Source organism: Triticum aestivum, chromosome 7D (assembly GCF_018294505.1).
Source record: "Triticum aestivum cultivar Chinese Spring chromosome 7D, IWGSC CS RefSeq v2.1, whole genome shotgun sequence".
Classification (NCBI taxonomy): Eukaryota; Viridiplantae; Streptophyta; class Magnoliopsida; order Poales; family Poaceae; genus Triticum; species Triticum aestivum.
The window spans coordinates 502,076,876-502,148,964 of NC_057814.1; the positions used below are offsets into that span (position 1 = coordinate 502,076,876).

Here is a 72,089-nt window from a genome sequence, read left to right on the forward strand (position 1 = left end):
ACATCCAATGTCCATAGTCAGGAAACCATGACTATCTGTTGATCAACGAGCTAGTCAACTAGAGGCTTACTAGGGACACGTTGTGGTCTATGTATTCACACATGTATTACGATTTCCGGATAACACAATTATAGTATGAACAATAGAAAATTATCATGAACAAAGAAATATAATAATAACCATTTATTATTGCCTCTAGGGCATATTTCCAACACTGCCCCCTCCTCAAAGCTCCCCAATGCGGCGCGGCCAAAGAAGGGCAAGACATCGGCGAAAAAAAACAAGGCGGCGGACGACTCCGGCATCTCGAAGGCGAGGAGTAAGAAGCTTGCAGGGCGTGCGACGGGCGCGGTGGCTACCGAAGCGCCGGCGAGCTCACTCGTTGAGCCGGCGGCCGGTGGCATGGGTGGCTTCGGAGGTACCGTGGGCGGTGCAATGGGAGGCATTGCTGGCTTTGGAGCACCCCCCGACGCTATGGCCATCATGGGAGGCATGAGTTTTGCTTCTCTCATGGGAGGCATTGGTGCACCTCCGGCCGCCATGGGCGGAATGTCTTTCGATGTGCCTCCTCGCACACATTCCCATGAAGATGTCGTTGAAGATCTTGCCACCGTCGGAGCTTCACGTGATGCGGTGCGCGATGAGGAGAGGGAGGAAGATTCATCTTCGGAGGCGGAAGAATCGTCTTCCGAAGATGAGGACGAGGACGAAGACGAGGACGAGGAATGATGTGTCTTTCATTTGTGTATTGAACTTCATTTACATTTTGAACTTGGTTGGATGAACTTGTGGGCATGATTTTGAACTTGTGGGCATGAACTTTTCTTCATCAACTTGTTTGTGTGAAATTTTATATGTCATGTTCATTGCATTTTGAATGTTTCAACTTCATTTTGTGTTCAAAATGCCATATATGCAATGCCCCGGTGAGTCACACGCGCTGCATTTTTTGCGCGCTGCTAGAGCGGCGCGCGTGCTGCATTTTAGCGCGGCTGCTGGAGCCAGCACTGCGCGTCGCGCCAAACCAGACGATGGACGCGCGGCAAAGCAGTTTTTTGCGCGCGGCGCATTCGGCGCTTGTTGAAGATGCTCTTAACAGGTTTTTCTCGTCCGCACGTCAGCTGCAACGGGACGGACCGGAGTGGTGAGCCATGCCGCCACGCAGCAAGGCGGCAGCTACTGAGGTTGTGCGCGCCGCGACAGGCCAGGTGGGCCCTGCCGCCATGGCCCGAGGCGGCATCTGTTGCGTGGCAGCGGCGCCCTGTGCGTGGTGGCCATGCCGCTTTGCTTAATCGGCACCGCTAGCGCAGGGCAGAGATACAGTCGGGGCTGGGCTATTGTTTAGTGTAGCCTCAGTACGTACGGCGGACTGACTCGAGTCGTACGAACAGCCGGCCAGAAGAAAACGGCTCTATCCATTAACCCAAGTATTGTACTAGTTTCTCTAAGTTGATATGCATTTGAATGGGTCCGAGCTGCGGCTACCGCAGGGACAAGCTACAGTACGCACCGGGTGCCGCCTCTGGCAGTGGCGGCATGGCTCACCTGGCCTGTCGCGGCGCGCGCACAGCAGCAGTTGCTGTAGCCTCGCTGCGTGGCAGTCCGTTCCGTTGCAGCTGACGCGAGAAAACCTGTTAAGCCCGGGCTGCCGCCTACGCCCGTGGCGGCAGGGGCTGCCGCCGGCATATGTGGCGGCAGGTGCCACGTGTCGGCTGCCGCACCTGCCGCCACGCTGTAGCTGGTCTTTTTTGTCAATCTGTTTTAGAGATGGTCTTTTTTGGCAATTCAACTTGGCAGCCGGTCTTTTAGACAAAAAATCCACCCTTTACTTGAGTTTGTGTGCCAATCTCTGACCCTTCAGGAATTAAAAAAAGAATCCTGCCAAACATCAGCATATATAAAAGTCAAAAACACATAGGGCGTGGCAATATGTCAGTTGGCTGAAAATAATAATTGGATATGTTGATTTATTGAGCTGTCCGATGCGAAATCAACGGCTGGAAACCCCTCTTCAACCTCTCGCCTACCTCATCTTCTTCCTGCGATCCGCCGCGCCGCCGCCGGCCTAACCGCCTGGCCTTGCCCTCCCCTGAACCGCCTCCTGTCCAATTTTTTCTTCGGCGAAGCCCCACCACAGGAATGATGATTACGGTTAATTTGCACTACAGGAATCCCAAGAATATAATTTTATGAGAATGATCACGAGCAGAAAAAAAGTGAGTGTGATCACAAACAAAATTTTGATTTTGTGAACGTCTGCATCTATGCTGTGCTTATAAAATAACCTTTCAAAATAATTTTGTAATTGAGATAAATTGTGATGTGATATACTACACTACGAAAATTTGACCAAAACCGAGGAGAAAAAATGAAGAGAAATTCTTGTTTTATCTATACTGCATTTCTTATTTCTTTTACTTCTTACCAGCACATGTCCTATTTCTTGTTCTCATCTGCTTCCGAATTTGTACTGAATTTTTTTCATAGAATTACAATCATGAAAATGGAACGACATACACATTAATGCACTCCCAAATTTAAATCCTCTAGAAATCCTCTAAAATTCATTCCAACTAAAAGAAGCATCGAGGACACGAGTTGCGTTACTAAACAAAAGATGCAACCGTTACATGAGATTGTTGGGATTCAAAATGTAGGATTGCATTATCTCGTAGGATCTGTTCCTCTCTTTTTTCACTAATTGGAAAAATATTCCCACCATCCCAAACTAGGCCTAAGAGAAACTTTAGAAGATTCGTCGTATGGCCTTGGTCGGCATAATAACCGTCATTATGATTATTTTGAATGAAAAAGCCACCCCAGCAAGCAGGCATCTGGCCCTCAACCTGCATAAATTATGAAGCATGCTCCATATACGCCCCGCGATACTCCATATTTAGAGGTAGCTGGGACGTGTCATTCGTCAATTGCTCGTGCGCGAGGGAAGATTCAACATGGCCTCTTCCTCCCGCACAAACCTATCAATGAAGCTGCCATTCGTATGGGCACCGCTTCCAACCCTGTCGATGCTCCACTCGCTTATTAATCGGGAATAGCATCAATTAATGGTTACCACCGCCGCATTTCGCATCTGTTTCCCGCCAGAGCACGCTCATTCGACGATATATAAGCCTCATCACCCATTTGCTGGCGTCACCACACTCACCCTGTCATCCTCCGCCCTCTATCCCTCCATCCCCGTCGCTAGTGGCGGAGCTTGAGCCGAAATTATGGGAGGGCCGTGGGCTGGAGGGGGGCAAACATAACTATTTTAGCTGATTTTTAGTGAAAAACGGGCCTAATACAAAGAAATATATAGATGTTTTCTTGTGAGCTGGGGGGGGGGGGGGGGGGCATGGCCCAGGTTGGCCCTCAAGAAGCTCCGCCACTGCCCGCCGGCACAATCACCACCATCGACCATGTCGGTGCAGCCACACCCTCTCCATGGACTTTCGGTTGTTCAACTCCTAGCTGTTTCATCGAATCCATTTTGTAGATCCAAGTAAAAATCCTAGTGTAAACGGATGTTGAAATCTGGTAGTGCTAAAAAACTTCCATGTTTATTGTTTTTTTTTTTTTTGAGCTGGTGCTTGAATGACAAGTGGAGTGCACATGTAACAAAACATATGGATGTCACGTTATGGCGAATCTGTATTTGCGCACAGTCTTCACGGCCTCCATATATCCATATCCCGTACGACGTTCGTCGATACGACGAATCGGCTAGAGCTGCCCTTAGATGCAGGCCATGGCACGCATTCAACATTATCGTTTCACCGGTCGACAATCATGTCGACACACAATCGTAGTACCAAACCTCAAACCAATCGATCCATCCGCTCAACAGATTACATTATGAACTTAAACCTCGTGAAAACGAAAGGACCCCAATAATCCGTCCCAGTTATCATTTATCAACCGGACTCCTGATCACTTATCGCCACGTCCCTCGCCACATTGCCCAGAGACGCGCGCCTTTCAAGCCCACCCAAGAACCGATGAACGACGAGTTCAAGAATCCGACGCGCCGCGCATCGCCCATAACATGCAGAAGAACGGAAGATCTTCGCTCCCGTGCCCCTGCACGTTTCTGAGACGGAGGCTCCTCCTGTGCACGTTGGAGACGGCCAAAGGGCAAGAGGAGACGTCGAGAAGAGGCAGGCCGGCGGCGTCCCGTTCCGCGCGCGGTAGGACCGATGAACAGGAAGGCCGGCCATGTCGCCATTGCCACGACGTACGTACGACGCGTCGGCTCCCGAGAGCGACGTGGGAGAGAGAAGCTAGCGCTGCCGTGCGTGTGCGACGTACGCAGGCTCGCCGGGATTCCGCCCTGCCTGCCCGGGATGCTGATGCCGTCGATCCAAGCGAGTTGAGCGAGATCCGAGATGGGTACGAGGCTAGGACTGGTCCATGGATTGGTGTCTGCCGCAATAATTCCCGGAGAAAGCGAATGTTTGTTGCGTGCTAGGCTGCTGGCGAGATGAGATGCCCGGCGACGCAGGACGGATTCCGAAAGCGGCACCGGGGAATCTCATCCTGTGGGGGATGCACGTCACGATTAAGTGTCGTTTGCGAGCAGTGACAAGTTAATGAAAAGATTGTCGAGAAAAATGAAAGAGAAGCACTAGCTGACCAGGTAATAAAAACAAGTGTTGCATCCATATGCTCTCCGTCTGATAACACGACGACATTTAGCCTTGCCAGCTCCCACCCTTTACTTTTTGACTTTGTGTGCCAATCTCCAACCCTTCAGGAATCAAAGAAGCGTCCTGTCAAATATCAGCACATAAGTGAAGGAAACATAGACCAATTATCGCGGTAAGCGACAACACGTCACTACTCATGCCGAATACAAAACCATCAACCTGCAGATCCAGACAACAACAAAGTATCCTGCCCTGGTCGCTTTCTGATTCTTCATGAAGGCGACGAAAACTGAAAGTTGCACATTTCCATCCTAGTACTGACTTAACCAATGATTTTGCGCCACCGCGAATCATATCACAAATAAAAGAAATCAACAAGAGAATAAAAGAAATGACAAAGGAAATTATCATGATGAAATCAAAGGTTCACAAGTGAATGGCTAAAAAATGTTATTATTGTTTTGGCAGGGGCCGCGCGAACGCTTACCCCCTCTACCACAAATTATGACGTTCATTCTCCCACTAGGTAAGATGGTAGACCAACGCACTCACCAAGTGCAATGTGAGTCATTGACCTAGGCCACGAGTCTTCTTGATCGCTCGTCGACCCCGTCCAGGTAAGTACCTTGCAACGAGGCATCTAGCCATCATAATATAGCCTGCTCTCCTAGTATAATCTTATTGTGTTGTCGATGTGGTACTAAACTAAACAAGAGCGCTGTGTTTTTTTTAAGGCAAACAAGAGCGCTCTGTAGTTGTTGGCTGCTCAGATGTGGGCCTATTTCGCGTGGACTTGCGTTACTGAATGGGCCCTGGATCGCTAGGACCAGTACCCAGAATAGAAAGAGGTATCCCTAAAAAAAGAATAGAAAGAGCTCGCTTACTTTTTCAAACGAAAAACAGAAAAGCCCGTAAAGATTGCTCACTGTTTGCTCTTGCCAAGAAACTGTATAAAAGAGAAAAGGATGTGACATGGATCGATTTTTTGCCGCTCTGCCTCCAAGAGCTGTACTATGCATGACATGGTACAGGGTTGACCAGTGTTTGTAGTTGACCGTAGTTCTCTGTCTCCCAATAATGCTCTTCCTTATATTGGCGAAAGTTTCAGTCCTCAGCGATCCCTCCACCCCTTCAAAGAACATAGCCATTCCTTCACGGTTGACACCCACACCCCCAGTCCTCGCTGGGAAAAGGAAAGAAAAAAACAATTGACATCAAGTTGTTTAATTTATCTGACTGATAATCTTATGATAAGCCATGTCGACCCAGACTTCCTAGTCAAGCGTGATAGGTGAGCTGGGGCTGGGCTCTCATCAACCGAAAGATCAGAGAGGAAATGACAAGAGCTAGCTTGCTTGCCGATTCTTTCTTTACGTGTGGGCAACATGTGACTCATCGCCGTCGTCACGGTTCATGGATTCCCGGCCCTTCCGGGATCAAAGAAGCGTCTACCCTTCCCATTAGCAGCCAAAGACTTGTAGAAGAAGAAGAAGACAAAAGGTGCGTACGTGCGCTGTTATGTCTACCTGGGATCAACCGACGGCAAGTACGTCGCGCGCGTTGGATCTATCTGCAACATGGCATCAGATCGAAACGGGGGCAACCTTTTTCTGACTGACTCCTGAACTGGTCGCTTTCTACTCTTCTCCGCTCAGCCCCGGCCACCGAAGCGCGGACTAGATACTACTAGATCCCCGGGTGGATTAAAAGAATGGGGCTGGTTGCAGGGAGGAGCTGGAGGATCACATGAATGATTGGCGGTGGTGATCTGATCGGTGATCACGGGGCGGTGCCGCGCGCGTTCTTCGCCGGACCGTCAGCCACCGCGTTTCGATCGATCGCTTCCTGGCCGGCCCGCCAATCGTTTGTTGATAGTACCGTTTGTGATCGGTCGGATCGCGTGTTGCGCCTTGCGCGCGCACCAGCACCATGATTGGGGCACCAGAAAAAAAAGAGTTGATCCCAGGAATAGACAGTAACACCACCAACAAAATAGTGTAAAATCGAAAGAAAGAAAGAAAGAAAAATAGTGTCAATGATCATGAACAAAAAATGAATGAATTTTGTAAACGGGATAAATTACCAAACGATAAACCACCGCGCGAAATTCAACCAAAACCAAGGAGGAAAAATGAAGACAGATTCTTCGATTATGAACAAAAAGGATCTAACCGATTATGGTCCATTTACTTTGTTGGTTCCAAAAATACATCGCCTCTTTGATTTACAGGTTACTAAAACACCAGGAAAGAAAGACACTCTCTTGAATCTTACGATGTTAAATAAACTAAAAAATATAGCATCAACAAGATCTTTTCTTTTTTTTGCAGAATGAATCAGATCTATTATAAAAATTCATCGGAAGTATAAAGCGTTTCAAAAATAATAATAAATATTTCGAGATTCTAAGACCATCGAACAACCACTACCGTCGCCGCTCCTCTATCGGAGCCGCCTTGACCTTGTCGATTACATCCAAAAAGTCTTCGTGCACGTGCCCCTAAAGACCAACGCCTAAAGTCGTAGTCATCGCCATGGAGCCCTTGCATAGATCTCAAGCACCTGACACCAAATCTCGTAACCTGGCAAGAAACCCTAACCTCACCGCCCCAAGAAGATGTCAGGAATCTACGTCGAAGCTCCGTCGACTATGTCCGAACGGACGAACTCGAGGAGGGTTGAAGCCCGAAAGACATACTCGAAAAAGAAGGGCCACCATCCGTCTGAGCGCCGCACCTGCAAGGACTAAAATACCCTAACATAAACTACTATCCGGAGTGGAGGCATCAGGATTCTCCTTCCCGCCACCGGCTCTGGGGACGGCGGGCAGAAAGGAGGCGAATCCACGGGCTCGTCGGTGAAGCCTCGAGAGAAAAGTTTGCCCTAGCCGCCTGGGGTTGGGGAGGGAGTGAGAGGTGTGTAACGAGTGTTTTTCTTTTGGATGGAGCCATCGAGTGTTTGACCCGCCACAGAAAACAATGAATTGTAGCAGGATGATCGAGTGGTGTAACTTTTCACTAAAACAAAAGTGCCAAAAAATCATGAAAAGAATTGTAGCAGGATGATTGAGTGGTGTTACTTTTCACTAAAACAAAGTGCCAAAAAATCATGAAAATGGAGCGACATTTAAACGCTCTATTGTTTTTTTCTAAAATTCGTACAAATCAAAGAAACCTTGAAGAACCTGAGTTACATCAAAAGATACCCTCATCTAGAAATTAACTCATCTAGAAAAACTTAAAAATAATATCTCCATTACATGTATTGTTGGAATTCAAATGTAGGATTGCATTATCTCGTATGTCCATTCCTCTCTTTTTTCTACTATAATAACAGGAAAAGTAATTGTGTCGTTCCAAAACCAGGCCTTAGATAGTCGTTTGAGCTCCTGTATCCAGCGCCGGCGAGGCCGGTGGTTCCTCTTCCCATCCGTCCGCCGCCGGCGGTGTGAGGGCGCGGGAACCTTAGTTCTTCGCTTCCAGCTTGTGGATAGGGCTAGGGATAGGTTTCTAGGCACTGTTCGGGTGGCGGCGACGGCATTGCGTCGTTATAAGTTACAACGGATCCACCTCCACCACGGCGTCTCTTGGGGCGGCATGAAGGATCTTGCAGCTGTGTCTTTCTTGTTGCTCGTGCACGACGAAGAGATTCGTCTCTCCTGGCCTCGGCGCTTGGAGGGTGGCGGCGACGCGACATCCTTTGATGCGGGCTTTTTTTTACTGCTGGTATTGCTAATACAGTAGATCTGAGGGCTTCTTTTTTGCAACAAAAAGAACAGGCTTCAGTCGATCGACGCGTGGAATAGATTATCAACTGATAAAACCTCCATTCCAAAAAAGAAACTGATGAAACCTCCTGAAAACGAAAGAATCCCCAATAATCCGTCCCAGTTATCATCCTCATCCGGGGACCCTGATCACCTATCGCCGCGCCTCATGCGCGCCCTTCAACACGCCCAAGAACCAAACGAGGGACGAGTTCAAGAGATCCCGACGCGCCGCGCATCATTCAGAGCAGAGCAACGAAAGATCTGCCCTGCCTCCGGTCCCGCTCCGCCTTTTGGAGACAGAGGCTCCTCCCTCCTGTACGTACGTTGGGCACGGCCAAAGGGCAGAAGGAGACGCCGAGAAGAGACAGGCCGGCGGCGTCCCGTTCCGCGCGCGCGGTAGGACCGATGAACAGGAAGGCCGGTCATGCAGCGCCATGTCGCCATTGCCACGACAGGTCGACTCCCGAGAGCGACGTGGGAGGGAGAGAGCAGCTGCCGCTGCCGCTGCCGTGCGTGTGCGACGCACGCAGGGCAAGGCGCTCGCCGGGCTCCCGATCTGCCTGCCAGGGACGCCGATGCCGTACACCCAAGGAGCGAGTTGAGCGAGGCAGTGGCTACGAGGCTACGGCGGGCGTCGTCGTCGATGGGTCATTGCCCCGTGCAACTTGGCCGCAATAATTCCCGGAGAAAGCGATTTCTTGTTGCGTGCCGGGTTCCGGTGTTAATGCTGGCGTGGCGGGGAGATGAGATGCCCGGAGATGCAGGAGGGATTCCGAAAGCGGCACCAGGGAAAGGAATCCAGTGGGCGCGGCCAGAGTCACAGCGTGACGTGACAATCGGTCGAGAGGGAGTCAATGGACTAACAGTATTTTTACTACTATAATATTTTTTTATAGGAATTTTTACTACTAATCTGTAACCAAATACTCCTGTACGTGGGTAGGCTCAGGCAGTACACTGCAAGACAGCAGCAATAACTCGGCCGGTTGCGGTGGAACAAGGTTAACGTCGCGATTTGAGTGACGGTTACGAGCGGTGATAAGTCTATGGAAAGATCGTCCGATATTACCTGACCCCCTCGACGAAATGAAGACAAGCAGTAATATCTGATCTGACTAGGTAATGGTACTAGGTACCGTGAGTTTAAAGGCACCACTATCTGACAGAGCCTCGTGTGGCTCCAGTTTAACAGCCTGTAACTTTTCTGACTTGGGTGAGGCAAGGAACTAGAAAAGTTGAGAAGCTATTATTGAGAACCAGGCTGTGCTTAATGAACTTGTGCTGTACTGAGCTTCTTTCTAAATTTATTGTTGAAAAAAATATACGGAAGTAAGAAGAACTGGTTAGCCTAAAAATCGGCAAAAACTGGCAGAGCAATAAGAGTCTACTGTAGATACTAATGAATTTTCTTAAAATGCAAAAAAATCCTTATTATTTAAACAAACATTTTCTAAAAAGGGGATCTTTCCTTGCCAAGCTATCTCTGTCATGAAATTGTACACGCATGCCGAAATACCTTTCAGTGTTAAATTTGTAAAGAAAATTGTTCAAAAAGAAAAATACCTCTCACGTTTGTAAAAAAATAACAGAGCTATGAAAATTGACCTTTTCTATGAAACTATACAAGCATACAAATACATGGATATTTTTCTTGGAGAAAAGCATTAGAAAAAGTTTACCAGAAATACAAAACATCTCAAATATAATAAAAATTTCATCAAAATATCGAGACCACTATTGTCACGGACGCCTCGTTTGTCACCGCTCCTCTATTGGATCCGACTTGACATTGTCAATGGCTGCCGGGATGTCTTCGTGCACGTGCCCTAAGGACCAGCGCCCTGGAGCTGCGATCGTCGTTATTGAACTCTTACATTGATTTGAAATACCTCACAGTAAATCTCGCTGCATGACGAGAAACCCTAACATCACTACCCCAAGGAGACAACGGGAATCTACAACGGAGCTCCGTCGAGGATTGTAGTCCGAAAGACAAACTCGAAGAAGAAGCGTCGCACCTGTGAGGACTAAAAACCCTAACCTAAACTACTAACCGGAGCGGTGGCACCGAGATTTCCCTTCCCGTCACCGGCCGCCAGAGCGGCAAGTAGAGTGAAGGCGATTCCATGAGCTCGCTTGTAATGTCTAGAGGGAAGAGTTCGCCCTAGCCGTTTAGGGTTAGGGAAGGAAAACAAGAAGGGCATCTGTAAAAAATTTCTATATACTCCTTGAAATCTCTAAAGAGAAAAAAAGTTTGTATTTAGAAACGGAGTGAGTACTTGACTTTCTTTCTGTTCGGCTCTGTGGTGGTGACAGGTCACACCCATGGAATGGAATGGAAGCGTCCAACTCGTCCACCACTTCCGTCGCCGACCTGCCCCACCCCGCCCGCCCACACACCTGCGAGACGAGAGATGCCGAGATCCCAAGCACAAGCAATCCCAATTCCCGTCGCCTTTATATAAACAAGATCCCCTCCGTCTCTCTCTCCTCCACTTGTACTCCACCGCCACCACCCAGGGAACGCCACGCGCAGAGCTCCTCTGAAGCAAACAACAGACACAAGCGGGGACGAATCCGCGCCGCGGTTTCGTCGATCGATCCGATGGGCCGGCGGTCCAGCGCGCCGCCGGTGGGGACGGGGGAGCCGCTGCTGCCGGAGGTGCGGAAGTGCGTCAGCGGCGGCGCGAGGATGCAGCGGTCGCTCTCGCGGGCGGACGACGAGCTGCAGTGGTTCCGGTCGTGCCTGCGGTGGGTGTGCATGGACCACTCCGCCCCGGGCCGCGCCGCGCTGTCCTGGCTGCTCTTCCTGCTCCTCGCCGTGGCCGTCCCGGCCGTCGCGCACTTCGTCATCGCCTTCCGCCCCTCGCGCCGCCCCTTCGACGCCGTCGTGCAGGTCTCGCTCTCCGCCGCCTCCGGCGCCAGCTTCCTCTGCCTCTCCTCCTCCTTCCGCCGCATCGGCCTCCGCCGCCTGCTCTACCTCGACAAGCTGCGCACCAACAGCGACCGCGTCCGGCTCAACTACACCGCCCGCCTCGCCTTCTCATTCCGCCTCCTCGCCTCCCTCGTCGCGCCCTGCTTCGCCGCCGAGGCCGCCTACAAGGCCTGGTGGTACGCCACCTCCGCCGACCGCCTCCCCTTCTTCGCCAACGACGTCCTCAGCGACGTCCTCGCCTGCTCCCTCGAGATGGCCTCCTGGATGTACCGCAGCGCCATCTACCTCCTCACCTGCGTCCTCTTCCGCCTCATCTGCCACCTCCAGGGCCTCCGCCTCGAGGACTTCGCCGGCTCCCTGCTCGTCGAGGTGGAGGAAGGCAGGATGGGGGTGGAGCGCGTCCTCAGGGAGCACCTCGACATCCGCAAGCAGCTCAAGGTCATCAGCCACCGCTTCCGCAGGTTCATCGTCGCCGCGCTGCTCATCGGCACCGCCAGCCAGTTCGCCTCCGTGCTCCTCACCACCCGCCACGACTCCATCGACGACCTCCTCCACACCGGCGAGCTCGCGGTAAGCCTCGATTGCCTGATTTATCCACTCTCTTAGGCTCGATTCTGAATGAGATGTGTGTGTTCAGTTGGGCAAAATTGGGGATCGCAATCTACTTGAGATTATCTTATCGCAGTCTAATTCAGACCGGACCAATAACTCTTTATGTTTAAAAATTATGAGCAAGTTGGAACTGCCTAGAATCGATCAACTGATTGGTACCTTGCCTATACGAGGGGATTAAAAATTGGGTCAAATCGTTTAAGTGCTGAATTCTACTGGATTCAGTTGCCTTCATAGTTACACTTTCAGGACTTTCTCTGAAAATAAAAACACTTGGTCGGTGGTTTCTGGACAGGCTCCATTGTCCTCTAAGTAGATGAGACTTGAGAGATTATATAGAACTCCAATAGTCTGGTTGACGTCTATAATTAAGTGGTAGTAGTATCATGTGAGGAACAGCAAAGCTAGTAAGGTGTGACGTGAGTCACTCTGCTGGCGATCGATCTGTCTCTGGGCCTGAAAATGAGACTTCATTCATTTCTGAATGCTAATTGGGGCGCCATCTTTGTAAAGGTACGAGTAGGGCCATGAATCAGTGATAGTGCCTTATTGAAATCACAAACTGAAGGGAGTTGGGACAGTGTATATAAGGTGTAGAGCTCCTGTAGTTTCCAGATCTTGTCATAATCGCAAACAGCGACCTCTATACTGTATTAACAAATATAATATGGTTACAATTCAAAAGAAAAAAAAATCTAATATGGTTAGAAGTTCCAGTTTCAGCGGCACTTCAGCTATTTTGGAAGCACCACTGTATTTAGGCCAACATAAGCTGATATTCAGAAGAATCACACTTCGTCTGAGATTATCTAGAAATCCAATAATTGGGCTGGCTGACGTCTATAATTAAGTGATCTGGAATAGTATCATGTGAGAAACAGCAAAGCTAGCAAGGTGTGATGTGATTCACTCTGCTGGCCACCGATCTGTCGATGGGCCTGAAAATGGCACTTCATTCATTTCTGAATGCTAATTTGTGCGGCATCTTTCAAAGGTGTGAGTAGGGCCATGAATTAGTGATCTTATTGGAATCTCAAACCGAAGGGGGGTTGGAACAGTGTATAGAAGGTGCAGAGCTCCTTTAGTTTCAGATCTTTTCATAGTCGCAAACAGCGACCTATGCGGCATTAACAAATCTAACAGATCATTATAAGCTCTAGTTTCAGTGTTACTTCGGCTATTTGGAAGCACTCTGCTACTTAGGAGCAGCTAAACTCAAAACAGATTTATGTGGTAAACTTACGGCATTTTGAACTGAAAAACGGTGAAAGAATTAAGAATTTTCGGACACATCTTACTTACATTGTCTCAGCTCTGCATACTTGGCACCATTTCCAGGCAACGGTACTAATGTTTCTTCATGTTGAATTCTGCAGCTATGTTCAGTTGTGCTCATGTCCGGGCTCATCATAATCCTGAGCAGCGCCGCCAAGATCACTCACCAGGCGCAGGCCCTCACGGGCCAGACCACCAAGTGGCACGCCTGCTGCACCATCGAGCCGGTCCCGGACGACGAGATAGATCCGGGATCCAACCAGAACTCCATGCTGGAAGAGTACCCCGAGGACGAGAGCGACTGCGAGTCCAGCGAGGAGACCGGGGACGAGGACATGCTTGAGAACACCAAGTTCCTCCAGCCTCACACGCACGTGATCTCCTTCCAGAAGAGGCAGGCACTAGGTACGTATGATCATCGACAGTCATCGTAAATTTCGTTGAATTTCCATGAGAAGGTAATGGGGCTGATGAAAAACGCTGTTGGATGCAGTGACGTACCTGGAGAACAACAAGGCCGGCATCACCGTGTTCGGGTTCACGCTGGACCGGTCATACCTCCACACGATATTCATGCTCGAGTGGACGCTCTTCTTGTGGCTGCTGGGGAAAACAGTCGGTTTCTCGTGAACACAAGGAACGTACGCACCAAGGTTCTATTCTGTTCCATGTTTTTTTGCTGTTGTGCCCCGTTTGATCCTTGTGAAAAGAGAAGGAATAGGGTTTTTTGTGTGTGCGCGCGGGTGGCACGTGAGTGGTGTGCACTTGTATGCTAGCAGCGATTTTGTGTGATGGTGGTGTAAATTATTATGGGTTGATTGCTCGTGGATGTAAGGTGTATGTACAGGTTTAGATGAGTGCTTTAGAGCCTCGTGCGTGCGTGACGCTTGGCATTGCAGGTTTATAATCTCGGGTTGTAACTTGTAAGCCAGCATCAGTTGTAGAGTTGGTGTGTCAAAAAAAGAAAACTCTTTCCTTTATTTTGGTTCTAGCAGTCTTCTGTTCTCCTGAAGAAAATGTTTTGTGCTCCGTATTTCAGTATGAATTCTATGGGATATGAGATGGCATTTCATATTCAGTACATGTATAATAGTCCAAGCATTTCAATGCAGGTGAGGGTGGTACATCTAATAGTAGTTTTGAGTGCGCGTTGGTGTTTTCTATGTGCATCCTAACTATGTAGAGGTCAGATCTGTGCTCGTGCTCATTGTGTTTGTATCCACTTAATGCTTCATTTTTACATTTAAAAAAATCATTTTTTGTTAAAAAAAAAGAATCAAAACTCACTCGAAGTGATGCTCTGGGTTCGCTGACTTTCCAGTATCTGCGGTTCTTTCTGTATTGATGGGCTCCTATCCGGCGCTTTAGGTGCCGAAAAGGATAGCTGACGCTCGTTATAGCTTTGCTCGCAGGCCGGGGCCGAATAAGGCCACCTCCCTGTTGCGCTTGGTCGCTTTATCAAGTTCGCTGGTTTTTCTTTCGTTATTACCTACAGTATGACCTTCCCCTAAAAGAAACTTACAATATGATCTAGTGTACTACTTCCTCTGTTCCGATTGCGACAAGTAAGTCGGGATGGAGGCAGTACTTGCCTCAAAAAGAAAAGACAAAACTACAGTCCTACATGGCCAGCGGTTTTTATCTACTGTACCACATGGCCAGCAGTTTCCAAAATCTATGATTCTTTTAAATTTTATGAATAAAATTCCACGAATTTGAGAAAAAGTTTATGGTTTTAAAAAAACATTCTTAAAAATGTTTATGAATTTAAATAATGATGAAATTTGAAATATATAATCATGAATTTCAAAAAAGTTCATGACATTTAGAATAGTTCGTAAATACTGGAAAAATTCATAGATTTTGAAGCAACATAAGCAGATTCGAAAAAGTTCACTAATTTAATAAAGTGCTAGATTTGAAAATAGTTCATGAATTTCGGAAAAGAAGTTCATGAATTTGAAAAAAATGTGAATTCAAAAAAATATATGAATCTGAAAAAAGTTCACCAAATTTTTAAAAGTGTGTGGATTTTAAAGGTTGATATTTTAAAAAAAGTTCACGAATTTTCCAAAAGTTCAAATTTTTTGGAAAGTTCATAAAAATGGAAAAGGTTCTTATTTTTTAGATAAAATCACAAATTTGAAAAAACTTCATGGGTTTTGAAAAACTTCGTTAAAAATGAAATGAATTTGTGAATTTGAAGAACATTCATGCATTTGAAAAAAGTTTAGGAAGTTGAAAAAAGTTCATGAATTGAAGAAATAGTTTACAATTTTAAAAAAGAGTTCACAAATTTTGAAAAAGGAAAAGAAAGAGAAAGAGAAAAAGGAAAAAATAACAAAAACTGGCCGAAACAAAACCGAAAAAACATGTGTCTTCTAGGCGCACAACATGAAACAAAAGAAGTATTAGTATGCACAATAGGTGAGCTGTTCGTGTTGGTTTCTGTGTTTGGAAGGAAACATTGAGGTTCCTACTTTGAATCTCACTACCTACAACATTTTTTAAGGTTCAATAAAATGGGCCAAGGCTAGGACGCAAGGGGGTCTACGCTGGTTTGTTGAGTTGCCTTTAGGCGTCGGGGTCTCGTTTACCCGAGAAAGAAACAAAGAAAAAAGACGAAGAAAAAAACAATGAAAAAAAGGAAGCCCGTGAAAACCGAGAAAAGAAAGAGAGAAAACCGGAAGAAATTATAGAGGAAGAAAGAAAGAAAAACAGTTAAACCCGAAAAAAGAACATAGAAAGCGGTGAAAAAGTAAAGAAAACAGAAAAATACAACCGTAGAAAACCTAACCAAAAACCAGTACAACGATCGTCCCAAGTGAGCAAGGAAATGAAATGAGCAAACCGCAAAATGGGCCGGCCCAGAAACAAAGCGCGAGGGAGTTTCTTCAAGCGAGCAGAGTATATATCTCGCTATAAGCGTGATATAGCTCTTGCGGCGATTGATGCCCCTTTTCCTTTGCTAGCGTGACCCCAGTGAATTATTATTTTTGTTTAGAAATCATCCATGCAATGTCCCAAATATCGATCCATATGTTTAAGTTTAATTCTATTGTTGCTCTCTTTAAAGTTACTTGTACTTGGCAGTTGTTGGGTATTTTTGTTACTATGATACTGCTTTGCCACATACACCACTTCATTCACCGTATTGTCATTGCTAGTAATAATTCTTTCAAACAAGCATTCGTTTCAGATGTGTTTGAATTGACAACATAATTGCTAAAGTTTTTAAATGCTCTTTGGCTCTTTTGTGTCGAATCAATAAATTTGTGCTGTGATCCCTACGTTTGTGGATCATGATCTATACATTATTGCATCAATAACAAGTGAGCCACTCATGTTTTGTTGGAATCCTAAAATGCATAGTTTTGTATTTATTGACCAAATGATTGTGAAACTACTTAAAATGGGCTATTTCTTTATATTTTACCAATCACAGTTTTATAAGAAATACTCGTACTTATAGGATGGTGAGCATTTCCAAAATCTGGAGTTGCCCTAGCATCTTGAGCAATAGGTAACAAGGCAAAATGTGTTGTGACCCATCCAAGTCAAAATAAAAATAGTGCATTACTCAGTAGGTTCTCCAGATTAAAGCTCCATGCTATCAAGGAAGCGAAAAAGTGTGGAACCTAATAACTTAAAGCGTGGAGGTCAGACACGATGCCTAAATTGTTCGTTCCCTCTTAATTCCTTTTTTTGCGCGAAATCTTCCGATCTATTCATCAACTGAGAAGATAGTATAAAGAATACCAGAAGTAAAAAAATACATCCGGGTCCGTAGACCACCCAGCAACGACTACAATCACTGGAGTGAGCCGAAGGCGCGACACCATCTTCATCCCTCCCTTATTGGAGGCGGGCAAGCCTTGTTGTAGTAGACAGTCGGGAAGTCGTCGTGCTAAGGCCTCATAGGGCCAGCACACCAGAACGGCAACCACCGTCCATGAAGAGAAGCGTAGATCGAAAGGATCCAACTTGTAGACACATGAACATAGATGAACGGAAACAGGATTCGCATGGATCCATCGAAGATAAACGCCGACCGAATCCCGTGAGACTCCGCACGCCCTCCGGTGATGCTAGAAACACCACCGAGACGAGGGCTAGGCGGGGAGAACCTTATTCCATCTTCAGAGAGTCGTCGCCGCCTCGCCACTCTGAGCAGGACACAAACCCTAACAAAAATAAAAAAAGCATGAAAAAAATGAAGCCCTCTCACCGGCAAGGGGTAGCATCCACCACGCCTCCACGGCCCTAAGACCATAGGAGATGAAATAGCCGACGACAGCACCAGCGGGAGGCGGGAGAAACTCTAGCCAAAGCGTCCTCTCTTACTTCGATGGATCTTTTCATCTCACACATGATAAATCACCGCCGTGATAAGGAAACCATCATGCAGAAATTTGATTCGGCGTTATAATGAGAATTAAAGTTAATATTTATCTTGCCAGAGGGCAACATAAAAATTGGACATACTTTGTAAAGAAAAAAAAATACATGCTTAATAGATAAAAATTATATTGAAAGTCCATGCTTTGAAAAGAAAAGGCATGTTTAGAGCAGATCATGACTTATATGTGCAATAGTTAGGGCACATCCAGATGTCCTTTAGCAAAACCATAAAAATTGGACATACTTTGTAAAGAAAAAAAAACATGCTTAATAGATAAAAATTATATTGAAAGTCCATGCTTTGAAAAGAAAAGGCATGTTTAGAGCAGATCATGACTTATATGTGCAATAGTTAGGGCACATCCAGATGTCCTTTAGCAAAACCATAAAAAATCACATTAAAATGTATATTAGTAGAACATTAAAAAGTTAGTGCACAGATTACTTCTTGCTCCCCACAAATGTTCTTGGGTAACAGGCCCCCGAGCCATAAGGCCCAGCAAGATCTGTGACTAACTTTTGCTCCCCCACAAATGAGCTTGGGTGACAGGCTAACGCGACAAAGCCCTGCGACAGTGTTGCAAGAGCTGTCCTTTTATTCCGGTGTATGCGAACTAAATGAGGCGAGGTGGGACTAAAAGTTGTGTCTGCCAACAAATTGTACTAACGGGCTAAACAAACAACAGCTTCTCCAAACTCAAAGCCCAAGTAAAGAATCTCGCGGCGTGACGGCCCAACGACGACGACGCGGTAAAACGGGGAGGCAAACGCCAAGAGAAGGCTTCCTCCCAAAGCCCTCCAAGCCAGACACACGGCCGCCGCAGCCGAGATGGCCGCCGGAGATGCCACCCACGCGCCGCCGGCCGCGGAGGCGCAGTCTCTGGTGGAGTCGTTCTGCGCCGTCACCTCGGCGACCCCCGACGAGGCGGCCTTCTTCCTCGAGGGCCACAACTGGGCCCTCGAGGCCGCCGTTCGCTCCTTCTACGACAACACGGAAGTCGACGCCGATGGCCCCGATCCGGCACCCCAGACCCCGCCAGCCGGTTCGCCTCCGTGCTCCTCACCACGCGCCACGACACCATCGACGACCTCCTCCATACCGGCGAGCTCGCGGTAAGCTTCGATTGCCTGATTCACTCTGCTGGCCATCGATCTGTCGCTGGGCCTGAAAATGGGACTTCATTCATTTCTGAATGCTAATTGGCGTGCCATCTTTGTGAAAAGGTACAAGTAGGGCCATGAATCAGTGATATTACCCTATTGAAAATTTGAAATCACAAACTGAAGGGGGTTGGAACAGTGTATATAAGGTGTAGAGCTCCTGTAGCTTTCAGATCTTGTCATAATCACAAACAGTGACCTATGCTGTGTTAACAAATCTTGTCATAGATTTCAATGAAAATGGAGCTGGGGGTGAGCCCCTGTTGATCGAAAAAACAAATCTAACAGATCATTACAAGTTCTAGTTTCAGTGTTACTTCAGCTATTTGGCAGCACTACTGTATTTATGCTAGGACAAGCTGCTACTTACGAGCAGCTTAACTCAAAACAAATATATGCAGTAAACTTTCGGCATTTCGAACTGAAAAGAGGCCAAATAATTAAGAGTTTTTGGACAGCTGTTACATTGTGTCAGCCGTGCAGACTCAGCAATATTTTCAGATACTGATCCTAATGTATCTTCATGTTGAATTCCGCAGCTATGTTCAGTTGTGCTCATGTTCAGGCTCATCATAATCCTGAGCAGCGCCGCCAAGATCACTCACCAGGCGCAGGCCCTTACTGGCCAGACCACCAAGTGGCACGCCTGCTGGCTGCTGCACTATCGAGCCGGTCCTGGACGATGAGATAGATCCGGGATCCAACCAGAACTCCATGCTGGAAGGGTACCCCTAGGACGAGAGCGGTTGAGAGTCCAGCGAGGAGACCGGCGATGAGGACATACTGGAGAACACCAAGTTCCTCTAGATGTTGGTTTTTTCCCTGCATATGCTCAACTAGGCTCAACTGGAACAAGTATGCAAATGGGCAAAAAATGATGCGAGCAATCAAATGTGTCCCAAGTTCCTCCAGCTTCACACACACCTGATCTCCTTCCAGAAGAGGCAGACACTAGGTATGTATAATCATAGCGTAAATTTCGTCGAATTTCCCTGAGATGATCTTTGGGGCTGATGAAAAACGCTGTTGCAGTGACCTACCTGGAGAACAACAAGGCCGGCATCACCGTGTTCGGGTTCACGCTGGACCGGTCGTACCTCCACACCATGTTCATGCTCGAGTGGACGCTCTTCTTGTGGCTGCTGGGGATAACAGTCGGCTTCTCGTGAAGACGAGGGAATGTGTGTGTGTGTGTGTGTGTGTATCGTCCTTCCCAGCCAGGTGGTGGTATTCCGTTCCATGCTTTTTTGCTGTTGCCCCGTTTGATCCTTGTGAAAAACAGGAGAAGTAGGTTTTTGGGGTGTGTGCGCGCGCGGGTGGCACGTGAGTGGTGTGCACTTGTACTAGCAGCAATTTTGTGTGATGGTTGTGTAAATTATTATGGGTTGATTGCTAGTGGACGTAAGGTGCATGTACAGGTTTAGATGAGTGCTTTAGAGCCTCGTGCGTGCGTGCGTGCCGATTGGTATTGCAGGTTTATAATCTCGGGTTGTAAGCCACCCTCAGTTGTAGAGCAAGTCTTACAAAATGAAGTTTTTCCTTTATTTTTGTTCTATACCGGCCTTCCTCTCTCCTGAAGAAAATATTTTTGTTCTATGGGGTATGAGTTGGTATTTCATCTGGACATGTATAATAGTCGGAGCATTTCAATGCAGGTGAGGATGGTACATATAATAGTGGTTTTTTGTTTGTGTGTGCGCGCTGGTGTTGGTTGTGTGCATCCTAACTATGCAGAGGCCGGGTGTGTGCTCATTGTATTGTATCCACTTGATGCTTCATTTTTAAATTAATAAAAATCCGTTCTTTGTTAAATAAAGAAGAATATTTTTTTTGGAGAAATCTTGCCACTTTATTGATTCAAGATAACGTTCATAGGTACAAGTCTTAGGTTATGAGGAGAACCCAACCAAACATGTCTACAAGCAAATTGGGCAAGATTATGAGCTTCATAGTTGTGATTCCTACGCTCATGAACATAAGAGCAATGAGTAAAGCTATCTCTACGGCTCATTATTTCATGAACATAAGAGCAATGAGCTTCATAGTTGTGAGGACCTCCCATCCCATGAACTATGTCATTCACCACCCCCTGGCGGTCAGACGCCACCATCAGATTTTGAACATATAAATCATCTGCAAGTGACAGTGCTTCTCTGCATGCATATGTTTTCAAAACTATAGGGTCAGCGGCGCCCCGAAGACAACAACAGAAGAAAAAGAAAAGAATCAAAGATCCCTCAAAGTGATGCTCTGTTTTGGCCCACTTTCCAGTATGTACGTATGGTTCTTTTCGTATAGTGTATCCTCGTGGCAATTGATTGGCGCGCCCATATCTCGTTTGAGTGCTCCTTTGCGGCGTTTCAGGAGCCAAAAAGGATAGCTGATGCTCGCTAGCTTTGTTTGCAGGCCGCGGCCCAATAGGGCCACCTCCCACTCGCGCATGCTCGCTTCCTCAAGTTCGTTGGTTTTTCTTTCGTTACTAGCACAATGTCCATGCGTTGCAATGGGAGAAACATATACATAGCCTCATAGCGGGAGGGACAATTATCTCACTTTAATTGGACACCCGCACAAACCCCCTCCTACCAGCACCCCCAGTCAACGACTTAATCCCCTTTGTCATCACAAAACCTCTTGAATCACAACATAATAGTTAAGCTGTGTCACCATGTTGTCGCCCCTCGTCCAAATTCATCAAGCATGTCGCCGCGGATTCACTCTGCTCTGGCCTGGCCTCCGAAGCAGCCAACCGGATTTAGTCAGAAATTTTTGTTGTTTTGAGGCTAAATTGTTTGATTTCTTTCGTAGCATGCACATCATCATATAGTATTTAGTGGAATTTTACATATTTGTGGAGAACAACTATACCAGAGGGAAGAATCAATTGTCTTGGAATTTTTAAATATCCTTTTCAAATAAAATAAAGTTCCAGGCTCCCCAGATCCATATAGCCAAATTGCCTCACTTAGTGATTGATCTGGTATTACACATATGAGGGTGTTTACCAGACCAAATATTTTCTCTTTATTCATGCAAAATAACTCTTATCAGACTACACATGTACACCACATATCTTTATCTCTGGTTAACGAAAAACATACTGAATATGACACCATCAAATCTGTTAGTTTGATAATATTTTCACGAGTGAAACTATTAGGTCACTTCGCACATGTATTTCAATGAGTTCCTCGCTGGAAACAAAATACTACTCCCTCCGTTCCTAAATATTTGTCTTTTTAGAGATTTCAAATGGACTACCACATACGGATGTATATAGACATATTTTGGAGTGTAGATTCACTCATTTTGCTCCGTATGTAGTCACTTGTTCAAATCTCTAGAAAGACAAATATTTAGGAACGGAGGGAGTACAATACTCGCAATTGGGTCAACTCTTAGAGAACAAAGCACGAGCTCTTTCATAAGAGTAGAGCGCAAACAAAGCATTTATTATTTCAAACAATGAAAACCAGTCACCTCCATCAATAAAAAACAAATGATCTCTCAAGAAGATTTTACACTAAATAACAGATAGAGAAAAGGAAGTAAAGCCTGGTTTCGAAGTTGAAGTAGTGCTTGACAAGACCATCTTGAGACTGGGCAAGATATGTTTAATTATGCATGACTCTATAGTCATTATACATCACAATATCGGTGAATGGAATAAACTGTGGCTGGAAAAACAAAAGCCAAATGCCTACTCTGGAAGCAAAAGATATGCTTCAGGAGAAACACAAATCACAAGAAATCTACTCCTTGCTAGTAGTAGGTGGAGGTAATGTTGCCGAGGATGAGCAGCACGTAGCCGGGGGCAGTGGTGGCAGGGGGCTACTGCAGCGGGAAATGGAGGAGGCATGAGGGGCTTTGTTGGGGCACAGACGCCGCCGGAGGCAAAGTTGTGGTGCATAGGTCATCAGAGGAGGAGACGTGTGGGAGGGGGCGGAGGGGACGATGAGGATGAGGGGGGTGTGGTGTTGATGATGGGTGGTTGGACTACTGCAACAGAGGAGAAGCAGGATACGTGTCGGCCAACTAACGACATCGGTGTCGTGCTTGTCGTGGTCGGGCGGAGGAAGGAAGGGAGTGGGGGAGACAGCGAGGAGGGGAGAGTCGTGGTAGTGGTGGGCAACAGGGTGGCGAGGAGTGTGGGCCGAACGGTGCCGACAACAACCGCCGCGATAGATCGGTTCTGACACTGCCTACTGCTGCATGTTTGTACGGAGCTTTTTTTTCTGAGATGTGGCTAGTCGGGAGAGACATGGGTTTATCTAAAAATATCTACCTCAGTGCGGGCGCCTTTCTGCTAAATCGCCACAAATTGCCTCATGTCCGTTAAATGCAGATCCGATGGTTGTAAATTAAGAATGGCAGACACACCATCACCACTGACTCGGATTTTTATAGGGGTAGAGATTATCTACGTTACGACCTCCCCTCCGCCCACTCCCCCTTAAAGAAAATCCTACGGTACGATCTAGTGTACTACTCCCTCCATCCCGAATTATTTGTCGCAGCCTTTTCTGTGACAAGTGGTTTCAAAATATATGAACATGGCCAATGTGTTTTCAAAATATATGAACATTTTCTAATTTTATGAACAAAACTACACAAATTCGCGAAAACAGTTTATTTTTTTAAAAGTTCAAGACTTAAAAAAAATGAAATTTGTGAAAAGTTCATGACATTTCAAGGCTTCACAAATATTTTAAAAATCATAGATTTAAAAAAAATTCATGAATTTGTAAAAAGTTCACTAATTTAATAAAGTGCAAATTTGAAGAAAGTTCATGAATTTGAAAAAAGTTTGTGAGTTCAAAAAAATCATGAATCTGGAAAAAGTTCACCAATTTTTAAAAAGTGTGTGAATTTGAAAATAAATTCACGAATTTACAAAAGTTCAAATGTTTTGGAAAAGTTCATGACATTTGAAAAAAGTCAGGAAAAATGAAAAAAAATCATAGTGTTTTTTAAGTACACAAATTTCAAAAAACTTTGCGGGATTTCATAAAAACTGAAATGAGTTTGTGAATTTGAAAAACATTCATGCATTTGAAAAAAAAATCATGAATTTGATCAAAGTTCATGAATTGAAGAAATAGTTCATAAATTAAAAAAAGGAAAATAAAATGAAAAAAAGAATGAGAAAGAGAAGAGGGAAAAAAATCGGCCAACATAAAACAAAAAGAAAATGGAGTCTCGAAGGCGCAGAACATGAAAAGAAGTATTAGTAGGCACAATAGGTGAGCCGTCCGAGTTGGTTACTATGTTTGGAAGGAAACATTGAGGTTGGTACTTTGAATATCACTACCCGCAAATATTTCTGAAGGTTTTGAAAAATGGTTCAAGCCCAGGATGCACGTGGGTGTGCGCCAGTTTGATGAGTTGCCTTTAACTGGCGTTGGCAGCGTCAAATAGGCATCGGGGTCTCGCTTATAGCGAGGTGTAGTGTTTTTTTAGAAACACCTGTAATTTTACTCATACTTATAACAATTATAGGTACACTGATTTGGACCTAAGATTAAAGAAAATACAAAATAACTCCTATGACTAAGAATTACAATGAAATCTCTTGAAATCACCTTCTTCGCGGTATCAATATCTGCTCGAAGAAATACTCCAAAGACTTTGGTAAAGAAGCTGCAATTGGACTGGAGCAATGGTGTTGTCACTCTTTCACCTGCACGAACATTATTAGTAATGATTCTTGAAAGCGCCTTGAGTCGCTCATCCAAAAAGATGGGAAGCCTTAATCGATGAACGTACTTGGGCCGAGGGTGATCCCCCTAGAAGTGCAGGCCATTAAATCACTGTATCTTCACTATGGTGTCGATGCAATATTTCACCTCCACAAAGATTCAGACCAACAAAAAAATTTGACACAACAACATAAACTCATCAGATCCAAATAGTCGGATCTGCGAGGATAGAAAACTCTCAAACCTCATGGCATCGCCAAAAGGACGAGAGGAAATTTATTCTCGCATAACTATGATGATCACTCGACGTCGACGAAGACATAAAGATCTTGAAGATCCGAGGTCCCCCCACCTCTCAGCGCCAAGATGGGCCGGCCCAGAGCCCCCATTTTTTTTGCTTTTTCATGTTTTCATTTTAATTTTTGTTTTTTATACTCCCAAATATCCTAAAAATATATATATTACAAACATGATTTATGTCAGAAATTAGAAAAAAAATATTAATCAAGCATTTGAAAAATGTTAAATGTGTATAGAAAAAATGTTATCATGTATACAAAACTGCATAAATACACAATGTGTACGTAAAAATTTAATCATGTATTAAAAAAGTCAATGAAGCATTTGAAAAATGTTAATCATGTATTGAAAAGATATAAATCAAGCATTTTAAAACTGTTAAACGTGTATATAAAAATGTTTTTCCTGTAATGAAAATGTATAAAAAAAGTGTGTATGATAAAATGTTATGTATTGAAAATATATTGAAACGTCTATAAAAAGTTGTTTCTTATGTATATAAAAGTACAATTAAAATGTTCAAATGACATGAAATAAAAGTACACACCAAAAAGCATATATTTTAAATTATTAATTTTTACTTTACAAAATGTTAAACATGTATATAAAATGTTTCTTATGTATATGAAAACGTACACTATGTGTGAAAAATATTTATTGCAACTAAAAAGTATTCACTAGGTATTTTAAAATGTTTACCATGTATTAAAAAAATTACAACTTTCATTTCGAAAAACGTACATCATGTATGAAAAATGTTCAATGTGTACCAACAAAATGTTTCACCGTGCACTGAAAAAAATAAAATTAGCCAAATAAACAAATAGAAAAAGAAAAACTAATGAGAACCAATAAATAAACAAATAAAACCTAAAAATAAAAAATAAAACTAATGAAACAGAATGGAAGTATCAAAAACAAAGGAAAAAGGAAAAAAACTTTGAAAAAAAAAAGAAATGGAATGAAACAAAGAAAACCGGAAGAAATTGTAGAAAAAAAGAGAAATGAAAACAGTTAAAACCGAAAAAATAAGGAAGCGGAAAAAACAAAGAAACCCATAAGAAACAAAGAAAAAAGTAAAGAAGATAAAAAGAAAAGGAGAGACCACATAAAACCAGACCAAGAACCAGTACAGCGATCGTCCCAAGCGAGCGAGGAAAATAAACAAGCGAACCGCTAAATGGGCTGGCCCAAAAATGAAGCGGGAGGGATTTCTTCGAGCGAGCAGAGCATACTCCCTCCGTTTTTATTTACTCGGTATATTAGGTTTGGTCAAAATCAAACTTTGTAAACTTTAACAAAATTTATTGACAAAAATATTAACATATACAATAACATATCAATATCATTAGATTCATTATTGAATATATCTTCACATCATATAGATTTGTTAATGTAAATGTTTATATTTTTCTCTATAAATTTGGTCAAACTTTAGAAAGTTTGACTTCAGTCAAATCTAATATGCGGAGTAAATAAAAATGGAGGGAGTATTTTTTCTTCGATCGGTGATTGATGCCCACTTTCTTCGCTAGTGTGACCCAGAAATCGTCCATACAACGTCTCAAATATTCATCCCTATGCTTATGTTTAATACTATTATTGCTCTCTTTAAAGTTACTTGTACTCGGCAGCTGCGGGTAAATTTGCTGTTGTGATACTCTTTGTCAGGTACACCACTTCATTCATCATATTGTCATTGCTACTAATAATTCTTGCAAATAAGCATTGTTTTAGGTGTGGTTGAATGAACAACTCGACCGCTAACTGCTAAAGTTTTTAAATACTCTTTGGCTTCTACTGTGCCGAATCAATAAATTTGAGTTGTGATACTTCTTCGAAGACTATTGCGATACCTACGTTTGTGGATCATCATATATACTTATTGCATCAATAACAATTGAGCCACTCATGTTTTGTTGGAATCCTAAAATGCATACACTACTGCAGGATGCTCCTAACGCGACTGTACAACCAGAGACCCATTCGACGAAATTATGTGTGATGCATTAATCACAATTGGTGATGTAATAAAACCGTCAAAAAAGATATAAAACGTTTGCGATGGCGGAGACAACAAACACGTTTCAGATTATAGTTGCGTGTGCGATATGTGGCAATTCACTTGAATGAACTGTTTGTGATGAGCTTAACAACAAAAATGGGCAGCCAGATGAAGGTATGTGCGATATACGGCATAACGTTCACCCGGATGAACTGTTTGTGATTAGGTAACACAACAGAAACAGAAACAGTCGGGTAGATCAATGTGTGTGTGTGCGATTGATGACATACAGTTCACTCGGATGAACTGTATGCAATTAGGCAACACAACAGAAATGGTCAGTCAGATTAAGGTATCTGCGATTGACGACATACACTTCACACGGACAAACAGAAACAGTTAGACAGATCAAGGTGTGTGCGCAAGACGGGCACACATTCTAATTAAAAGAAGCGTGCACGATGGTAATAACGAGCGCGCACAATTGATGGAACAAGACGTGTGCTGACATCGCCTATTGTGGTGCACCCTATGGTGCAAATGGCACGTACGTGGCCGAGAACGCGTGCCCACATTACGCCATCTGGGAATAGTGCTGCACTTCGAAACTAGAACCGTCAATAAATTTTGAGCTTGCGTCCCGTCACATTCTAAATTACTACCACGCTATATTTAATTGCAAACATGTTCACACCGATCAAAACCTAAACGGTTTCCCACTTAGGAGCGTATTAGTACTCGATTATAAATACTACCTACTCCAAGATGACTGCACATTCCTCCTCAACTCCTCATCCACAAAAACAAACAAGTTCTTCATCGTTGTTCCCTTGCGTCTGCCATGGCCCGCATGAGCTCTGGGTCGAGAGATTACTATCAGGGAGAGGCAAGCATGGAAGCGAAAGCACGAGAGATGTCCCGCCTCGCCGCGAAAGCAGCCGACATGTCCCGCCGCGCTGCCTTAGCAGCACAGAGGTCCCGCCGTGCTGTCGAAGTAGCACAGAGGTCCCGCCACGCCGTCGATGCAGCAAACTAGTCCGGTCGCACCGCGGAAGCAGCAGAGATGTCCCGCCGCGTCGCGAATGCAGCAGAGAGGTCCTCCCGCGCCGTGGCGGCCTGGGAAAATATCTCGCGGGCAGGTGAGAACTCTCACAAGCGCGTGCGCGCTATGCTCGATGACCTGATGGATCGGATTTCCGGCTAGATGAAACTGCAGGACGAGATGAATGCCTCATTTGAAAATGCTACTGGTGTCATCCGGGGACAAGGAGAGGACAAGGCGAAGCTCCGCACCGAGCGCGACCTGCTGAGGGCGAAGATCGCCGGAAGGACGAAGCAGCACGAGGAGACCATTGCCTTGCTGAAGAGGATGGGCGTCATCATCAAGAAACTTATGGACGAGAATGCCATGCTCCGCATCAAGCATGAAAGGCTGGTGGAGGAATCCGTGGATGCTCTCAAGCATCGTATTGAGGACATGAAAGAGTTTTTTTAGAGAAAAGGCTAGCCCCCGACTTTATAAATAAAGCCACCAGGCAGAGTACCAAGTAGCACCAAAGCACATAGAGTTTAAAAGGAACCAAGGCAACTTGCCCATAAACAGCAAGGAATACAAGCACGCAGGCCCGACGGTTCAGATAAAGAAGGCACGCAGGCCAACAACCTACTGCTAAGATAAACCAAAAGCTCGCCGCTTCACTGAGGGTGGGGATTGGAAAGCTGGTTGGCCGACGCCTTAACTTTGTTGATAAGCTCCACCATGCCATCCACGTCCGCTGGTTTAGTCAATAATTTCCACTGCTGCAAGAAGATAAGCATTTTAGAAAGCACATCAGTAGGCTTGTTAGGAAAGACACCCTCAATGGTGAATTTGTTTCTAGTAGTCCACAAGGATCAACACATGGCCGCCAGACCAACCCAGAATAGCCTCTTTGCTTGCCCCTTAATGTTATCTGCCAAGATCTGTAGGTGAGCAAAGGAGTGAGGGTTCCAATTAACGCCCATCCAAGACCGAACACATCCCCAGGCCAGCTTGGCCAGAGGACACGAGAAGAAGATATGATCCGTGTTCTCCACATCGGAGCACAGGGCACAAAGGGCAGAGCCCGGGCCATTGCGCTTGCAGATCTGATCAGCAGCCGGCAAGCGGCCTCTAAAGGCCTGCCAGAGGAAGACCTTGATCTTTGGGGGGATCCTAGCCACCCAGATCTGTCGAAATTTGGAAGTGGGGGATCCAGCACTAAGCCTGGCGTAAAGGGATATGACAAAAAGGAACCAAACAATGTATGCGGCTAGGTCACAGACTCCTCATCCTCCGAGAGAATAGGGAACATAGCAGCGAGGCGGTGCCAGTCCGCCAACTCTGCAGGAGTGAGAGTCCTCCGGAGACCCAGATCCCAACCAACATGAGAGAGCTCAGAGATTGATATCTCAGTGTTGGAGCAATAGGAGAACAACACCGAGAAGGGAACAACTAAAGTTTTGTCCCCAACCCACTAGTCCATCCAAAACTGAGTCGAGCGGCCGTTCCTGACAACAAACTTAACGTGGTTCCGAAACACATCACGAACTTTAACCAGATCCCTCCAGAATTGGGAACCATTAGAAGCAGGAGAAAACATGGGGCTAATAGTGGGGGAATATTTAGCTTTTAATACATCATACTAGAGCGTACCAGGACTGCCTGTCATAATACGCCACCATCATTTTACAATAAGGCATTTGTTCATTACCACTGTGTTAAGGATGCCCAGTCCCCCAAGGCTTTTGGGTCTACAAATGATTTTCCATTTGACCATCCTATACTTCCTCTTGTTATTTGCAGAGTTCTAGAAGAAGGCTCCTCTGTGTTTATCGAAGCCCGCATGGGTGCCCAAGGAAAGTAGGAAAAAAACCCATAGTGAAAATCGGTAAGGAAGAGAGACAGGCGTTGATGAGACTCACTTTCCCAGCTTGGGTGTTATATCTACCACGCCAAGGCATGACTCTGTTACCCACCTTGGCCATGAAAGGGTTAAAAACCTGAGAATGAAGATGGAAGGGGGATATCGGCAGCCCCAAGTACTTGAAAGGAAAGGAGCCCATGGAACAGTTAAGGAGGTGAGGAACCCTGGAGACTTCCTCCTCATCAGCCCCAGTAACAATTACCTCACTTTTAGCAAAGTTAATCTTTATCCCCGACAAGGCTTCGAAGGAAAGCAAAATGAATTTAAGGTTGGCAAGACACTCGTCATTAAGTTCTACCAGGAGGATCGTGTCGTCAGCGTATTGAAGGTGAGTAACACCATGGGGGAGGAGGTGAGAAACCACCGGAGAAATATGTCCAGCTGAAGCAGCCTGGGTCAGCATACAAGATAAGGCATCAGCCACGAAATTAAAGAGGATGGCGGAGGCAGGATCCCCCTTGCCGCAGGCCACGACCATTGGCAAATAAGTTGGTAATATTGCCATTAACTGCCATAGCCGTGTGGCCCCCAGAAACCAACTGCATCAACCTATTCACAAAGCCAGCGTGGAAGCCCTTTGCTAGAAGAACCTGACGAAGAAAGGACCAGCTAACCTAGTCATACGCCTTCTCGAAGTCAAGTTTTAAAATGATCGCTTGGGTCCCCCTTCGACGGAGGTCTTGCACAATTTCATGAAGACAAAGCACCCCATCCAAAATGTACCTGCCTTTTATGAAGGCAGTTTGATTGGCACTGATAATATGGTGTGCCGCAGGGCCTAATCTGGTAGCCATACCTTTAGAAGGGAACTTAGCGAAATTATTAATCAGATCAATCGATCGAAACTGGCACATAAAAGAGTCCATCACCCCTCGCCGCAAGAACTAGTCTCCGCGGCCTGCAGCAACGCATCAAGAAAGTAGAGATCAGCGGGCCAGATCTTTGTCTGCGTCTTCCTTCTTCTTCTGCCCTAGTGTATTTCAGGCGTTGCTGCATGTGGCATTTTTAATTATCTTCCTAAATATGTAAGAAAATTATTATCCACTGTCATCGTCCTTATATATTCATATCAGTCTTGCTATAAGTCGCAGTCCATGCTATATATGTCTGCCAGATCTTACATCAATATCCGTGCAAAATTTTCTTTTCAGATTTTCTTTTTTCTTCTTAAATCTCAGTCGAGTGAGACATAGCCATGCCATAAAACAGGGGCTCAGGTGCCATTAATGGAGACATTGGGAGAGAGGTGGGCGGTGGATGGAGGTCAAATGGCTCTCCTCCCGATAACCACACGTAGGGGTCTGATCGCACGCCTCCCGTACTCAAATAGCTACCCCACACAAGCGCCTCCTATCTAATAAAAAAGGGACATGTGGCGGCACGTAAGTGGTAAGTAGAACGCCCACGGTTTCAATAATACTTGTGTTTCCGATTGTAACATGACGACACTTGTTCCAAAATGACTTTGTTGGTTGTTAATGTGTGCGCCTTTGCAAATCGGACAAACAAATTACCACAGCATGTTGGTGCCATGTCATGACACCATGCCAAGTTTCATGATTTTCAGGCGAGTTTTGGACTTACAGGAATTTAAAAGCCAAGTTTCTCGATGTTTCTGGCCGAGCCACGACGCCCAGATGTTTGAATTTCATTCCCATTTCTTGCATGGGACCTATAAATTCACCCAAGTACACATAAATGATTTTTTAACCAACTTTGGCACACTGGAGCATGTGCTTGTAGTTCAAATTTGAATTATGCGCATTGTGCCCAGAAGCTCAATTAATATATAAAAAGGTCAAACGAACCCGGAATAATTCTAAAATTTAGCACGAAACTCCTATTGGTCTATGTTACCTCTGTAAAAAAATCAAGGCGGGAAAAGGCAGCATATGTCATTTCGCACACGAAGGTAACACGTTCCCTCTTGGAACCACGAGCCTTCTTGAGAGAAGCTCCAATTTGTAAGAAGCTTATACCAAAGCTTGTCCCAATTCGTCCATAAAAATTACCACATCATGTTGGTGCCATGTCATGATACTATGCCAAGTTTTATGATTTTCATGCGTGTTTTGGATTTACAGGAATTTAAAAACCAAGTTTCTCAATGTTTCCGGCCGAGCCACGACGCCCGGATGTTTGAATTTCATTCCCATTTCTTGCATGGGACCTAGAAATTCACCCAAGGACACACAAGTGATTTTTCAACCAACTTTGGTGCACTAGAGCATGTGCTTGTAGTTCGGATTTGAATTATGCACATTAAATGCCCAGAAACTCAATTAATGTATAAAAAAGGTCAAACGAATCCGGAATAATTCCAAATTTTTAACACGACACTCATATAGTTCTATGTTGGCTCTGTAAAAAAAATCAAGACGGGGCAGCGTATGTCGTTTTGCACACAAAGGTGACGCGTTCCCTCTCGGAACCACGAGCCTTCTTGAGAGAAGCTCCGGTTTGCAAGAAGCTTATACCAAAACTTGTCCCTATTCGGCCAAATTTTTTACCACAACATGTTGGTGCCGTGACATGACACCATGCCAAGTTTCATGATTTTCACGCAAGTTTTGGATTTACAGGATTTTAAAAACCAAGTTTCTCAATGTTTCCAGCCGAGCCACGACGCCTAGATGTTTGAATTTCATTCCCATTTCTTGCAAGGGACCTATAAATTCACCCAAAGACACACATGTGATTTTGCAACAAAATTTGGTGCACTGGAGCATGTGCTTGCAGTTCAAATTTGAATTATGCATATTAAATGCCTAGAAACTCAATTAATGCATAAAAAAGGCCAAACAAACCCGAAATAATTCCAAATTTTAACACGACACTCATATAGTTGCATGTTCCAGCAATTCAAACACCATCCTTTCCCTCTGTAACACCATTTTGTCTTTCAAAATAGAATAAAAACATCAGGTATACCACAAACAGTTTACTAACAATAATCGTGTGGGATGTGCTACTTCTTGAGCTTGCGTTGATTTTTCCCTTGAAGAGGAAAGGATGATGCAACAAAGTAGAAATAAGTATTTCCCTCAGTTAAGAACCAAGGTCTCAATCCAGTAGGAGGTACAAGCAAGTCCCCAATAGATGCACCTGCACAAACTAACAAAGAATTGCACACAACACGAAAAAGGGGTTGTCAATCCCTTCATGGTCACTAGCAAGAGTGAGATCTAATAGAGATAGATATAAAAGATAAGTAAAAGGCAAAATAAAGTAAATATAAATAAATTGCAGCAAGGCATTTTTGGGTTTTTGGTTTTATAGATCTGAAAATATATGATGAGAAATAGACCCGAGGGCCATAGTTTTCACTAGTGGCTTCTCTCTTGAAAGAACACATACGGTGGGTGAAAAGATTACTATTTAGCAATTGATATAAAAGCACAAAGTTATGACAATATCTAAGGCAATGATCATGAATATAGGCATCACGTCCGTGACAAGTAGACCGACTCCTGCCTACATCTACTACTATTACTCCACACATCGACCGCTATCCAGCATGCATCTAGTGTATTAAGTTAACAAGAACGGAGTAACGCCTTAAGCAAGATGACATGATGTAGAGGGATAGATCCAATCAATATGGTAAACCCCCCATCTTTTTTATCCTTAATGGCAACACTACAAATACGTGCCTCACTACCCCTACTGTCACTGGGTGAGGACAACACAAGATTGAACCCAAAACAAAGCACCTCTCCCATTGCAAGAAAAAACATTCTAGTTGGCCAAACCAAATCGATAGATTGGAGAGAAATACAATGCTATCTTAATCATGCATAAAAGAGTTCGGATAGGACTCAAATAACATTCATAGATAATCTGATCATAAATCCACAATTCATCGGATCTCAACAAACGCACCGCAAAAGAAGATTACATCGAATAGATCTCCAGGAACACCGAGGAGAACATTGTATTGAAGATTAAAGAGAGAGAAGAAGCCATCTAGCTACTATCTATGAACCTGTAGGTCTGTGGTAAACTACTCACACATCATCGGAAGGGCAGCAAGGTTGTAGAGGCCCTCCATGATCGAATCCCCCTCTAGCAGAGTGATGAAAAAGGCCCCAAGATGGAATCTCGAGAGAACAGAAGCTTGCGGCGGCGGAAAAGTATTTTTGGTGTGCCCTATGATGTAAGGGGAATATTTGGGTATTTATAGAGCAGAGATTAGGGTTAGGATAGCCACGGGGGCCCCACAAGCCTAGGGGGAGCACCCCCTGGGGCACGCCCCTAGGGCTTGTGCCCCCCTCGTGGGTCTTCTGGCCTCCTCCCAAAGCTTCGTGGTTGTCTTCTGGTCCAAGAAAATCCTCAAAAAGTTTCATTCCGTTTGGACTCCATTTGGTATTGTTTTTCTGTAGAAGACAAAAACAAGGAAAAACAACAACTGTCACTGGGCACTAGGTTAATAGGTTAGTCCCAAAAAATGATATAAATAGCATATTAATGCATATAAAACATCCAAGATAGATAATATAATAGCACAGAACAATAAAAAATTATAGATACGTTGGAGACGTATCAAGCATCCCCAAGTTTAATTCCTGCTCGTCCTCGAGTAGGTAAATGATAAAAATAGAATTTTTGATGTGGAATGCTACCTAACATATTTATCAATGTAATTTTTCTTATTGTGGCATGAATTTTCAGATCCATAAGATTCAAAACAAAAGTTTAATATTGACATAAAAACAATAATACTTCAAGCATACTAATAAAGCAATCATATCTTCTCAAAATATCATGGCTAAAGAAAGTTATCCCTAAAAAATCATATAATCTTGTCATGCTCTATCTTCATCACACAAAGTATTTATCATGCACAACCCTGATGACAAGCCAAGCAATTGTTTCATACTTTTAATGTTCTCAAGCTGTTTCAACTTTCACACAATACATGAGCGTGAGCCATGGATATACCACTATAGGTGGAATAGAGTATGGTGGAGGTTGTGAGGAGAAGACAAAAAGGAGAAAGTCCCACATCAACTAGGCAAATTAATGGCCTATGGAGATGCCCATCAATTGATATCGATGCACGTGAGTAGGGATTGCCATGCAACTGATGCACTAGAGCTATAAGTGTATGAAAGCTCAAAAGAAAACTAAGTGGGTATGCATCCAACTTGCTTGCTCACGGAGACCTAGGGCAATTTGAGGAAGCCCATCATTGAAATATACAAGCCAAGTTCTATAACGAAAAATTCCCACTAGTATATGAAAGTGATAAAATAGGAGAGTCTCTATCATGAAGACCATGGTGCTATTTTGAAGCACAAGTGTGGCAAAAGGATAGTAACATTGTCCCTTCTCTCTTTTTCTCTCATTTGTTTTTCTTATTTTCCTTTTGGGATCTTTGGCCTCTTTATATATATATATATATTTTTATTTTATTTTTCGTCCATAGCCTCATCCCGACTTGTGGGGGAATCATAGCCTCCATCATTCTTTCCTCACATGGGACAATGCTCTAATAATGATGATCATCACCCTTTTATTTACTTACAAGTTACAACTCAAGAATTACAACTCGATACTAGAACAAAGATATGACTCTATATGAATGCCTCGGGTGGTGTACCGGGATGTACAATGATCTAGCGCGACATGTGTAAAAAATATGAATGGCGGCCAATCCACAAATACTATGTCAACTATATGATCACGCAAAGCGATATGATGATGGTATGTCATAATAAACGGAATGGTGGATGTTGCATGGCAATATATCTCGGAATGGCTATGGAAATTCCATAACAGTTAGGTATGGTGGTTGTTTTGAGGAAGGGTATATGGTGGGTTTAATGCACCAGCGAAAGTTGCACGGTACTAGAGAGGCTAGCAATTGTGGAAGGGTGAGAGTGTGTATAATCCATGGACTCAACATTAGTCATAAAGAACTCACATAATTATTGCAAAAATGTATTAGCCATCGAAGCAAAGTACTAATACACATGCTCCTAGGGGGATAGATTGGTAGGAAAAGACCATCGCTCGTCCCCGACCGCCACTCATAAGGAAGACAATAAAAAATAAATCATGCTCTAACTTCATTGCATAATGATAGACCATACGTGCATGCTTCGGGAATCCCAAACTTCAACACAAGTACTAGATCATTGATGGCGCGCGTTGTCGCGCCCGTCCATTATGATGATAGAATGCTGGAAATTTGGCAAATATATCAAAGCATGGAAATAAAAAAATATGCTAGTATAAAAAGTAACCATATACTCCCTCCGGTCCTTTTTACTATGCACATTAGCTTTGATTGAAGTCAAACATTGTAAAGTTTGACCAAGTTTGTAGAGAAAAATATCCATGTTTTTAATACCAAATCAACATCATTACATGCATTGTAGAATAAATTTTCATATAATATTAATTTGGTATCGTATATGTTGACAATTTATTTAATATAAAGCGGGTTAAAGTTTACAAAGTTTGACTGATAAATCTAAAACGCTGACTAAAAGGACCGGAGGGAGTAAATCTAAAGTAGAAGGGTCTACCAAATACATAGTATTTAACCAATCATGATAAGAATATAGGGTCTTCATTTTGAGAATAATAATAATAATAACATATCATCCCCACTGAAGAGTTATTTACAAAGATGCAATGCATTATCTTGTAGATAATTTTTTTCCACAAAGAACTGAACGTATGATTCTTTCATTACCTCCACACATTGTTTCAAACGTATTATTTTTCGGACTCCCTGATGGTTTGGAAGCAGATAGCTTAACTACAAATGTCCAAGAAAACAAACCAAAATATGGGAAGCCTGGTTATGTGGGAAGCATCTTTAAGCAAAACAAGTGGAACCAACATTGTCACTGAAGTAGTCTAACATCTTGAGATGAAATTCATCCGAAAGTACAAGTCAAGACAAGGGATATAAAGAAATGTTGCGTACAAAAACCAAAATGTAGGAAATATCAAAATGGCAATGATTTATCATTCATACTTGCAGGACACCAAGCAGTGGCGATTCGTACTCACTCACTGAAAGTAGTCTGATATCATTAGATGAAGCTCATCTAAGTTAAGACAATGTATATACAAAAATTTAGTGTACAAAAGACGAAATATAGGAAATATCAAAATGAGAATGAATTATCATTCATACTCTATATGTACCTAGCAGATTTAAAAAAAAGGGTGCTTCTAGCAACAGACGAACTCGTATATAGCTATGTAACAGTTAGACAACCAACTTACCTGCATCACATGCTTGTCATAAAGGAGAAACTGGCCATAATTGACCTCTCCCTTCTACCACATTAGTACAAGATATCTATATTTAGGCATGAGAAACAAATAGCGAGTCTTGTTGGTCAGTATGAACGTGGTATTTTTATTTATGTTAAAACTTTTCAATAAATACTACATGTGCTCATTCATAATCTGAGAAATTTTGAGCTTATTTGTAAACCATGATTGGAAGATAATGACTAAAACATGAAGATATGAGGTATGGCAGTCCATGCGAACTAATTATCTGGCCCAGAGCCATCGGAGCAACTAAACAAAGAAGAACATCTGAAGGGAAAAAGAGCAGACAACTATAGTTGTCTAAAAATGATGCCTCCCCCGTCAATCAGTGCTGCCAATTGTCGCATCCATAAGCAGTCACTGGTACAACGAGGTGCTATACAAACGTGTTTTTAACCCCTTTCCGCGACGACATTTGAAACCTTCGCCAAGTGAGTGCGGGCGATAGGGGGTCCTTCCCACACGACCCAGAAATTGTCGGGGATATGACCTCCTGGCACACACGCTTGGCAAAATGAGGTCGTGTGCGATCGGCGAGCGCTCAAATACGGTTATACGTACAGTAATGCTAAAAAATACAATTATACAGGCGAAATCATTTTCGGTCGTAAGTACATCCCACACAGTCAGTCCCCGCTAAACGTTTCCGTTCGTATGAACATCCCACACAGTCGCTACAAGGAAAACGTTTCCCTTCGCAGGTACGGCACACACAATTTTCCCCGTTAAATCATTTGTGATAGCGTTACGATTGCACATGATATTAACAATTTTAACGTTTGCGTTATTGAATGCATCACACACGGTGCATAGAAGAAACTGTGTGGCAAAGGCTGTCCATCACACACAGTTTTTATGTGGTAAACGTTTGCACAAGATGGCCTAACGCAAACAGTTTTCAGGAGAATATCGTGTGTGATTGTTCATTGATCTAACACGTTTTATTCCTAAAAACTGTGTGCGTTGCCTGAGTCATCGCCCACGGTGTTTTCTGAATAACCATTTGCAATAGAAAAACCCAATTAGCAGGCTAATTTCCCTATTATTAATAATCCATTTATTAATCCAATTGACATTCATCTTAAGCACATAATATATTTCATTTCCATATTAAGGAAGCAGGATTTCATAATTGAAATACATCAGAGTACAACATGATATAGCTTCAGCACTCAGCTACCCCATTACACAACTGCACCAACACCAAGTTTCACATGCAACATCTAGAACCTTTCGAAATTAGCATCATAGACGGTACATAGAAAGATGCATCTCATCTGGAAAACTGTTGAAGCGGAAGGCGAATATTGAGCCTTCATTCATGTTGAAGGTCTTTGCAACTTTAGGCCAGTGCTTGTGGATGATTGACCATCCATCCTTCGTCCTCTTCAGGAACACTTCAATATTGAACCGTGGGTGTTGTATGAAAACCTTCCTCGCCTCCTGACTATAGAGGTGTTTTGAGAGCTAATCATCAGTGAACTGCTTTGGACAGGCTTGAAAACAAGGATGTGCATAAATATCTTCTCTGTATTGGAAATGGGGCAAAGGAATAAAAAACGGCAATGTATAATAGTTAGTACCATCTTGTAGTTAACTGATGTCTTCTTCATTGTGCAGACAAAGATCTTGTTGTTTTTTGTCGCTAATTTCTTTATCCTAACAACCTTTCTGAGTTTCTTGACTTGATTGATATTCATGGACAACTCATTTCCCCATATGCCAAAAGGGTTGAACAGTGGGTCAAAACCTCTGACAGCAGGACCTACATGTGCAAGACCAAATTGTTAAAAACCTAAATATTAGAATGGTTCCTTCAATTGCATAATAATGTGCTATTAGACAACGGATCATGCACGTGCTAACCTCGATTGTAAACCTCAGTGCTTCCCATTGTTTCCCTACAACACATATAAGGTAGTTAGTCACCAGGTTAAGCAAGGGTTCGCATGCTATCAGTAAAATATGTTGATGAAAAATAAGCACATTGCAGATTCATCAGATTAATTCAAGCCACATGAAAAACCCATTTATCTAAACCAAGCATGATTAAGAACTAGGAAATATAGCACTTGTATATGTTTCTCATGTATTAAGTGCAGGTAAATTCGATTTATTCCTCACCTGCACAACAATACAAAATTCTACGCACGGCAATTGGACATCGCGTTGCAGAATTGAACCAAGCAGTTAACTAAACACCACAACAAATGAACCAAACATTAACTGAGCACCACATTGCACAATATAACATACTCCTAATAGAAGATCAGACAGTTAACCAAACCAAGCATGCTTAACAACTCGGAAATATAGCAATTGTATTTGTTTCTCATGTATTTAGTACAGCCAAATTTGATTTATTTCTCACATGGTATACAATAACAGAATGCACCCACAACAATTGAACATCGCATTGCAGAATTGAACCAAGCAGTTAACTAAACACCACAACAAATGAACCAAACGTTAACTGAGCATACCACATTGCACAATATAACATACTCCTAATAGAGGATCAGACATTTAACCAAACCAAGCATGCTTAACAACTTGGAAATATAACTTGGAAATATAGCAATTGTAGTTGTTTCTCATGTATTTAGTACAACCAAATTCGATTTACTAGCCGTCAACCCGTGCATCTGCACGGGCTAGTACATAGTATAGAGGAAATACATATGAGTTCAATTCCAATTTGATATGGATATAGTCAGAACATAGTGGGCCATGTTCGATCTTTATATTTATCAAAGTTTTGTGTTAATATTTGTGCCACAACAATAGTTGGTGACATCATTGTTTTGGATCTTATACAACAGAAGTTGGTCAACCTCCGCCCAATCCAAATGTGTTCTCTCGCACTCTCCACCAAGTCTCACTTTCATGTTCAATCTTAAATTCTTGGAGTATTGAAACCTCCTGAATCTATTGGAGGTGTAACATTTCTCATATTTTCTAAATCTATTTGAGTTTAGAATATGGTTCCGACATCTCAACTGAGTCATCAAGAAAAGTAACGACATACATTTCTTTGACTGGTGACAACTAACTGGTACTCTAGCTTATGATCTATAGCTTTATCTAGAGACACCTATGCCGTAAATTTTTTTGGGCCTGAACACATTCCTTGTTTTGATAACTATCAACTAAGATTTTTATTGATTATAATCTGTCTTTTTTTACATAATAATTAAATAGCTTATTTATTGAACTTAAAACGCACATATTCATTTCCTCAAATAAAAATGCACACATTCACATCCAAAATCAGTGATTTTCAGACGCACTTGCACCCCTTTAGAAGTTTACAGATTTTTTCAAATCTAGTATTTCATTATTACATATATTTTCTAGATAGATTTAGAATTTTTTTTCGCTCATTTATTTATATTTTCTGAAAACACTAAGCGCATAAGATATATATACAGACGTGAGAGAATAGACAAATGTGTTTTATTGACATGATCGATATAGTATGCAGGTTACACGCATTGTGATTGTGTGCCTTTTTTTGTTGAAACCATGTACCTATTTTTGTGGAAGAGAACAATTAGTTCTCTTTTTGTGGGTAAGAGAATAATTATCTGTCGTACCTAGATATATGTACAACACACGTAGGTACTGTACGCAGATTTTTAACATGGGGAAGATAGTATATTGCCACCTGCGTCAACCATGCATGCACGGGTAAATGGATTAGTATATTTCCGGGGAAAACTGTAGCTTATTTTTTTTTTATAGAAGATGTAACGTGTTAGTTGGCCTGAGTGTACATGTTTCTTCACGTAACATACATGGACTCTTATCTTTTTTGACAAACATGCATGGACTCTTTAGGGACGATTGGATCAAGAATTCTAAATGTATATTGACTGCTAAGCATTATCCAATATACTTCCACATATCATTTAATCATAGTCGTAAAATTAAGATCCATTGGTTATTCGTAAATTGATTGATAGGAGGTCTTAGATTACACTTTCCTCACGTAACATGTGTGCTCCCGTTTGGGTCAATCAAGTTCTTAACGTATATGGGCTGCTAAGCATCAATGAATATACTTCTCAGATTTTTGTGTTTCAAAGAAAGATTTTTTTGAAGGAAACGGTGAGAGTCCCAATGGAGTAAGACTCCCATAAGTGGACATCACGTCTTACTTTTCATCTAATGGCTACGGTACTTTATATATTAATCAAACGATCAAATTTTCTTAATTATGAGGATTAACGTGGTGTCTCGTACGGTGCCTCCAATTAGTAAATATAAGATTTCTCACATGGTACACAATAACAGAATGCACCCACAGCACAATTGAACATTGCATTGCAGAATTGAACCAAACAGTTAACTAAACACCACAACAAATGAATCAAACGTTAACTGGGCACCACATTGCACATTGTATAAAATACTAGAAAATCAGACAGTTAACCAAACCAAGCATGCTTGACAACTTGGAAATATAGCAATTGTATTTGTTTCTCATGTATTTTGTAAATAAAAATTTGATTTATTTCTCACATGGAAGACAATACAAAATTGCACCCTGAAGAATTGAACATCACATTTGCAGAATTGAACCAAACAGTTAACTGAACACGACAACTAATTAACCAAGAGTTAATAAGTGAGCACCACATTGCACGACATATAGAACATATACACTAGAGCAACAGATTGCATGGTAAAAGTAGATAGCACAATTCACTAGAATTTGTTAAGGAAAGGCAGTAGCTAGCAAACTGAACATTGGTCCTTATAGTGAGCTAATAAGACAAGCTACTCCTCATTGTCGGAGATATCGATGACGATTGGCTCCTTGGACATGGAAGAGGGAGAGGTCTCCACATCGTGGGTGCCCTCGTCGTAGTGGTGAGTTGCCTAAGCCGCTCCGGGCACCAACCTGTTGGCTCTCGAGATGAGGTAAGCACGTGCACGCTGAGAAAACACCTCGTAGTCTTCGTCGAAGGCACCGATGGTGGCCTCGAGAAAACGCCATGAACTGTCATTTAAAGCAGCTAACCGCGTCGCGGCATTGGCGCGCGAGGCGTCGACGGTGGCCTCGACGGCGAGGTGCTCCTCCAAGATCTGAGGGTCGGCACGAATGGCAGCCATCGTGACCTCATCCACGCGTGCGACCGCGATTTGCTTCTCCGCTGCCAAATGCTCCTTGAGATCTTGGCTATATTGCGTGCACCATGGCTTAGGGCGGCGCTTATTTGGTGGAGGGGTCGGTGATTTGGGTGAAAGGTGTCGCGCCGGCGGTCGGGGCATGTGGGATGTGGAAGGAGGAGGAGGATGGGGGTCAGGTGTGGATTACCTTCCTAGATAGGTGAGGCCGAGCAGCGTGAAGGAGGGTTGCCGGCGAGGAGGCGGTGCTGCAAGCAAGGAGTGAAGGTTTTAACTTGAAAAGGAAGGCGGAAACAAGCAAAATGTGGCTTTTGGTAAGGGCGAGGGGGCGGGGCGAGGAGGTAGATATTTCCGCGGAAGCCGAAAATTTTGAATCGCTTCAGCGAAAAACTAGCGCGCAAAGTGTCATCAGACGGTGCTCCAGGATATTTTGTACTGCATCTCACACGGTTGGTGATAATAAACTATGTGGGATCTGCATGATTTTTCATCTTGATTTGAATTACATAATGGGGTCACAGCGGCAATGGACGGTGTCAAAATTAAACTACATGCACATGCTCCGGTGCAACAACATGGGTTGTAAAATCATATATGTGTCCATGGGTTTGTGCTTATGTCCCATGAAATAAATGGGGATGAATTTCGGGGATCGTTTGGACATTTTTATACGTTAACTGAGTTTTCTAGGCATTTATGTGCATAATTCAAAATTGAACTACATGCACATGCTCTAGCCCATAAAAATGGGTTGCAAAATCAAATGTTTGTCCTTGGTTGCAAGCTTAGGTCACATGCAAGAAATGAGAATGAATGTCAAACACCTTGACACTGTCGCTCGACCGCTAACATTGAGATACATGGTTTTAAAATTCTAGTAAATCGAAAACTCGTCTGAAATTCATGAAACTTGACATGATATCATCGAATGACATCGACATGCCGTGGTAAAAATATTGTCCCATTTGGGGCAGGTTTGGGTATAAGCTTCTCGCAAACCAGAGCTTCTCTCACAACAAGCCTGATCGTTTCGGTAGGGAACGTGCCACCTTGGGGGGCGAAACGATATCTGTTGCCTCTTCTTACTTGCAATTTTTTTTCTCGTTTCAACATAGAACAACATGAGTGTTGTGTCAATTTTTGGGATTTTTCGGGGTTCGCTTGGACATTTTTATACATTAACTGAGTTTTCTATGCATTCATGTGTATAATTCAAATTTGAACTACATGCACATACTCCAGTGCATATAAATTGGTTCAAAATTGGAATATGTGTCCTTGGTTACATGCTTAAGTCCCATGCAAGAAATGAGAATGAATGTCAAACACCTTGCCACCGTCGCTCGGCCGCTAACATTGAGATACATGGTTTTTAAATTCTAGTAAATAAAAAACGCGTCTGAAATTTATGACAGTTGACATGTTAGTATGGAACGGCATCAACATGTAGTGGTAAAAATATTGTCCCATTTGGGGCAGGTTGGGGTATATAAGCTTCTCACAAACCAGAGCTTCTCACAACAAGCCTCATGGTTACGGTAGGGAACGTTACGCCTTTCTGGAGGAAATGATATCCATTGCCTCTTCTTGATTTCAATTTTTTTCTAGTGTCAACATAGAACAACATGAGTGTTGTGTTAATTATAGGAATTTTCCGGGGCTCGTTTGGACATTTTTATACATTAACTGACTTTTCTATGCATTTATGTGCATAGTTCAAATTTGAACTACAGAGACATGCTCTAATGCATATAAATTGGTTGAAAATTCAAATATGTGTCCTCGGTTGCATGCTTAGGTCCTATGCAAGAAATGGGAATGAATGTCAAACACCCTGCCACCGTCACTCGGCTGCAAACATTGAGATACCTGGTTTTTAAATTCTATTAAATCCAAAACTCGTCTGCAATTCATGAAACTTGGCATGCTATCATGGAGCAGCATCAACATGTCGTGGTAAAAAATTTGTCCCATTTGGGGCAGGTTTGGGTATAAGCTTCTCACAAACCAGAGCTTCTCACAACAAGCCTGATGGTTTCGGTAGGGAACATTTCACCTTTGGGGACAAAACGATATCCGTTGCCTCTTCTTGATTTCAATTTTTTCTCTACTGTCAACATAGAACAACAGGAGTGTTGTGTTAATTTTTGGAATTTTTCGGGGTTCGTTTGAACATTTTTATACATTAACCGGGTTTTCTAGGCATTTTATGTGCATAATTCAAATTTGAACTACATGCACATGCTCCAGTGCATATAAATTGGTTGAAAAATCAAATATGTGTCCTTGGGTGCATGCTTAGGTCCCATGCAAGAAATGGGAATGAATTTCAAACACCAGGGCACTGTTGATTGCTGGCAAAATGTTGAGATTCTTTGTTTTTTAAATTCTATTAAATCCAAAATTCGTCTGCAATTCATGAAACTTGGCATGCTATCATGGAGCAGCATCAACATGTCGTGGTAAAAAATTTGTCCCATTTGGGGCAGGTTTGGGTATAAGCTTCTCACAAACCAGAGCTTCTCACAACAAGCCTGATGGTTTCGGTAGGGAACGTGCCACCTTTGGGGACGAAACGATATCCGTTTCCTCTTATTGCTTTCACATTAACTGGGTTTTCTAGGCATTTTATGTGCATAATTCGAAATTTGAACTACATGCACATGCTCCAGTGCATATAAATTGGTTGAAAAATCAAATCTGTGTCCTTGGGTGCATGCTTAGGTCCCATGCAAGAAAAGGGAATGAATTTCAAACACCCTGCCACTGTCACTCGGCCACAGACATTGAGATACCTGGTTTTTAAATTCTAGTAAATCCAAAACTCGTCTGAAATTCATGAAACTTGGCATGCTATCATGGAGCGGCATCAACATGCCGTGGTAAAATTTTTGTCCCATTTGGGGTAGGTTTGGGCATAAGCTTCTCACAAACCAGAGCTTCTCACAACAAGCCTGATGTGTTCGGTAGGGAACGTTTCACCTTTGGGGACGAAACGATATCCGTTGCCTCTTCTTGATTTCAATTTTTTTCTCTAGTGTCAACATAGAATAACAGGAGTGTTGTGTTAAATTTTGGAATTTTTTGGGGTTCATTTGGACATTTTTATACATTAATTGACTTTTCAATGCTTTTATGTGCATATTCAAATTTCAACTACATGCACATGCTCCAGTGCATATAAATTGGTTGAAAAATCAAATAAGTGTCCTTGGGTGCATGCTTAGGTCCCATGCAAGAAATGAGAATGAATTTCAAACACCAAGGCACTGTTGATTGCCGGCAAAATGTTGAGATACTTTGTTTTTAAATTCTAGTAAATCCAAAACTCGTCTGAAATTCATGAAACTTGGCATGCTATCATTGAATGGCACCCGACACGCTGTGGTATTTTTCATCTCCATTGTGAGAGAAGGCGCACTCGAATAACAGCCAACAAAGGCATTTTGAAAAAATAGCTGCCACTTTAATATCTCAAACGTTTGTATAATTGAAATCATGTGCGTTTTGTTAATCATTCACGTGACGCCACATGTATTGGTTTTAAAGGCTATAGGAGGTGCCATGCAGACAGCTGCTTGACTGAACGGGAGGCGTGCGAGCCCAGTCCGGTGCGCAGGCTGACCAAGAGGCGTGCAAGCTGTCCTCCAATGCGCAGGCTCACCGGGAAGCGTGCGAGCTGTAAGCTGCGCAGGCTCACTGGGAAGCGATCCCTTTGACTTCCATGGCCGCCCGCCTTCCTCTCCATTAATGGCGCCCGAGCCATTGTTTAATATGGGCGGCCTTACTGTTCGCCTCCCATTCCCCTCCCTCTCACAGACCTCCACCAACGCCATGGCGCAAAATGATTATCTGCCACTAGTCTTCAAGTTTGGTGAAGTCGACTCCGAGCCGGAGGAGAATGAAAATAAGGAGGAATGGGGCCTCATTGACATGGCCCCGAACGAGCTGGCCGCGGCGGTTGCTGCCCTCGCTCCCGTCCCAGCTCCCATCCCCGCGCCCGCGCCAGCGACCATCCCCGTAGCATTAACGGGCTGGTCGCCGAGCACTATCGCAGAGCTGGAAGCCGCGGGCGAGGTCTCCACGGATCCGCGCGAGCTCGTGTACATGCCAATGCCAGCGCCCGTGCCCGTGCGCGCCGCTCCACCCATCGCGGCGCTGATCCCCATGCATTTGTCTGCACCCGTCGCGCCCGTTCCCGTGTGCGCGCCCCCCTCAGCGGCATGGGACGCCGCCATCGACCATTACCTCTCAGCGCCGCCAGTTGCCGTCCTCCTACGCCCCGTCCGTCGACATGATGTTTGATTTACAAGTGAAGAACATTCTGTGCTGCCTTGAAGACTTCAACAACGGCGTCCCAGAGGACAACGCGGCGTGGCACGCCGCCTCCACCGCCGCTGGAAATAGTTTTTTTGGGTGTAGTACTGTATCTCGAATTCTCGATCATATGAATATAAATTCGCAGTGTGACTGAATGAAAGATATGGTTTGAACGAACTTGCGTTTTTCTCTCTTAATGTACAGACTTATCAAACGATTTTCTTTTGATCGCAAACGTTTTAGATAGAACACCCATATACAAAGTGCTATGGTCTTCCCCCTTAAGTCAAGGGAAAAATCGCAGCGCGGGATTTGTGCATCCCTTCAACGCAAACGGTTGTTTTGGATGACCCGTGTGCAACCACGTGGAAACAATTGGGTAAGATTTGCATCTGTCATATTGGGTATGTTGCCATTTGTTAAGCTGGAAAGATTGACATTTGTTGCTCTAGTAACATTTCCATTTGTCAACCTTGTAACTCCGATTTGCCAAAATATGTAGCTAAAAATCACTAGCACTAACTAATTTTTGCAACTAAAATCACTAGCACTGTTCATATGGACACCAATACAAAGTGGCATTGTACTTCTTTTATCAAATTTGAGACCAGTTTTGATGTAATCTTTATCTAATTACAGATGGGAGATTATTAATAATTGGGAACCAATATCCCAAACAAATTATTTATTCGAACCGTGAGCGTTAGACCAACAATGGATACGTCCATGCTTCGGTTAAGCAATAAAGCGGCATCATTAATCATCCAAATAGAAAAGCAATATACGTGCTGCCATGCGACCCGTGTGTCGTGCGAGCAGGCGTGAGTTGACGGGACGCATATTCAAATGTACCATTCATTACATACAACAAGTCATCAACACACAACGACAACGAGGATACATGTTGGATTATAGATTATTTCCAACAAAACATTCTAGTAAATACTAAAGTTTTTCTCACACAACAAATAAAAAAGTGATGAAATGAACTTCAGCTCAACCTCCTCGGCGTTGGAAACACTTGCTTTTAACCATAACTGATTCTCTGGGAAGGGCCAGCTATTGTCAATCTCGAGACAAATGCAGGACTGATCATCCAGGCTGAAGCGGCCTATATCAGGACGCATATTGTGATAGACAGGGTAGGGAACCATAGCAATGTCCGAGGTATAGATACAGTTGCTTCTCATAAATGGTAGTAACATTGTGTAAACAGTAGCTGGATCGCCATTCACCATCATTCGATAGTTTTGTCCAAGGAAGAGCGAGTTTTCTCCAAGACAATCAATACTGAACCAGGGAGAAGGTGTTGGCGCTAGCTGATACGTCTCCAACGTATCTACTTTTCCTAATGCTTTTCCTCTTGTTTTGGACTCTAATTTGCATGATTTGAATGAAACTAACCCCGGACTGATGCTGTTTTCAGCAGAACTACCATGGTGTTGTTTTTGTGCAGAAATAAAAGTTCTCGGAATAGAATGAAACTTTGCGAGGATTTTTTATACAATAAAAGAGAATTTCTGGAGCCAAGAGCCACCGGAGGGGGGCACCTAGGTGGGCATAACCCACCAGGGCACGCTTGCCCTCCCAGGCGCGCCCAGGTGGGTTGTCCCCACCTGGTGGCCCCGCAGACCCTGAAACCGATGCTATAAAATCCTATTTTTCCAGAAAAAATCAGGGAGAAAGAATTATTGCGTTCCACGAGACGGAGCCGCCGTCACCTCCTGTTCTTCATCGGGAGGCCAGATCTAGAGTCCGTTTGGGGCTTCGGAGAGGGGGATCTTCGTTCTTCGTCATCACCAACCCTTCTCCATCGCCAATTCCATGATGCTCCCCACCGGGAGTGAGTAATTCCTTCGTAGGCTCGCTGGTCGGTGAGGAGTTGGATGAGATTCATCATGTAATCTAGTTAGTTTTGTTAGGGCTTGATCCCTAGTATCCACTATGTTCTGAGATTGATGTTGCTATGACTTTGCCATGCTTAATGCTTGTCACTTTGGGCCCCGGGTGCCATGAACTCAGATCTAAACCGTTCATGTTATCACCATTATATCCATGTTCTAGATCCGATCTTGCAAGTTATAGTCACCTACTACGAGTTATGATCCGGCAACCCCGGAGTGACAATAGTCGGGACCACTCCTGGTGATGACCGTAGTTTGAGGAGTTCATGTATTCACCGTGTGTTAATGCTTTGTTCCGGTTCTCTATTAAAAGGAGGCCTTAATATCCCTTAGTTTCCAATATGGACCCCGTTGCCACGGGAGGGTAGGACAAAAGATGTCATGCAAGTTCTTTCCATAAGCACGTATGGCTATTTACGAAATACATGCCTACATTATATTTATGAACTGGAGTTAGTGCCATATCGCCCTAGGTTATGACTGTCACATGATGAATATCATCCAACAAATTACCGATCCAATGCCTACGAATTTATCTTATATTGTTCTTACTAAGTTACCACTGTTATCGTCACTGTTACATTTGCTACAAAATTACCGCTATCACTATTACCGTTACCATTGTTGTTGTCACTATTATCAAAACTATCATATTACTTTGCTACTGATCACGTTGCTGCAGATAATTAATCTTCAGGTGTGGTTGAATTGACAACTCAGCTACTAATACTTGCAAATATTCTTTGGCTCCCCTTGTGTTGAATCTATAAATTTGGGTTGAATACTCTACCCTCGAAAACTGTTGCGATCCCCTATACTTGTGGGTTATCAAGACCTTTTTCTGGCGCCGTTGCCGGGGAGCATAGCTATATTTGTTGAGTCACTTGGCATTATTATCAATTTATCACTATGAAGAATCTGAAGGATGCTAAGACTAAGATTTATCCCTCTAAGACGAGGGGAGGTAAGGAACTGCCATCCAGTTCTGCTTTAGATTCACCTTCTGTTATATGTAAACTTGCAACACCACCACATGCTATTAATCCTGATATGTCGCATTTTATTAATGATGCTACTTCTACTCTGAATGATACTTATGATGATGCTAGTACCTTGCTTGATGATAATGATGTGCCACTTGGTGAATTTCTTGATGAACAAATTGCTACAGTAATACAACATGATGTTGTTGAATCTGATGATGAGCTTGAAACTGAAACTCCTGAAACACATGCTAGAACTAGCCTTCCTAGATATGAATTACCTAGGGTACAAGGTTATGTTATGAATGAGGAGACAACTAGAGATATTCTTGCTTGTAAGGATAGAGATGATCTAAAGAAATTATTATGCAAGTATAAAGAAAAATCTTTGAATGCTAGAATGCAATATGATCCTAAGTTTGCTACATCACCTATTTCTATTGATGATAAGGATTATGAATTCTCTGTCGACCCAGAGTTAATTACTTTGGTTGAATCTGATCCTTTCCATGGTTATGAAACTGAAACTGTGGTGGCACATCTTACTAAGTTGAATGACATAGCCACCCTTTTTACTCATGATGAGAAAACTCGTTTTTACTTTATTCTCAAATTATTTCCGTTCTCATTAAAGGGTGATGCTAAAGCTTGGTACAATACTCTTGCTCCTGGTTGTGTGCGTAGTCCCCATGATATGATTTATTACTTCTCTGAAAAATATTTTCCTGCTCATAAGAAACAAGCTGCCTTACAGGAAATATTTAACTTTGTGCAAACTAAAGAAGAGAGTCTCCCACAAGCTTGGGGAAGGCTTTGCCAATTACTTAATGCTTTGCTTGATCATCCTCTTAAGAAAAATGAAATACTTGACATCTTCTATAATGGACTAACCGATGCTTCTAGGGACTTCCTAGATAGTTGTGTTGGTTGTGTTTTCAGGGAACGATCTATTGGACAAGCTGAAGACTTATTGAATAACATATTGAAAAATTATGATGATTGGACTCTTCTTGAACCACTGCCTAAACCCACTCCAAAGAAGAGGGGTATATTATATCTTAGTCCTGAAGATATGCAAGAGGCAAAGAAATCTATGAAGGAAAAGGTATTAAAGCTGAGGATGTTAAAAATTTACCTCCTATTGAAGAAATACATGGGCTTAATGCACCACCACTGCCTAAGGTGGTAGAGGTAAATTCTCTAATGAAATTCAAAGATAATGACAATCCTCACACTATGCACCCTAGTCAATGCCTTTATGATTTTGAAAACTACATTAGAAAGCAAGATCCCTTCAATGCAAATGTTATGAAACAATTGAAATATAATTCTGATATGATTGCTCGCTTGAGTGAATTTTTATTTAGAATATCAAATGATGTTAGAGGTGTTGGAAAACATGCTTCTATGGTACAAACCCAGTTAGAACAAGTTGCTAAATCACAAAGAGAATTGCTTGATGAAATGAATAACAACATACATGACTTTGCTGTTAGAGTTGCAACTAGAGGAGGTAAAATGACTCAGTGAACCTGAAGTAGAAATGAATAACAACCACTTTATCCTGAGGGACACCCAAAAATAATTGAACAAGATTCACAAAGAAACAACACTACTACACCTAGTCCTTCTAAAAAGAAGAAGAAAAAGAAAAATGATAGGACTTTGCATGCTTCTAGTGAACCTGAAGTAGAAAAACCTCCTGATAATGAAAATGATGTTTCTATTTCTGATGCTGAAACTCAATCTGGTAATGAACATCCACCTAGTGATAATGAAAAAGATAATGTTGATGTTCATGAAGACACTCAACCAAACAATGAAAAAGAACCAGATAATGATGTTGATATAGAACCAGTTGTTGATCTTGATACCCCACAACCCAAGAATACACGATATGATAAAAGAGACTTTGTTGCTAGGAAACACGGTAAAGAAAGAGAACCGTGGGTTCAAAAACCTATGCCTTTTCCACCCAAGTCAACTAAAAAGAAAGCTGATGAAGAATTTGAACGCTTTGCTGAAATGCTGAGGCCAGTCTTTTTGCGTACTCGCTTGACTGATATCTTGAAAATGCCTCCTTATGCAAAGTACATGGAAGACATCATCACCAATAAGAGAAAAATACCGAAAGCTGAACTCTCCACTATGCTTGCTAATTATACTTTCAAAGATGGAGTACCTAAAAAATTTGGAGATCCGGGAATACCAACTATACCTTGCTCCATCAAAAAGAATTATGTGAAAATTGCTTTATGCGATTTAGGAGCTGGTGTTAGTGTTATGCCTTTTTCTTTATATAAAAGACTTGATTTGAATAAACGCACACCTACTAAAATATCTTTGCAAATGGCTGACAAATCAACTGCCATACCTATCGGTATTTGTGAGGATGTGCCCATTGTTGTTGCTAATGTTACTATTTTGACTGACTTTGTTGTACTTGAGATGCCCGAGGACGACAACATGTCGATTACCCTTGGTAGACCTTTCTTGAATACTGCAGGGGCTGTTATTGATTGCAATAAAAGCAAGGTCACTTTTCATATTAATGGTAATGAGCATACGGTGCACTTTCCGAAGAAACAAGTCCAAGTGAATGGTATTAATGTTATTGAAAAATCTCCGACAATCACTACTGGAAGTTTTCATCTACCTCTACCTACTGTTAAAAAGAAATATGAAATGCTTATTGTTGGGGACATTCATATCCCCGTTGAGATAACTTAGTGATTTACGAAAGTTCTTCGGTTTCATGCTAATCGAAAGTGGTTGTTAATAAGACTTGATCAACCTTATTAATGGATCATTTTTTAGAGGTATGAAGTTGATGAATTTAGTAAGCACTACCTTCTGGAGTGCGGCGATTTGGATCCCGGGCTCATCTGCACCCGCGCTCACAGAAAAAATCAAAAAAAATACTAGAAAAATTCAAAAAATTCCAAAAAAATTCGGGTGGTAGATAATTAGGTGCGTGAGGTGCGCTGCAAAAATCAACTCGTTTGGACATTTGAGCAAGTCTGTGCAAAAAAGACAAAATCGGGGTCTGTGAAAAAGTTTACTGTTCACAAACTGTTTTGACCTGATTTGTCTTTTTTGCACAGACTTGCTCAAATGTCCAAACGAGTTGATTTTTGCAGCGCACCTCACGCACCTAATTATCTACCACCCGAATTTTTTTGGAATTTTTTGAATTTTTCTAGTATTTTTTTGAATTTTTTGCTGAACAGGTGCATCTGAGCCCGGGCTGTGCCTTGAATTATCGCTACCTTCTGTCCCTATCTTTTGTTTTCTGTTTTTATTAGTTAAATAAAATAAAATGCCATGTTTTGTCTATTTTCTAAATATCCCGTGCAATAAAAAATGACCCAAAAATAAAAGTTATCAGAATGCTCTGAAAATTTAATATGATTTTTTTGAATATTTAAGAATTTCTGGTGCAAATAATATCAGAGGGAGGTGCACCAGGTGGGCACAACCCACCTGGGCGCGCCAGGACCCCCAGGCGCGCCCTGGTGGGTTGTGGTCCCCACGTGGGCCCCCTCACTTATCCCTTCACACTACATCATCACTTACCTCCAGAAAAAATTCTCCATTGCTCTCTCTCCCGTGTTCTTGCTCTCAAACCCGCGGATTTCGATCTCCTCGCTCGAAGCTCCGTTTCCGAAACTGTTTCAGGGGATTGTTCCTCGGTATGTGACTCCACCATTTGTCCAATTAGTTTTTGTTTTAGTGGTTTATATTTTGAATAATTAGCTACTCTTGGTGCTGCTGTAGATGAGCTTGCATGTTGAATTCTTAGAGTTCTAAGTAGTTTGAATGCTTGCTATGGCCTCTACGTATCCCTATGAGTAGTTGCTATCAATTGTATGAAGTTTTGTTGATAAATTTTTCTCACCTAATTTTTTTTTCAGAAAATTGTACGTGAACATGATGAACCTATTTGGAAGGAGTTCTTCGAGGAGGAGATCCTCGGGGGCATCTTCTAATGACAATTCCGCTCGCCAGTCTTATGTTGAACCAAGTGAAAGTTCCATTCGAGATGCAGCTACCAAAACATGCTTATGGCTTTGCGATGATTATATGGTGTGTGTGTGTGCATAAAGGAGGAATTTGAGCAATATGTTCACAATGCCGGTCTCGGTCCCTACATTGTAGATAAGTGCGGACAACACCACACTCTCACTGAATCATTTTTCAAAGGATTTAAATTCCATCCCCGTGAGTCTAGGGTGCCATTTAAACTTTATGAAAATGCATTTACCATTTCACTAGAGAGTTTTGCTCACCACTGCAAACTCCCGTTCTGGTTTCGCTTGATGAACCGCCAAGGGCTGAGTACCAATCATTCTTGACTAGTCTTTGCTATGGTGAGATGAGGGGAGTGACACAAGGTAGAATAAACAGCATTCATTTTCCCGCAATTCAGTACTTTGCATTATTTAATGGGAAATGTATAGTAGGCAAGCAAGACTGTAGTACACTCTATGCTCCAGACTTGAGCCTCATACGCACCGCTCTCACCGGTGAAAGGAGCTATAACCTTGGAGCGATTATTGCACGCAGACTGCAACATAACACTAATAGTGGCTATTTCTACGGTGGAATATACGCCACACGTTTAGCACGAGGGCTGGGTGTTTCACCTTTGACCCTATCCTACCCATGCAGTATTTAGACTTTGATGCTTTGAAAAGTCATAAGATCCTCACAGGAAAAATTCATAATTTCACTTACAATCTGTTGTTTAACCAAACATTTGTTGTGCACACATATTTGCCTGCGCCTGCTCTTTTTGACTATCACAGCAAAGGAAGATATTTTGTTTTTGAGAGCGAGGCCCGAGCTCACAACGCGACAATGGAGGCAGCATGGCAGGCCGAGGCATCCGCACTGAGAGCCTTCGTGAGCTACCACGCCTACTACTATCCAGGCTACTGATCGATTACCAAGTTAGGCCAAAAGCCTAAGCTTGGGGGAGTACGTGTTTCTCACCGACATTACATTCATGTTCTCACTTATCATTTCAGTTGTCGGTGCTCACACTTTTTCATTGTATTATCCATGCTTAAATTTATTTTCTTGCTTTCTTCTTGTGTGTTTGAAAAACCTTATAAAAACCAAAAAAATTAGTTGTAGTTAGTTTACTTTCTATGCATGCTTAGTTGTAATATTAAAAAGAAAACCCAAAAATATTTCCTTGTTCTTCTTTTGCTTGTTGGGAGCTTTCCCGTGTAAATAGTTTTTCTCGTCTTTGCTTTCCCTTTCATTTGCCTGTTTAAGAAAACCAAAAACTCCAAAAATATTTCAGTGTGTTTCTTTGAATTTCTTTTCTTTTTATTTGAGTTGTACCGAGGAGAAGACGACGATGAAAATGTTGAGTAGCTCTCTTATGAATAATTGTTGATCTAATAAAGAGCCCATTTTACCTTGTATTCTCCTGTTGAATAAAATGTTTGCAGAATCCAGCTTAGTCCACGGCACTCTTGCACTATTATTATTTTCATGTCGTTCGGTCGTGCAAGTGAAAGGAAATAATGACGATATTCGATGAACTGGCCGTGGCAGAGAGAAACTGGTATGAACTCGACTTGTTTTGTTTGTGTAAATATGTTTAACCTAGTATCCATGATTTAGCCCATTATGATTAAACATGTTTGCAATGACAATTAGAGATTATAGTTTATCATGCCATGCATAAGAATCTAGGAGTGGATAATGATTTAGCTTGAATATCAACGTTGCGTTAAAATTATTGTGATGTAGTATGATGATATGGTATCCTCCTTTGAATGTTCGAGTGGCTTGACTTGGCACATGTTCATGCATGTAGTTGAATCAAAACCAACATAGCCTCTATGATATTTATGTTCATGGTGTTCATATCCTACTCATGCTAGTGTCCAATGTTACTTATGCATAATGCATGTTCATGACCGTTGTTGCTCTCTAGCTGGCCGCTTCTCAACATAATTGCTAGCCTTCGCCTGTACTAAGTGGGAATTCTGCTTGTACATCAAAAACCTTGAACCCAAGTTATTTCAGATGAGTCCACCATACCTAGCTATATACGGTATTACCCTACCGTCCTAAGTAAATTTGCATGTGCCGCCTCTAAAAACTTCAAATAAATATCTTTTTGTGTGCCTGGATCGTTCATGGAACGACAGGAGGTGGTCGGTATCTTCCATGCTAAGCGGGTTATTCTTAGGTCGAGTGTTTATTCACTCGCCATCGCACGAGAAAAGGGCGGTAATAGGGATGCCCAGTCCCAAACTGCAAACGGAAAAAGCTTACAAATAATCAAACAAAAACTCCCAATGGAGTCAAAACCTTTACTTTTATTGCTTGGGAACCGCCACTAGCTTGCTTAGCTTGGAAGATATTGATAACTGATGGTTGTAAAGTAAATGAGAAGGGTGCATGTCTCAAAATATCATTTACCTCAGTTTTAAAAACTTGAGCTCTGGCACCTCTGCAAATCACTGCTTCCCTCTGCGAAGGGACTATCTATTTACTTTTATGTCGTGTCATCACCTTCTCAAATAAGCGCCAGAACCTAAGAGCACTGCTGTCATGCTTATGCATTGTGTGTAGCTAATGTTGGGTGCATCATGACTGGATCTTTTCTACCATGAATTACAATGTTTAGTCGCTGCTTGAACTTTGGAGGTGCTCTGCATTTATGTTCTGCGGTCTCAGAAAGGGCTAGCGAGATACCACTATTGTCATATTATATCATGGTTGTTTTGATAATGTGTTGTCGTTTGAGATATCTTATTATTGCTCGCTAGCTGATTATGTCATTGATATGAGTTAATATAATTTTTATGAGTTATTGTCGACATGGTTAGTATATTGGCTGAAAATCTGGGTGCTATTTAAGCTTATTTATGCAAACAAGAGCAAAAGAGTTTGTGAAAGTTTTTCTTTTTCACTTCCAGTTTATCAACTGAATTGCTTGAGGACAAGCAAAGGTTTAAGTTTGGGGGAGTTGATACGTCTCCAACGTATCTACTTTTCCTAACGCTTTTCCTCTTGTTTTGGACTCTAATTTGCATGATTTGAATGAAACTAACCCCGGACTGACGCTGTTTTCAGCAGAACTATCATGGTGTTGTTTTTGTGCAAAAATAAAAGTTCTTGGAATGGAACAAAACTTTGCGAGGATTTTTTATACAATAAAAGAGAATTTCTGGAGCCAAGAGCCACCGGAGGGGGCACCTGGGTGGGCACAACCCACCAGGGCGCGCCTGCCCTCCCAGGCGCGCCCAGGTGGGCTGTCCCTACCTGGTGGCCCCGCAGACCCTGAAACCAACGCTATAAAATCCTATTTTTCCAGAAAAAAATCAGGGAGAAAGAATTATCGCGTTCCATGAGACGGAGCCGCCGTCACCTCCTATTCTTCATCGGGAGGCCAGATCTCGAGTCCGTTTGGGGCTCCCGAGAGGGGGGGGGTCTTCGTTCTTCGTCATCACCAACCCTTCTCCATCGCCAATTCCATGATGCTCCCCACCGGGAGTGAGTAATTCCTTCATAGGCTCGCTGGTCACTGAGGAGTTGGATGAGATTCATCATGTAATCTAGTTAGTTTTGTTAGGGCTTGATCCCTAGTATCCACTATGTTCTGAGATTGATGTTGCTATGACTTTGCCATGCTTAATGCTTGTCACTTTGGGCCCGGGTGCCATGAACTCAGATCTGAACCGTTTATGTTATCACCATTATATCCATGTTCTAGATCCGATCTTGCAAGTTATATAGTCACCTACTACGAGTTATGATCTGGCAACCCCCGAGTGACAATAGTCGGGACCACTCTCGGTGATGTCCGTAGTTTGAGGAGTTCATGTATTCACCGTGTGTTAATGCTTTGTTCTGATTCTCTATTAAAAGGAGGCCTTAATATCCCTTAGTTTCCAATATGGACCCCGCTGCCATGGGAGGGTAGGACAGAAGATGTCATGCAAGTTCTTTCCATAAGCACGTATGACTATTTGTGGAATACATGCCTACATTATATTTATGAACTAGAGCTAGTGCCATATCGCCCTAGGTTATGACTGTCACATGATGAATATCATCCAACAAATTACCGATCCAATGTCTATGAATTTATCTTATATTGTTCTTGCTAAGTTACTACTGCTATCGTCACTGTTATATTTGCTACAAATTTACTGCTATCATTGTTACCGTTACCATTGCTGTTGTCACTATTATCAAAGCTATCACATTACTTTGCTACTGATCACGTTGCTACAGATAATTAATCTCCAGGTGTGGTTGAATTGACAACTCAGCTGCTAATACTTGCAAATATTCTTTGGCTCCCCTTGTGTCGAATCTATAAATTTGGGTTGAATACTCTACCCTCGAAAACGGTTGCGATCCCCTATACTTGTGGGTTATCACTAGCACACTAGTATCCATCCCGAATACCCTGCAATGGATGTTGGAATAGGTCCAGAGAGTGCGATCATGGGAGACAACACCTGCTTCGTTAGTAACATCAGCAGTGCCCTGTATAGATACAAGAAGAGATGATCCATCGAAGTAAGTTGCCAAGCGCCACTGAGTATATAGGTCCTGCTCGTTCTCATGCTCGTGATCATCACCATCATCATCTCCCCCTTGGTTATAAATTTTTTCAAGTATAGGTGGTCGAATGTTCACAGGACCTTGGAAACACAAGAAGGTTAATTAGTAAAGGGAAACTAGCTAACCCGCATGCATGTGGATAAAAAAATTATAATTACGGTGGAAGACAAACGTACCGAAACCATAAGGATTCCATGCAAAAATAGTGCCACGAGTGGTGGTAGCAAACACAAGACCCTCATATTGAATTGCATCACAGTACTCATCCGTGTACATTTGTTTTTTGAGCAATATCCATCGAGGCATGGAAGTAAGGACGGCAACAAGCTTGTCGAAGATAGCAACAACTTCATAGTTCTTGTAATCCCAAGGGCGGTTGGGAACTCGACAAATTGCTATCTTCCGTAGACGACAGTCACCATGATCGTATTTGAACATACGTAGATCATCTGTGTGCTGAACCTTAGGGCAGTCTGTGATTTTTGGTAGTGGAACCCGGTGACGAGTGTAAACATTCACAAGTTGTCGGTGGAAACGACACCTATGGAATCACTGGGATCCCTTCTACGGTTGGCGGGCGCGGGGTTGTGCAAAGAACGGGTCTGGTAGCCAGCACAAAGATCGTTTACCCAGGTTCGGGCCGCAAGGATGCGTAAAACCCTAGTCCTGCTTTGGTGTATATTTGAGTGTTCTTGAGCTTTTGAACTAGCTGTGGTGCGTTCGTAGTCCCAAAAGATCCGAATCCTTCTCTTGGACGCCTCGGGCCTCCTTTTATAGCCAAAAGGGGTTGCCACAGTGGCACACAGGAGGTGGAAAGGTATACAGTGTACAAGCTTATTGCCTGTCATTAAGGAACAAGACGCATTAAATGCACTCCTTAGGTGTCCCGTTGCTTTATTGGGGACGGCAACGGGGCCTGTCCTGTCCGTCGCCGCTTCGCCTTGCTCCAACACACGTCCAGGCCAATGAGGCATGCAGCGCCATGTAGGCTGGCAAGCTGCTGAGATGGCGTGGTGGTAGGGTGTTCACGAAGATCTGCATGCCACCACGCAGGTGTTTGCTGAGTTGGTCTTTAAGCCGCACATCGCCACGTAGGTGCCTGCCTAGCTGGTTGGGCTGGCAGCTGTATGAGAATGGTGGCGGAGTTTCGGCAGACGCGGGCCTGGCTACGGCCCCGCGGGTGTCCTCGGCAAGGGTCTTGCCGGGGCCCTGACAGGTGGGCTTGCCGTGGCGTCGCGGTTGTCCCCGGCAAGGATCTTTCCGGGGGTCTCGTGGATTTCCTCGACAGGGATCTTGCCGAGGATCGTCGTCTTCTGATCCTCATCTGATCTTGTGTGTTTATGATCTTGACAAAGATCTGCATGCCACCATGGAGGTGCCTCCCGAGCCTTCATTCCACTGTGGTTGACGGTGTTGGAACCCTTGGGCTCAAGGGTGGCGCGCCCTACTGGTGTTGGGCAAGTTGCCCTGGCAAGGCTCTTGCCGGGGCTGTGGAGGCCGCCCCAGTAAGGGTCTTGCCGGGGGAGTCCCCCCCGCCCTCTCGCTCTCTGTGTCTCTGTCCTTGGCGTTGCTTTGCCTGCCTTGTGCTTTTGGCTTCCTTCCTCTGCCCTGCTTAGTGTGGTCGTGGGCACGGCTCTGACTGCCCGTGCACAAGTAAAGGGGTAAAAAAGGAGAGCCTCTACTTTTGTACACTGACAGGAGCCCCCGGGCCTGGGCCACACATAAGCGCAACACGTTGTTGGGCTAGGCCCAGAACGGTGCGCGGGCAGGCGGGGTGGAGTTTTACTATGGTAATTCCCTCGCCCGTCATGCTTCCCCACGACCCGCATTTAATGCACGACGTGGAGGGTCGTGCATGATGTGGGGGCCATGCGTGGGGCGGTTCCTGCCCTCGTGTGTCACATCGTGGTAAAGAGGCGGGTCGCGCCTTCCCCATAAAAAGAGGAAAATGCAGGGGCGTGATACGTCTCCAACGTATCTATAATTTTTTATTGTTCCATGCTATTATATATATTCTGTTTTGGATGTTTAATGGGCTTATTTATACACTTTTATATTATTTTTGGGACTAACCTATTAACCGGAGTTCCAGCCCAAATTGCTGTTTTTTTGCCTATTTCATTGTTTTGCAGAAAAAGAATATCAAACGGAGTCCAAACGGAATGAAACCTTCGGGAGCGTGATTTTTGGAACAAACGTGATCCAGATGACCTGGAGTGGACGTCAAGCAACCAACGAGGAAGCCATGAGGCAGGGGGGCGCGCCCTCCACCCTCGTGGGCCCTCGTGGCTCCACCGACCTACTTCTTCCTCCTATATATACCTACGTACCCCCAAACCATCGAGGAGCACCACGAAAACCTAGTTCCACCGCTGCAACCTTCTGTACCCATGAGATCCCATCTTGGGGCCTTTTCCGGAGCTCCGCCGGAGGGGGCATTGATCACGGAGGGCTTCTACATCAACACCATAGCCTCTCCAATGATGTGTGAGTAGTTTACCTCAGACCTTCGGGTCCATAGTTATTAGCTAGATGGCTTCTTCGCTCTCTTTGGATCTCAATACAAATTTCTCCTCGATTCTCCTGGAGATCTATTCGATGTAATCTTCTTTTGCGGTGTGTTTGTCGAGATCCGATGAATTGTGGGTTTATGATCAAGATTATCTATGAACAATATTTGAATCTTCTCCGAATTCTTTTATGTATGATTGGTTATCTTTGCAAGTCTCTTCGAATTATCAGTTTGGTTTGGCCTACTAGATTGATCTTTCTTGCAACGGGAGAAGTGCTTAGCTTTGGGTTCAATCTTGCGGTGCTCGATCCCAGTGACAGTAGGGGAAACGACACGTATTGTATTGTTGCCATCGAGGATAAAAAGATGGGGTTTATATCATATTGCATGAGTTTATTCCTCTACATCATGTCATCTTGCTTAAAGCGTTACTCCGTTCTTATGAACTTAATACTCTAGATGCATGCTGGATAGCGGTCGATGTGTGGAGTAGTAGTAGTAGATGCAGGCAGGAGTCGGTCTACTTGTCACGGACGTGATGCCTATATACATGATCATACCTAGATATTCTCATAACTATGCTCAATTCTATCAATTGCTCGACAGTAATTTGTTCACCCACCGTAATACTTATGCTACCTTGAGAGAAGCCACTAGCGAAACCTATGGCCCCCGGGTCTATTTTCCATCATATTAATCTCCCGTCAACAAGCTATTTTTATCTTTGTTTATTTTGCAATCTTTACTTTTTATCCTTATCATAAAAATACCAAAATATTATCTTATCATCTCTATCAGATCTCACTTTTGCAAGTGGCCGTGAAGGGATTGACAACACCTTTATCGCGTTGGTTGCAAGGTTCTTATTTGTTTGTGTAGGTACGAGGGACTTGAGCGTGGCCTCCTACTGGATTGATACCTTGGTTCTCAAAAACTGAGGGAAATACTTATGCTACTTTGCTGCATCACCCTTTCCTCTTCAAGGGAAAACCAACGCAGTGCTCAAGAGGTAGCAAGAATGATTTCTGGCGCCGTTGCCAGGGAGTTTACGCACAAGTCAAGACATACCAAGTACCCATCACAAACTCTTATCCCTCACATTACATTATTTGCCATTTGCCTCTCGTTTTCCTCTCCCCCACTTCACCCTTGCTGTTTTATTTGCCCTCTTTTCCGTTCGCCTCTTTTTCGCTTGCTTGTTGTTTGCTTGTGTGTTGGATTGCTTGCTTGTCACGATGCCTCAAGATAATACTAAATTGTGTGACTTTGCCAATACCAACAACAATGATTTTCTTAGCACCCCGATTGCTCCTCTTACCGATGCTGAATCTTGTGAAATTAATGCTGCTTTGTTGAATCTTGTCATGAAAGATCAATTCGCCGGACTTCCTAGTGAAGATGCTGCTACCCATCTAAATAGCTTTGTTGATTTGTGTGACATGCAAAAGAAGAAAGATGTGGACAATGATATTGTTAAATTGAAGCTATTTTTGTTTTCTCTTAGAGATCGCGCTAAAACTTGGTTTTCGTCTTTGCCTAAAAATAGTATTGATTCTTGGAATAAGTGCAAAGATGCTTTTATCTCTAAGTATTTCCCTCCCGCTAAGATCATCTCTCTTAGAAACGATATTATGAATTTTAAGCAACTTGATCATGAACATGTTGCACAAGCTTGGGAGAGGATGAAATTAATGATATGTAATTGCCCTACTCATGGTTTGAACTTGTGGATGATTATACAAAATTTTTATGCCTTATTGAATTTTGCTTCTAGAAATCTTTTAGATTCGGCTGCGAGAGGCACTTTTATGGAAATCACTTTAGGAAAAGCTACTAAACTCCTAGATAATATTATGGTTAATTATTCTCAATGGCAAACTGAAAGATCTACTAGTAAAAAGGTGCATGCGATAGAAGAAATTAATGTTTTGAGTGGAAAGATGGATGACCTTATGAAATTGTTTGCTAATAAGAGTGTTTCTGCTGATCCTAACGATATGCCTTTGTCTACTTTGATTGAGAATAATAATGAATCTATGGATGTGGATTTTGTTGGTAGGAATAATTTTGGTAACAACGCGTATAGAGGAAACTTTAATCATAGGCCGTTCCCTAGTAATTCCTCTAATAATTATGGTAATTCCTACAACAATTCTTATGGAAATTTTAATAAGATGCCCTCTGAATTTGAGACTAGTGTTAAAGAGTTTATGAATTCACAAAAGAATTTCAATGCTTTGCTTGAAGAAAAATTGCTTAAAGTTGACGAATTGGCTAGGAACGTGGATAGAATTTCTCTTGATGTTGATTCTTTAAATCTTAGATCTATTCCACCTAAGCATGATATCAATGAGTCTCTCAAAGCCATGAGAATTTCCATTGACGAGTGCAAAGAAAGAACCGCTAGGATGCGTGCTAAGAAAGATTGCTTTGTGAAAGCGTGTTCTTCTAGTTTTCATGATAATAAGGATGAAGATCTAAAAGTTATTGATGTGTCCCCTATTAAATCTTTGTTTTGAAATATGAATCTTTATAATGATGGGACTAGAGATGAGTCAACTTTAGTTAGAAGGCGTCCCACAATTTCGGAGTTTTTAGATCTTGATGAAAAAATTGATAAAAGTGGGATTGAAGAGGTTAAAACTTTAGATAGCAATGAACCCACTATTTTGGATTTCAAGGAATTTAATTATGATAATTGCTCTTTGATAGATTGTATTTCCTTGTTGCAATCAGTGCTAAATTATCCTCATGCTTATAGTCAAAATAAAGCCTTTACTAAACATATCGTTGATGCTTTGATGCAATCTTATGAAGAAAAACTTGAGTTGGAAGTTTCTATCCCTAGATAACTTTATGATGAATGAGAACCTACAATTAAAATTAAAATTAAAGATCATGAGTGCTATGCTTTGTGTGATTTGGGTGCTAGTGTTTCCACGATTCCAAAAACTTTATGTGATTTGTTAGGTTTCCGTGATTTTGATGATTGTTCTTTAAACTTGAATCTTGCGGATTCCACCATTAACAAACCTATGGGAAGAATTAATGATGTTCTTATTGTTGCAAATAGGAATTATGTGCCCGTAGATTTTATTGTTCTTGATATAGATGGCAATCCTTCATGTCCTATTATTCTTGATAGACCTTTCCTTAGAACGATTGGTTCAATCATTGATATGAAGGAAGGGAATATTAGATTCCAATTTCCGTTAAGGAAAGGCATGGAACACTTCCCTAGAAAGAAAATTAAATTACCATATGAATCTATTATGAGAGCCACCTATGGATTGCCTACCAAAGATGGCAATACCTAGATTTACCCTCGCTTTTATGCCTAGCTAGGGGCGTTAAACGATAGCGCTTGTTGGGAGGCAACCCAATTTTATTTTAGTTTCTTTGATTTTTTGGTTCTCTTTAGTAATAAATCTTTGATCTAGCCTCTGGTTATATGTTTTTTTATGTTTTAATTAGTGTTTGTGCCAAGTTAAACCTATAGGATCTTCTTGGATGATAGTTATTTGATCTTGCTGAAAATTCCAGAAACTTTCTGTTCACGAAATAAATTGTTTAAAATCACCAGAACGTGATAAAATACTTATTCCAATTGCAGTACATCAATAAACAAATTATCTAGGTCGTCCTATTTTGGTAGATTTTTCTGAGTTCCAGAAGTTTGCGTTAGTTACAGATTACTACAGACTGTTCTGTTTTTGACAGATTCTGTTTTTCTTGTGTTGTTTGCTTATTTTGATGAATCTATGGCTAGTAAAAGAGTTTATAAACCATAGAGAAGTTGGAATACAGTAGGTTTAACACCAATATAAATAAAGAATGGGTTCACAACAGTACCTAAGTGGTGATTTATTTTCTTATACTAACGGAGCTTACAAGTTTTCTGTTGAGTTTTGTGTTGTGAAGTTTTCAAGTTTTGGCTAAAGATTCGATGGACTATGGAATAAGGAGTGGAAAGAGCCTAAGCTTGGGGATGCCCAAGGCACCCCAAGGCAATATTCAAGGACAACCAAGAGCCTAATCTTGGGGATGCCCCGGATGGCATCCCCTCTTTCGTCTTCGTTCATCGGTAACTTTACTTGGAGCTATATTTTTATTCACCACATGATATGTGTTTTGCTTGGAGTGTCTTGTATGATTTGAGTCTTTGCTTTCTAGTTTACCACAATCATCCTTGCTGTACACACCTTTTGAGAGAGACACACATGATTCGGAATTTGTTAGAATACTCTATGTGCTTCACTTATATCTTTTGAGCTATATAGTTTTTGCTCTAGTGCTTCACTTATACTTTTTAGAGCACGCTGGTGGTTTTATTTTATAGAAATTATTGATCTCTCATGATTCACTTATATTATTTTGAGAGTCTTAAACAGCATGGTAATTTTCTTTAATCGTGAAATTAATCTTCCATATTGAGTTCATTGAATATCATGAGAAGTTTGATACTTGATAAGTGTTTTGAGATATAAAGGTGGTAATATTAGAGTGTGCTAGTTGAGTAATTGTGAAATTGAGAAATACTTGTGTTAAGGTTGGCAAGTCCCGTAGCATGCACGTATGGTAAAAGTTGTGTGACAATTTTGACACATAAGGTGTTCTTTTATTGCTTTCCTTATGAGTGGCGGTCGGGGACGAGCGATGGTCTTTTCCTACCAATCTATCCCTCTAGGGGCATGCGTAGTAGTACTTTGCTTCGAGGGCTAATAAACTTTTGCAATAAGTATATGAGTTCTTTATGACTAATGTGAGTCCATGGATTATACGCACTCTCAACCTTCCACAATTTTCTAGCCTCTACGGTACCGTGCATTGCCCTTTCTCGCCTTGAGAGTTGGTGCAAACTTCGCCGGTGCATCCAAACCCCGTGATATGATATGCTCTATCACACATAAACCTCCTTATATCTTCCTCAAAACAGCCACCATACCTACCTATTATGGCATTTTCATAGCCATTCCGAGATATATTGCCATGCAACTTTCCACCGTTTCGTTTATTATGACACGCTCCATCATTGTCATATTGCTTTGCATGATCATGTGGTTGACATCGTATTTGTGGCAAAGCCACCATTCATATTTTTTCATACATGTCGCTCTTGATTCATTGCATATCCCGGTACACCGCCGGCGGCATTCACATAGAGTCATATTTTGTTCTAAGTATTGAGTTGTAATTCTTGAGTTGTAAGTAATAAAAGTGTGATGATCATCATTATTAGAGCATTGTCCCATGTGAGGAAAGGATGATGGAGACTATGATTCCCCCATAAGTCGGCATGAGATTCCGGACTAAAAAAAAAGAGGCCAAAAAAAGAGAAGGCCCAACAAAAAAAAGAGAAAAAAGGAAAAAAAGAGAAAGAAGAAAAAATGAATGAGAGAAAAAAAGAGAAGGGACAATGTTACTATCCTTTTTCCACACTTGTGCTTCAAAGTAGCACCGTGATCTTCATGATAGAGAGTCTCCTATGTTGTCACTTTCATATACTAGTGGGAATTTTTCGTTATAGAACTTGGCTTGTATATTCCAAGGATGGGCTTCCTCAAAATGCCCTAGGTCTTCGTGAGCAAGCAAGTTGGATGCACACCCACTTAGTTTCTTTTTGTTAAGCTTTCATACATTTATCACTACAGGAATCAGCTACTTTGCCGTCTGCCACGGCAGACGGCAAAGGCAAGGATGGCGGGCGACAAAGGCCTTTGCCATCTGCCGCGGACGGCAAAAGGCTCCGGCAAAGTAGGCATCAGCAAAGAGCTTCTTTGCCGTCTGCTTTTTGAAGCGGACGGCAAAGAAAGCCGACGGCAATAAATTCGCTGTTAGTCCGTTAGGTGGCTAACGACAGTCTTTGCCGTCCGTGGCTGACGGCAAAGAGCATCAAGCCTTTGCCGTCTGCCACTGTAGGCAAACTGACCAAATGGGCCAGCTGCCAGGAAGCACAGGTGGTTGCCACGTGGCTTCTTTGCCATCCGCGGCGGACGGCAAAGAGCCCGTTGCCGTCGGTGGCGGATGGCAAAGAGCCTGCATTGCCTCTTTTTTTTCCTGTTTTTTCTTAGACCCAACCATTTTCACAGCAAATAGATGATACATATATATTTTTCACATGGCAAGTTCACAGCAAACATATGAGATATCCAACACATATAATTTCATCATACATGCATAGTTCCATCAACCATACATAGCAAGTTCCACATACATGCATCCAACCATACATATTACAATAGTGTCATCCTACCATACATGCATAGTTCATCGATACAAAAGAAACATAGTTCATCCAAACAAGCACTCCATCTATGCAAGCTTCCGTGAAGCGAATGAATTCTGCAAAATGGGAAATAAGAAAGTTAGAAGAAGAAGATTAGAAGAAGAAGAAGAAAATGAAGAAGAAGAAGAAGAATATATGACATTTATGAGCTAATTTAGGTGAAATTGATCGTTTGTGAGCTAACCTAGGTGAAATGGATCGTTTATGAGCTAATCTAGGTAAAATGGGTCATTTTAGAGCTAACTTGGGTAAAATGCATCATTTTGGAGCTAACCTAGGTAAGATGGGTCATTTTGGAGCTAACCTAGGTAAAATGGGTCATTTTAGAGCTAACATAGGTAAAATGGATCATTTTGGAGCTAGTCTAGGTAAAATGGGTCGTTTTAGAGCTAACTTCGGTAAAATGGATCATTTATGAGCTAACTAAGGTAAAATGGGTCATTTTAGAGCTAACTTAGGTAAAATGGATTGTTTATGAGCTAACTAAGCTAATTATGCCATTTTTGACATAAGTAAGCTAAGTACATGTCATTATTGAGCAAACCTAGTTAACTAAGCATATTAGAGCTAACTTAGGTCATTTTGGAGGAAACAAAGCTAAGTATAGATCGTTTTAGAGCAAACTTAGGTAAAATGGATGGTTTTGGAGGTCAGTAAGCTTATTAAGTCATTTTGGAGGAAAAGAAGCTAACTCTAGGTCATTGTGGTAAGCATATTGGAGGAAATAAGGCTAAGTCTAGGTCTTTATGCATTTGTTAAGCAAAACACTAGAGAAACTTACCATGATCATGGAGGGGCCTCGGAGCGCTCCCGACCAGCGCCCACCATCTTTCAACACCTGCCATGACAAAGAGTAAACAAAATTAGTACAACATAAAAAAATACCGACATGAATAATAATATGTATATCACTTAAGTGTATCATCATCAAGTACAACATAAAAAAATTATATACCGGACACTACTAATAATCTCGATCACTATCATCAATAAATGCATAATCATCATCGTCACTATAATCAATGACGGACTCATAGGGTTCAGTGGCATCAACATATGGAAGGCCACCTTGACGTAATCGGACAAGTATTGACAGGTCATCCGTAGCAGTAACCTCTTCTTGTTCCGGCTCTTCTTGTTCCTCCTCTAGGTTGATGTCGGATTCACTGTCGCTGTCTACTTCAATGTTTTGGGGTGAAGTATAGCCGTTCTTGAAATGCTTTTTGGAAAGACGTGTCTCTTGGAAGAATTCTCCTTCATATGTGTCTGGGTTAGTGTGAGGTTCATAATCCTCTTCCTTTGGGGGAGATAGTCTAGCACGTGGCGGCACTTCATAAACGACATCCCAACCTTTCAGATTTGGATTAGTTTGGCAGGCCCACGGTAGATAGAATACTTGGGTCGCTTGTTGAGCCGTAATATAGACATCAGGAACATCTAAATGGGTGCTTTGTTTGATTTCAACTAGCCCTATATGTTCATGAGTCCTTCTAGTCTCCTTCGGCTGAAACCAATAACATTTGAAGAGTACGACATTCGGTGGGTTGTCACCATAGAATATAAGTTCATAAATTGCTTCAACTCTCCCATAATACTCGGTACCTCCTTCGCCGATAGCAGATACACAACAATTTGTAGACTTTCGGTCGGCCATAGATAGCTCTTTGCCATAGGTACGAAAGCGATACCCGTTGATGTCGTATTTGTCAAATGAACGGACCTTATAGTCAAAACCATTAGCGACTTGTCTCAATTCGGCGTCCATAGACTCTGAATTAGCCTACAAGTTTAATACGAAAGGATTGTTGCATTAGGCAGAAATTAGCGAATGTAATGAAATGGTCTAATAGAAATTACCGTTTGTTTGAACCAAGAGATGAAACCGGGATAGCCGCCTCCTTGCTTTGCGAGAAGCTCATACTCTTCGACGGAATCCTTTTGGATTACCGCTCCATACGAGAATATGGCGACGTATCGACTGTATGAAATATCCAGGAATAAGAGCAGTTCAAAGGAAATAGAAGTTGCGAAACAATGTACCGAGAACTTACTCGATGTACGGCCGCACTTCTGTCAGGTTGTTGAAGATATACAACGTAATGGTCCGCCATTCTTCGTTATCCAAAGATACTGGTTTCGAACCACTGGCTGGTGCGAGATTCCCTTTGAATAGGCTGAGGTTGGATCCACCCTTTTGAGGTTCGTCAGCATTGTACCGAGGCTTCGGATTATGCAAATGACGATTTTTGGCTTCGTAGTGTGCTGTCACGAAGTTTGCCGCCTCCTCAGTGATGAATGCCTCAGCCATCGATGCTTCAATTCTACGTTTATTTTTACATTTTTGTCGAAGCGTCTTCTGCATCCTCTCAGTTGGGTAGCACCAACGATTTTGCACGGGCCCCCCAATCTTGCCTCGGTCGGGAGATGCAAAATCAAATGCTGCATTGGATTAAAGAAGCCCGGTGGAAAGATCTTCTCTAACTTGCAGATCAACTCCGGCGCCAACTCTTCCATTTCTTCTAGCACGCCAAGCGATAGTTCTTTCGCACAAAGAACACGGAAGAAATAGCTGAGTTCTGCCAGTACTAGCCATTCATCCTCAGGGATGAAGCCACGCAACATCACCGGCATTACCCGCTCAATCCATATGTGCCAATCATGACTCTTGAGACCAAATATCTTCAATTTATCAAGACTCGCTCCCCTCTTTAGATTCGCTGCATACCCATCGGGGAACATCAACTGCTTCACCCACAAGATAATTTCCCTCATAGCTGGCCTTCCAAGATTGAACCATGGCTTTGGCTTCGTCCAATTCTGCTTTCCTTTCGGTTCTTTCATGTTTTGTAACGGCCTATCACATAGCGCCTCCAGATCGACTCTAGCCTTAGTATTATCCATTGACTTCCCATCTATGCCGAACAATGTACCAAAAAGTGCCTCGGCGATATTCTTCTCAGTGTGCATCACGTCGATGTTGTGTGGGCAAAGGAGGTCTTTGAAGTAAGGCAGATCCCATAAGCATGTCTTGTGAGTCCATGCGTGCTTAGAATTATACCCCTTGAAGTACCCTGGACGCTCTGGATCTGGCTCGAGAGCGTTTAACTGATCCAGGGTCTGTTGGCCTGTCAACGCAGGTGGTGCAGAGTTTTTGACAACTCTACCTCTGATGAAGTTCTTCTTGTCTTTCCTGAACTTATGGCGAGGATCCAAGAACTGTCTATGCATGTCGAAGCAAGAAAACTTGCGACCGGCCTGAAGCCAACGAAACTCAAGAGCTCCCTTGCATCTGGGGCACGGGAATCTTCCATGCACACACCAGCCAACGAATAGCGCATACGCCGGCAAGTCATGCGTCGAGTACATGTACCAGACACGCATTATGAAGTTCCGTTTGCTATAGGCGTCGTATGTCTTGAACCCATTATCCCAGGCTTCTTGCAATTCGTCCTTAAGCGGCTGCATGTACACATTCATATTTTTCCCTGGATAGTTGGGCCCTGGAATTATCAACGTCAGGAAAATGTTCTTTCTTTGCATAATCTGTCTGGGGGGGGGGAGATTGAGTGGAAAGACAAATACGGGCCAACAACTGTATTGGGCTGCCGTCAGACCAAACACACCGAACCCATCCGTGCTGATGCCGACTCGAGGATGCCTCGGATCTGCCGCTTTGTCAGCATGTAATTCATCAAACTTTTTCCACGCAACACCATCCGATGTGTGTACGATCATCAGATTCCCATCTGCATCTAGTTCGGTTCTTTTGCCCGTTTTGTGCCATGTCATCTGTCTAGCCGTCTCTTCGACCATGAAAAGACGTTGAAGTCTTGGTACGATTGGCATATACCGAAGAACACTAACGAGGATTTTGGTCTGTGTTTTCTCACGCATACCGTTGTCTACCACAACATACCTGGAAGACTTGCAAATGGGACAATAGTTCAAGTTCGCACAGTCAAGCCTAAATAAGACACATCCTTTCTCACAGGCATGTATCTTCTCATAGGGCATCTTCAGTGCACGGAGGATTTTGTCCGACTAGTACAGGTTTGCAGGCATTACATGGCCTTTGGGTAGAAAGCGTCCAAATACTGTCATCATTGCGTCGTAGCATTCTCTGCCCAAGTTGAACTGAGCCTTCAGAGCCATTACTTGTGAGATGGCATCCAACTGACAAAGCTCAGTGTGCTCGTGGAGCGGACGTTTTGAAGACTCCAACATTTCATTGAAGGCCTTTGCAGATTCCTCCATCTCCTCGTCCGAATCCCGAGCATCATCGAAGTCTTGCACCATGTTTTCCATCCCGGTACCATGTTCGTCGGTGCGACGACGATCCACCTCAGCTCGGTCACGTTGGGCAGACTCACCATGATATGTCCACACTATATAATCGGGCGTAAAACCACTCTTCTGCAGGTGTTTGCCCATTTCAGCCTCTGTCCTCTTTTCCCAATTGCCGCACCGTAAACAGGGGCACCAGGTTTTCCTCTGGCCATTTGCAAATGCGGCTTGCACAAACCCTTGGTTTTTGTGAACCATTCAATGCTCCATTTGTTCTGACCAGTGTGACCAGTGTACATCCACGCACGATCACTCATCTTGACTTTCAGAGCTACTGGACACACAACAAATATATATATATATATATATATATATAATTCACCATGTATATATTCATCAGTTGATCTACTTTGTCAATTTTATTATGTCCATGCAACCTACACTCTAATAGGTAATGATAGGTCCTAATCCCACCCGAGTATGTGTAGATTGGGTTCATTTTCCCATGCTATGCTCCGGATCCGGCGCAAAATTTCGGCAGCACCTCCCCGCAGTTCTCCTCATACACGTCTCTGCAATAAACAGAGAGGATGTGTACCCGGAGAACAACAGGGGAGGCACTGACGAAATTTATGCGTCGGATCCGGAGCAAAGCATATGGGAAAACGAACCCAATCTACACATACTCGGGCTGTCCATGGATAGCGTTGGACAATTCAAAAGAATCACGGTTATAAATATGCAAATGCATGCATATTTATAACTATAACGCTTTCGAACGGGAGACAAATATTGGTTACGCATACTGATGATTGACACCTATAGCTAGCAAGTTTCATCGGCACGAACACCGGAACAGAGCAAATGAAGGGGGAGGAGGAGATGTCATTTGAGCTCACCAACGAACGCAGGGACGGAGCTCGTCGAATGCATGGGGAGGTCGTCAAACACCACACCCTCGCAGCGACGAAACAACTGCACATTTGAATCCACCCGATAAACACAAATATGTATGATGT

General features: G+C 42.9%; 1 protein-coding gene, 1 long non-coding RNA gene and 1 other non-coding gene across 3 annotated transcripts; 2 read left to right on the forward strand and 1 right to left on the reverse strand.

Annotated features, from left to right (window-relative positions):
• Nucleotides 1-5,110: 5,110 nt before the first annotated feature.
• LOC123171600 (U1 spliceosomal RNA) lies at nt 5,111-5,271 on the reverse strand. The gene has a single exon (XR_006485310.1). It is a non-coding gene; the product is annotated as a U1 spliceosomal RNA (small nuclear RNA).
• A 5,464-nt stretch (nt 5,272-10,735) lies between these two features.
• On the forward strand, nt 10,736-14,217 carry LOC123168488 (uncharacterized). Its single transcript, XM_044586375.1, has 3 exons — nt 10,736-11,920; nt 13,339-13,642; nt 13,731-14,217. Exons 1-3 carry the CDS (start codon nt 10,751-10,753, stop codon nt 13,865-13,867), a joined length of 1,611 nt encoding a protein of 536 aa, XP_044442310.1. The 5' UTR covers nt 10,736-10,750; the 3' UTR covers nt 13,868-14,217.
• A 4,200-nt stretch (nt 14,218-18,417) lies between these two features.
• Nucleotides 18,418-20,335, forward strand: LOC123168082 (uncharacterized). Its single transcript, XR_006484204.1, has 3 exons — nt 18,418-18,751; nt 19,339-19,754; nt 19,832-20,335. It is a non-coding gene; the product is annotated as an uncharacterized lncRNA (long non-coding RNA).
• The last annotated feature ends 51,754 nt before the right edge of the window (nt 20,336-72,089 follow it).

Excerpts from the sequence above, each read along its gene's own strand:
- LOC123168488 (XM_044586375.1), top strand. The coding sequence starts at position 10,751 with ATGGAAGCGTCCAACTCGTCCACCACTTCCGTCGCCGACCTGCCCCAC. Across the intron at positions 11,921-13,338 it reads TCCACACCGGCGAGCTCGCG|CTATGTTCAGTTGTGCTCAT; the intron begins GTAAGCCTCGAT and ends TGAATTCTGCAG. Across the intron at positions 13,643-13,730 it reads CCAGAAGAGGCAGGCACTAG|TGACGTACCTGGAGAACAAC; the intron begins GTACGTATGATC and ends TGTTGGATGCAG.